Raw genomic sequence first — 72,089 nt, 5'->3', positions numbered from 1 at the left:
TAACTACATAGTGTCATGCCTGCCCTAGAAAATGCAGTGTGTGTTGACAGGGAAGAATCACTGGGATGAACATGAAATCAAATGTGATCCTGGTTTGGGGCTGATGTTTAATCATTTGGAGCCATGTGGCTGCACCCAATGCCCTGGTCCCCAGATCCTACATTTAGAGCTTCCAGGCAGTTCTCATCATGATGATGAAATACACATCAGTGTCAATGGATGCGCTCACCCCTGCATAGTAGTTCATAAACTCCTCGGGGGTCACCTGCAGTGGAAAAGTCAGAAACAAAAACATAACTTTGCTTCCCACCACTTCAATGGAAGCATATTTCTAGTACCTGTAAATGGGAGGGGAACTTTGGTCAAGGAAGCTTTTTAATGACACAGATCAAGAATAGATCTCAGACAAGAGCAGAGTCAAGCTGAGGATGGCCTTGATGGGTGGCAGAGGGGAAGATGAATAGAAAATCTTGAAAATTTCCACACCAACCTAAATGGAAAGTGAAACATAGGTTCTCGCCTCTCTTTAAGAGCAGGAACCCATCTGTTCGGATCAGTGAGACTGAAATTCAGAGCAAGAAACAAGTTTCTTTAGCTGTAGTTAGTACAGGCTTTCTGTGACACATCAGAAACAACACGGCATGCCCTGGGGTCGAGGCAAGTAATGTGTTACCTTTTAGAAAGTGGAATTCTGGCCTGTGGATAAAGAAATAGATTTATAGTTAAATCCTCCTTAACTTCATGCTTTTTTAAGATAGAAATTACTCATTCAAGGCACAAAGTGAGTGAAAAAAGACGCCCCTTCTCCATGCCCCCTCACATTAGCCTGGGTTCTCTCCATCCTGTTCTTAGAACTGTCTCTTTGGTATAGCAACCAATGTGTTTTTCCAGGCTAGATTTTGTATCACTTTACTGCTAGAAAGAAGAAACAGGTATCGATCTTATTTTTAATAGCTGTCGGTGATATGTAACTGCAATTCAACCATAGTAGCTGACAGGATTAGTTGACTCAGAGAAGGAATTGTCTTCCTGTTGGAAGGATCTCTGTGAGCAATCAGTGTAACCCAAAGTACAGCCCTGCTTCCATGGGAGGACACAGACACAACAAGAATGGCTGGGAAATTTGTTGTTCTCTAGTTAGCCCTCAATTAAAAATTTTTTTTAACGTTTATTTATTTTTGAGAGAGAGAGCGCGTGCGCACAAGAGGGGGAGGGGCAGAGAGAGAGGGAGACACAGAATGCAAAGCAGGCTCCAGGCTCTGAGTTGTCAGCACAGAGCCCCATGCGGGGCTCAAACTCACAAGCCTTGAGATCATGACCTGAGCCAAAGTCGGCCCCTTAACCAACTGAGCCACTGAAGCACCCCTAGTCAGCCCTCAATTTTAAATGTCATGAAAGATTAAAAACATCAAAAAGTGAAATCCATAAAAAATTCAAAACCCCCCTTCCAGAGTGCCTACTTATGTCTTCTAATAATCATATGAGCTGATCGACCCACTTGCCTTTTTTACTGTAATCATAAGTGAACAGAGAAAAAAAAAGTCAGGGGACGAAATTTCTCTCCCTGTACTTACCCCCCCGCCCCACCACCCACAAAATAGTAAAAAGCAGAAGGAAGAAAGTCGTTGGACTGAACTAATAGTTGAGCTGGGCTTTTCGATGGTCTGGAAGTAGAAATAAATATGTGCATAGCTTTTGTTAAAATTAGAATACCATTAATGTTCTCCTTTCTTCAATTTCTTTACGTATGTCCTCCTTTGCATTTCCCAGTTATCCAGTATTAAACCTTCCAGAAGTCAGATTACATAAAACCAGACATCAGAGCTAATATATTTGATCATTTCAGAAAAGGCCATCAGTTATTCTTAGTGAAGTGTTTGCTTGTTTCCTGAGACTCAATTTATACTCAGAATAGCCTGAATGACAAATCCTATAATTTCCCCAAGTTTTCCTCATTGTAGTAAATTAATTTTCAGTCATAATGACTACTCCTACTTAATTATTTTGTTTGACATTAGTAAAAAGGGAGAGAATGGACACCTCTGCTTTTGATCAGCCTCTTGACTATGCTACTGTGAATTGACAGAATATTTGTTATATAATGGAGAAGGTCCTGAATGGGAGCATTGGAAATATTTGAGTCGTGGTACAGAACACAGTACCTTTTTCTCTGTTTCAGACTGATTAGAAAAATCATAAAATAAGTTTAGGTTATTTACATACGCTCAGTAATGTATTTAAAATATTTTTAATTATTAAAAAATTTCTATATGAGAGAAGACTGTAAGACCCATATTTACTCAAAGGCTAATCTACTTCTGACATCTAAAAAATATATTTGTAATTGTAAAATAACATATATAAATGAAAACTTCCAAACCTAGATATTAAAAAAGGAAGAAGTGGAGCACCCCGGTGGCACAGTGGGTTAAGAGTCTCACTCTTGATTTTGACTCAGGTCATGATCTCACAGTTGGTGAGTTTGAGCCCCGTGTTGGGCTCTGCACTGCCAGTGCTTGGAATTCTCTGTCTTCTTCTCTCTCTACCCCTCCCCTGCTCACACACTCTCTCTTTCTCTCTCTGTCAAAGTAAATAAACATTTTAAAAAATTAAAAAATAAAAATAAAAAAGTAAGAAATGAAAATCTCACCCAACTAGGGTGGGTTTTAGGGATAGAATTAGAGTGAGGAAGGTTCACTTCATACATGATTTGGTTGCTTTCATACCTCTATCCACATGGCTTCTGGTGCACAGAGGGCTCTGAAGATGGGGTGTGAGGATTATTAACACAGGATCCATTACATCAAAATCCATGACTGCTACAAACTCAGGAGTTTTTATGACTACCTGAGAACTTAGCCCAAACTATTAAAAGTTCACAAATTTCAGCATCATAATGATATGCTAAATTTATTGGCTTATTCTAAATTCTGTCTTATTTGGATATCCGCTACATTTTTTAGCCATATATGAGTGCGCTGGCTTCAAGCATAGTTAGCTATGCTTCACCATAAGAAATCTTAATGTATAAAACAACTCAATTTGGAAAAGCTCACTTAAGGACTAATTCTTCTCTTTATAAAAGAATTTATCGTGGAGTTTGTTTACATCAATAGTTCTTTGTGTGTTTAAAATATGATTCAATGAACAAAAGTTTGAATTCCACATCACTTTCCAAAAATATTTTCATTATGTATTTTAAGACGCTTAGTACTATATCCAGTAGATAAGTAGTCAATAAATGATCCAGCTCCATAATTATGCCAAATGAGGTTCATGTGCATATTATATGTAGTAATTAAAAACTACTTCTGAATCTTTTAGAGACAATGATCTCAAATATGAATGTGAATAAGAGCCATCTGGGGTACTTACGAAAACTGTAAATCCTTGATCCCCACCCAAAAATAATCAGATTCTGTAGTTCTGCAGTACAGCCAGCAATGTACGTTATTAATACGTAGCCTGGATGATGATCATGCACAGTCAGCTGGATATTAACACAGTGTCTGTGATAGTCAGGTGATAGCAAATGCTGTAACTACTAAAAACCCCAATGACCTTTATGAGTATTTGAGAACTTAAGATGGCTTGTTAAAATAAATGTCAAAAGGGACAGAAGTGGGAACTTTAAATCAGCTGAATCATAACAACTGGCTACTTTGACTTGGGGTAGAGAAAAGAGCAGCTGAGGTTTCCCCTGGCAACGAGGAGAAGGAACCACCTGCAGAGAGGAGGCAAGTACACCCTGGGATCTCATGTAGAGGCGGGCTAATTTGGGGAAATGGCAGTTGACTATTTTTCCACTGCCATTTCAGAGATCAAAGACCAGCAATGTTGGAAGAAAACATATGGTTTGGTTCTGTTACTTCTGTCCCTAAGCATTAGGCTCCCTTGAGAATCTAGCCCCCCCCCCCCCGCCCTTTTTTTAATCCACCTCTCTAATCCTTCAACTAAAATGAAGGGTATTTCTCTGTCCCCAACAGGAAAATGTCAGTAGGAAGGAAAGAAAAGTTGCCTTACTACTCCCCTAACCCCTTGCTAATTAGACTCACTATGAAGTTTTATGGAAAAAGTTGGGAGAAACTCCCTTAAGAAGGGGAAGCCTTGCTTCCTATTCCTATCATTAATATCTTTTCTTCCTGCCCAGTGCCCCACTACTCCTTCCTGTGTGACAGAGGGGTTCCAAGTAACCCTCCCCAGGCATCTGCTGGTGCTGACTGTGGACCAAGTAGAACACTCCCTTCCCCATCATCAGAGCCTTTAGGACACCTAAGACCAGAACTGGTTCCGAGTTCAAAAGCCCACTTAAGCCTGTTGATAAAAGACAGATGACATTGTCATCTCAGCCTGGGGAGACAACATCACAGTTGCAGAGATGTAATTCCTTACCCTACCAAGCTATGTGTTCATAACTTGAAGATACCATTAATGGAGATCAGGTGTTTTTAAGTTCACTATAGTTTAGAAATGCAAGTTAATCTCAAGCCTACTCAAGACAAAATCAAAGTAAATTCTGTTATCTGGCATTCCCTTTACTGAAAGCTTCCCTTAAATGGCATTTCCACACAGCAAAGTGTGATAACAAATGATACTGTAAGGATGAGTGCGAAAAACACTTCAATATCTTGAAATACCTTGTGAATCATGTTCCAAAAAATTAAATCATGGTTTCATTTTGAAGTTAAATAGGCTTTACCCTAGTCGAGTTCATTGGAATATGGCTGGCTAAGTATGGTAAACATAAGTAACCGTGCAATGGAGTGTTAAATCAAAATATTGTGTTCTTCAGATGATGGGTATTTAGCTATATGTGGACCTCTCACCAATATATATATCACATATATATCATATATCACACACACATATATCATCACTTTAGTTGCCAACTTTCTAAATAGTCTCTAAGGAGATATTTTACTCCTATTTATAATGAATATGCTATAAGTACTTTTTAAGGCTTTGGACCTATTTCCTAATTTCAATGACAAATTCAACAGAAGAAACTTCACTTAGGTTAAGCTCTTTTACTTACCAATCCATCTTTGTCATAGGGTGAATCAAAGTTATCCAGAAACTTCCTGAATACTTGTTCTTCGGTCCATTCTCCATTTTGGTACTTAGGATGGTGTTTCGCATTATACACTTCACGAAGATCTTCAATTGTTATAACTCCATCTCCGGTCTTGTCTAACTTCCTAAAAGCTTGCATAATTACCTCTTTCCTGGCTCTAGACATTGGAGGCTAGATAAATAGAAAAAAAAAACACAAACACAGACAACACAAGCAAATGAGCTTTTTTAAATAAGATATATGATGAAATATCTGATTCCTCTCAGTGGTATGAAATTGTGTGCTGTTAAATGACATGCATTATGGTTACTCCAAAAAGTCCCTAAACCTGTTATCAATCTCCTTCCCATCTCTTCCACAGCACAGTAACAACTTCTGAAAACAAAACCTCAAAATAACCAACCCAAACCACGTGAAAGCCAAACTCAGAAGATACACTGATTCATGAGGCCACTTACTCTTAATGTGAGAAGAAATTCATTGAAGTCTATTGTTCCATTTCCATCTTTATCAAACCTCCGGAAGAGCTCTTCTGCCTCTTCCTTTTCCATGACCACAGCATAATCATTTAATCCTTTCAAAAATTCTTTGAAATCAAGGGTCCGGTTGTTATTGTCATCCATAATTCGAAACACTCTGAAGAAAATGCACACACACATACACACACACACAGGAAAGAAAAGAACATAGAATAAGATGTAAGCACAAAGATTTAAAAATAAACCACTCTCAACGTTATTCAAAGTAAAATACAGAAGCCCTAGATTCTTGTCTGTACTCTCCTTCCAAAATTGGAGAGCCTCTTCCCAGAATCTCATAAAAGGAAAACCTTAAAAGAAAATGTACTATGTTATTCTAATTCTATGACATTCTGCAAAAGGCAAAACTATACATACAATAAAAAGAAAAAGGAAGGAAGGAAGAGAATAGGTGGAGCAACAGGGAATTTTTAGGACAGTGAAACTATTCTCTATGATGGCGGATACATGATATACTTGCTAAAGCCCAAACTATAATGGTGGATGCATGATATACTTGCTAAAGCCCATAGAAATGTAGACTACAAAGAATAAAATTTAATGTATACAAATTTTAAAATAACTATTTAGGAGGTCAGGGGATCCCAGGAAGGAATGCACAGTGACAAGAGAACTCAACTGTATTACAAAAGTTTGAAACAACCTCACTGAAAGGGGGTGGCGGGGGGAGCCGTGGAGTATGAAGGTGCTGACTTAAGTAGCTGTGGAGATGGGAGTCTGTAGGACTAAAGGCAAAAGGAACTGCACATAAGCACTGGACTCTAGTTGATAATAATATTTCCCATGGAGATTTGAGTTAACAATTCTGACATTGCTATAAGGTATACTGGAATTGAACAATTAAGTAAATAGATGGCAGATGGTGGGAGCCAGATTTATCACTGTTGAAATGGGAATTTATAGATAAGCCAGGGGAGGAGGCTAAATGGTCGGATGCATGTGGTAATGGGCTAGAGTTGGAGACATTAGTATGAACTCATGCTTAGCTTAATATAAACACAGATGATTACATATAAAAATATCTATAGATTGTACATATATTTACACATATACTTTCTTCTTCTGTCAGCTAAGAGAACCTAGAAGTAACACCCCAGTAACAATAAGCACATCTAGAGCCTAGATCTTGATTTCTAATGCAATTATCCAATAAAAAGAATCGGGCTTCTTGGAGAAATGTCTGATTCTAGGACTGGGACACGAAATACTCAAGATGAACTTGGAGTATCTTGTACAGAAAGTAAGGAAGCACTCAAAACAAACAAACAAATAAAAAAACTTAACAATGATGGGGATATGTCAAAGGGACATAGGAGCCAACTGAAAGAGCTTCTAAAGCTCAATTTTCTAGAGTTTGAGCAATAAAATAATGTTAAATTGTAACACAAAGTATAAAATAAATATTCATGAGTCCATATGGGTTTAAATAAATGATTAAATAAATAAATAAATATTATTTAGAAAAGACAAATTTCCCTTGAGTAGAATTCCAAATAAATTTTGCACATACGCTCTGTCCTCAAGGAGGGAAGCATACTCCCCACTTCCTAAGTGTGGCTTTGCATGGAGACTTCCTTCCTTCCAGTCCAGTATGGAATGGGGTTGGGGAGGAATGGTAACTTTACATGGGAAAAGCCAGACAAACACTACCTCAGCCAGGTGATCAAGGTCAATACCAATACCGATAAATCATGTTGACAGTATGTATCCTTGACATCATGTGACGAAAATGGCACTTTACTTTTGTGGTCCCATAAAGAGGAAAACTAGGGAGCACCTTCCACTTGAGTTGAGGAGAGATTGAGGGAAGGGAAAAACTAGTAAAGGGGCCAAGGCAAAGCACACAGTGGAGCAAAAGGCCAAGGATGAGCCAATAGACTGGCTCACAGTGGAAGGGCTAGGAGGGGTTGGGGGGTGGGTAGGCAGCAAGAGGGACTCAACTGAGTGGGCCAGTGAGTGGGACAGAGGGCAGTGTTCCTGAGGGGTTTGCACCACGGACAATGACATGGCTCCAGGATGAAAGACGTGGAGGTTGTAGGTTGGGGTGATACAGTATTGAAGAGAAATGGGCTAGTCTTCTCACTGGACTGTGACTGCCTGGCCACCAGGGTCCACATACCCATAGCCTGGGCTTCTGACAGAGCCAGGCTTAGTCTGAGAATTTGAGACTATTAAAAGTGATGTCCCCAATGCTCAGTAAGTTCCTCGCTGTAAGTGAAGCTGTCTATAACCTCCACATGTGAGGTCAGATGCCCCTGCTGCGGTGCCCTGTATTTCTCTAACCTACAACATCACCACGGAGATTCTGGTTTTTGTGACAGTCAATTTCCTTAGTCTAAGTCCTGCCTGGGGCCTGGAGAAGCCTTGTTCACCCACAAACATACAAACACCTGGCCCATGGCAGGCATTCCATGCAGTCTGTTAAAAAGAGATCCTGCCAGTTGGAGGCTTACAATCTCTTTTTCCTTGGGTTTCCTGGTCCTGAGGACTTCTCACACTCTCAGAGGGCCAGAGGACAGGTCCTATGGAGTTGGGAGAAGCCCACCGGCAGTGAATATCCCACAGGCAATTCCAGTGCCCCCTGGAGGTCAGCAAGATGTGACTGCCTGAAAGCAGCTTCCTCCCTCTTCCAAGCTCGCTTCCATTGTCAGTTTCTAGCAGAGTCCCTCTCTGCATCCTGCTGGGTGTCGCTGGGACCTGGGCATGCCTCTCTCTTCACTTCAAGTTGTCCCAGGGGCTGTGCTCTCATCTCAGACACAGCCTTGCTGAATCTGGGACTAAGAACCAAAAACGGTCACAAGATGCTTCAGAGATCAAGCCTTCCAAACTACATTTTACAAATAGGGAACTGAGACCCTAGGAGAATAAGACTCGGTCAAGGTCACACAGCCAGTATTAGCCTCACCTGGCAGTGTCCTTCCTCCCCATGGCCGGGACCCTACCTGCCAAGACCTTTGATGCCTGCGGAGCCCCTGGCCAGGCACTGCAGTCGGAGTCTTTCGATGGGATCGGTGGCCGTGGTGAGCTTCCTCTTGGACTGGATCGCCATCTCTCGGTCATGACGTGCCGTGCCCGCCATCTGACAGAAGAGTTCACAGCACATTAGCAGAGCTCGGCCTCTCACCTGCTTCTGGCCTACGGGGTGACAGCAGCCTCTCCAAGGAACAGCCTCGAACCTCTCAGAATTCCCAACTTTCATTTAGACCAACTACGTGCTCAGCATATTTCTTACTTACTTGTTTAGTCCAGAGAACATCTGATTTCTCCAGCCTGGACAACAGTTATAAATAAACAGCTTTTCCTAGATACACTTTCATATAGTTGAAACCCCCCTCCTGCCATAAAATAAAAAGTCTCCCTTCCCTTGACTCTCCTTTTTGAGTCAACCCTATATGCTTTATTCTTTTATTTAGCATTCTACATGTTCCCCTTTGACTCCACATTTAATATTCTCGTCTTTGGTCTAAATATTAACTATTATTGTTTCTGTCTTGACTGAGATTCTCAACACTGAATGATCCCTGCCAGGAACCAGCATGTTTTGATTAACAGACTAGTGTCCATTAACACCTAGATTCTGAGGACAGAAAAGGGTAAATAGACACTAACTGTCTCCTGACAAATAGACATAATATTTATTTTTCTGCAGTTTGGCTTTTGTGATTTAAATATTCAGGAAGAGAAGAATGCGTGCAGTGAAGCATCCTCTCCTGAGAGGTCCCTGGCCACATACAGACTCCTGCAGTGGGGCTGGAGTTTTCAAAACCTGCACAAGAGTGGAAAGCATACTGGCCTGGGAGCCTGGAGACGCGGCCCCAGGGATGTCTGAGCAAATCTCAGGGTCTCTGGTTTCTCCTCCTCTGTCAAATGGAAGGATTGGATTAAATGATCTGAAAGTTCCTCCCTATTCCAAAAACAACTAATCATCTTACGAGCTCACTGACCAATGTAAATGAGGGACTCTAGAAACTACTTTTTTTTAATGTGAATTGTGAATGACGGAGCAAGATGGTTGAAGGCTATGCAAACACAGCATTCAAGATGCAGAAAGATGGTGTTAGAATGGATCTGCCCTTGGCTTAAGGGCCCCCCATCCCTGGCCAAGTGCAGATATTTCTCCTGAGCGCCACGTTAGGAGGGGAGTCTTGTCATCAGAGAAGACAACTCTCAGATTAACGCTCTCTAAAGCTGTTCCTCTCCAATACAAGCTATAAATTCTCCCCAACAAAGATCATATTGTTTAACTTTGGAGGGAGGGAAGCTCAGACTGAAAACAGACCAGAAGAGGTAAGTCAGGGATGTGCGTGCCTGACTGCCTCATTTCCTACAGCACCTCCTAAGAGCCATCTTTTGGGTTCCCTCCGCCTAGACCTGCATTCTAATTCACACTATATAAATGCAAATGTGAGTAATTATTCTCAGTTCTCTTGGACACCAGGACAAGAAGGAGGCCTTTGCCTGTTAGGTCGTGGCCTCTCTATTCCACATTAAGAAGAAATTGCTCTCACCAAAGCTACGTGGATCCTTCTTTGCTCCCTCCAGCACCAGAGGTACAGGTGTGCCAGAATTCCAGATGACCACACGCCACACTTTTGGAGACCTCCCTCTCAGCTCCTGAGGAGCTTTTACCCAGAGTGTTCAGACTCTACTCCAACAATCTCATCCACAGCCCAAATCAACTGCCTTCCTGGCAGCATTCGTGTTCCTCAAACCTGCATTTTCTTGTCACTATTTTGTCACCTGATGTCAAGCTGACGACCCCAGGAGCTTGTTCCCAGCTTCTGGCCCTAAAGCCACCCCGACAGAGTGCTCCAGACACTATCAGAATCTCCTCTTTCTGTACAAAAACATCAGCTCACTCCAGCCACTTCCTGCTCCCTTGCACATCCTCTCCTGAGGTACCTCTTAGTCCTGACCAGAGGCTGCTGGTGGTACAGGCCCCAGCCTCACCCAGCCTCCCTCCACTGGAGCAGAAAAGCAGCAACCCTGTGCCCTCCTCATTCTTAGACCCACCTCAGGGTCTGCTTTTTCCGGACCTGGTGTCCTTCCTGCCTCTGCCCCTTCCTCCGTACTACCTGTCCAGTGGTTCCCAGCCACTCACCTCCCCCTCTGCATTTCCACTACTTCTCCCCTGCTTCCTTCACCCTCCTCTCCCCTCCCTGGTTTGCCACACCAGCCACGGCAGCAAGCAGGAGGGGAATGGAGAGACATACAGGCTACAAACCAGCAGTGGGAGAAAGCAAGATCCAGCTCCCGTGTGTGTGAGACGGCAAGAGAAAGAACCCACGTGGGGCCCTATTTACACACCTCCAAGATAAAATTAATAACATCAATCCTAACATTTATTCCGCCCCACCATGTGATAAGCATGTGCCCAGCCCTCATGAAAACCCTAGGAGCTGAATTGAAAACAGAAACTCAAACAAATACGCACACGTCATATTCACAGCAGCATTATTCACAATAGCCAAAAGGGAGAAACAACCCAAATGTCCATCCACAAACAAACAGATGAACAAAAGGTGGTCCAACTTGTCCCAGGCCACCAAGTTTCAAATGCACTATTTCCACGTGACCCCAGATTTAGGATCATAGTAACAGTGCATTATCATGAGCTGTTTCCACACTACTGCCTACTCCTTTTGTGTAATAAGTGTAAACTTGACACATGTGAGAAGAATCTCCTCACTCACTAATTCAACAGATATTTGTTGGGTGGGTAGATAGTGTTGGTCAGGTCTGCTAGGTGCTACGAACCTGAAGATGAACAAAGTTCTGTCCCTGTTCCTAGGGAGTCCAGACTTCCCTAGTGGGTAGAGAAAGGGAGGTACACATGCATTATTATGGAACAGTGAGAAAAGGACAATATTAATGCCTAAACAGAGAGCCACAGGAATTGGGGAAGTAGCCTGAGATGTGGGCATCAGGGGGTGAATAGCAATTTGACAGGCAGAGAGTGGGACAAAGCCACTAATGAGAGAAGAGACTACGTACAAAGGCAAGAGAGTAAAAGCATACCACAGAATATTATTCAGTTATAAAAAGGAATGAGGTATTGACACGTGCTACAATGTGGGGGAATGTCAAAAACAGCACACTAAGTGAAAGAAGCCAGATACAAAATGTCACACGGTTGTACGATTCCATTCGTTTGAAATATCCAGAATAGTCAAATGCGTAGAGACAACACCGCCTGGTCACGGCCAAGTCCTGGGGGAAGGCGGCAATGGGGAGTGACTGCTTAAAAGGTATGGGCTTTAATGTTTTGCAACTCGATATGGGTGGCGGTTGCACAACATTATGAATGTACAGTATATTTTTAAATGACTAATTTCATGTTATGTAAATTTTATCTCAATTAAAAAAAAACCCTATTAGCTAATCATAACTATGATTTCTATTTCACAGATAAAGCAAGTGGGGAGCAGTCGGTGTGGCTCCCAGGAATTCACACACCATGCGAGACCCTGAGTGACGGCCCCAGGTCCTGACCTCTGTCAGCAGACTAGGGAACTAAGGCGCGGGCTGGTAAAGCAACTTGGCCCGAAGTGTTGGCTCATACCCAAACATAGATCTTCTGACTTTCATGCAGACCTCTTTCAACTTCACCACCTTTGTGAAATAATATAAAAGAACCTCAAAGAACAGTTTGATGGAACCCACTCACAGGAGAGCAGGGTAGAGTCCAGGAAAACACCCTGCTGTTTCTATCTCCTGTGCCTAACTGGACAAAGTGACCATACTAACAGTTACCTCTGGAGTCGAATTTGATATATTCAGGAAAAAAAAACCCACAAATTCTCTCCCGCCATCATACTTGAAATACCCATATTAAGCATTCTCTTTCATCATTTATTTACACATTTCATGGACAGTTAATAGGCTTTGTGTGCTGTTTTCAGGGCACCAGTGCTGTAAAGGAAGGATTACTCTGACAAGCAAGCCCTTGGATAGCACAGAATCCTAAATTTGAGTACTGAAGTCACGTAGTTAAGCAAGGCAGGAAACAGATTTGGTAAGAACTGGGGGCTTTCAAAGAAGGCACGGATCAGGGAGGGTCTTGGGGAAGAAGAGAGACACTCAGGGCTTCCATAGGCCTGGGCCAGAGTCTGTCCCCAAACGTGTGTCACCAACATCACAGCGTGGCACAAAGTGTGTCCCTGACTGCAGGAGACCCTTCCAGAGCCTGCCTTGCCAGGGCAACGTCAGGATCCCTCCTGATGCATGTGGCCGCAGCGCCACCTGGTGTCGGCCCTGCGCACTTCCCTGGGCCAGGTACACTTGGTCCATTGTGCCACCAAATGTTTAGTAAGGGCTTAGTTAAGAGGAGGGCACTGGGTTAGACTGCAGAAGAGGGAGTAAGAAACACAGTGCTTCCGGGAGTGGGAATTGGCAGGGAGCAACACACTACTCAGCCACAACAAATCAGAAGGGGGTGCTAACCCTGAAGACTTCTCAGAGGAGGTGATGTTTAAGCTTTCATCCTAAAGGAGAGTAGTCATCCAGCCCAAGGTCGTACGGGGTGGAAGAAGGAAGGACACTGGGCATTTTCCAAGTACCAAGGCCAAAGCGAAAGAGAAAACGGTATAAATACAGAAACACAAGTATTGTAGTATGACTGATGAAGGGTGGGTGGGTGGTAAGGTGAAGCATTGTGGCAAAAGGGAGGGGATGTGGGAAGTGGAAAGTCGGAAAAAGACGAAACTGGGCAAGTAAGCAGGCACCAGATCACAAGGAGCCTGGAACACCGTGCTTGGCAGTTTGGATCCTGTACTGAGAGCGACAGAAGATCACAAAGAGCTTCAATGAGGGGGGTGACAGTTTGCAATGTCAAAGAGCTCTCTGGTTCAGTGTGGACAATGGATGGGAAGGTGACACAGGCTGGGGATGATCAGGTGAGAGGTCATGCTGACTGGATGGAGATATTGGCAGCAGGGCAGAGAAAGGTAAAGAGATCTGAGATGGAGAGCACATGAATGTGCAGTCTGAAGGAGAGAGAGGGCTCAGCTGTGGCAGCCAGAGTGCCTGCTGACAGCTCCTCACCACCACCCCACCCCCACTGGCTGGTGAGGAGGAACACGCACAGAGCAAAAGGATGCAGAGTCCTGAAGGCATGGGGCACTGGCTGAGTGGAGCCACCAGCAGCAAAGCCAAAGGAGACTTTGCAGCAATGGTCACCAGGTCTTCTCACACTGTAACTAGTTAAGGCTCTTTAATCCCACCGTCCTGGTGCACAGCTGCCTGTCACTGCCAGAGCACTCTTCTTGGAATGCAAGAATCATTATGGGACAGGATGTGGAAAGCTAAAAATGCATGGAGGTCTGTCTCTTCATGATTCTCAATGAAAGTCTTCTTTGCTGAGTTCAGGGGCAGAGTTAAGTTGAACCTTTATGGGGAAAAAACAAAAAAACAACCACCTCTCAAGCCCCAGACTGTGGTCTTTGGTGTCCTCTAGTGGCAATAAGCTGAATTACATCACCCTGTGTGTCTGTCTCTCTGTCTGTCTCTCTTTAGTGGCAATAAGCTGAATTACATATTTCTCTCACTTCTCTCTCTGTCTCATGAATCTACACCCCAACAATCTGCAACACAGAGGTAGATCTCAAAACCAAAGAGACAGCCCCAGGGATCACTTATTCAGACATCCATCAAGAGAAAGCACCAAGATCTTCCATATCCTCTGATGCAAAAATCCAAAGGAAATGTCTCACTCCACTCTCTAAAGAACACTATCCTCTCTGTTTTCTGTGACACTACACTTCTTGTTTTCATCTCTCGGGAAAAGGGTGGTTATATGAAGGAGCAGAGGAAGCTGAAGCAGGTTTAGTCAGCTTGGGTAAACTTTAGAGAGCAGAGTTAGCCTGTAAGAGTTGAGACAGAATTAGGGAAACAGGAAGGCCTTGTAAACACGGGAGGGGGAGCACAGGGGAGGTGGGCCACGTACTGAGGAGAAGGAACGGCAGCAGCCCGGCCTCGCCAGGCTAGGCAGGGATGTGCACTACGATGTGTGGGCCTGGTTTTGCCTGGACAGTCCTTCTTTGCACCCTAGTGCTCGGGGTGCTGGGACAGGGGGACAGTGTGTGCCTTGAGGAAACCGTCCTACTGAGAAAGTCACACAAGCCCACCCTGTGAGAACAGCAACTGCCAGCAAAGCCATCCAATCTTTCCAAAGACCTCTCCTGCCTCTTGTTGCTATCAAGCCCATTTTCCCCACAGCCAGGCCATGTGATGAGTTTTGCCTTAAAAGCATTTTTAGGAATTTATGTCACTGTTAAATATCTGTGCCATTACATTAACCATTTCAGTAGCAAGGGTCCTAGGGTTGCTATAATAGCTCCTTGTGATTTTAAACACTCTTCTATTCAGAGAAAAGAGTAAGGCAAAGAAAAGAGTAGGTAGCTGCTGCTAAAACATTAGGGCTCCAAGCTCATTCTTAAGACATGGGAGTCATACTTTCCTTCTCTACAGCTCACATCCAAGCCAAATCTTTCCCCATCTGCCAGCTCAGATTTGACCCTGTACCTAAGGGCCATCCCCATGGGGATGGAGGGCATGCAGTGGTTTTTACCCTTTCTCTACTTGGGAGCAGGAAGTAAGACTGGAATTTTAATTTTGACTCAGTGCATCTTTTAATACTTGAAATGTCATCCAGTGGTGGAGCGAGACATACAACAGATCACGTTTGAAGGTCGTGGTTGGGAAAAATTAAACTATCTCTATTGACTCCAGTCCATTCAATAAATTAATTATTGCTGTGTGGTAGATGGCAAAAAGCTGTGGTCCCTCAAGAGGTTTTCCCCATAGAAAATGTTCTTCTGGAATAAACATTAGATCCCAGCACTCAGAGCAGTGTAGCAGGTGGCTAGGATGTGCTTCCTCTGAGACTGAAATGAAAGACTCAGATGATATGAAGAAAGACATAGTTTTTGCAGTAGAATATTGGGAACCACCCCGCTCCAGGCATCATCACAGGTGTGTGTCAGTGTCATTGACATCCTGGGAGATCCTTCACTGAACCCATCTGAGCTCAAGTCAACTAAACAGACCCTTGGCACCTCTGGCTATGCAAGGGACTGTGCTAATTCTGCAGGTGAGGTAGAGCTGTAGTTCCATTCAGGTATGATTTCACCCACCCTGCCCACCCAGCCCCTGACCCCAGGGGCATTTGACAAGGTTTGGAGATGTTTTGGGCTGTCATAACAGGGGTGAGGGGTACTACTGGCATCTCACGCGTGGAGGCCGGAGATGCTGCTAAATATCCTACAATGCACAGGAAAGCCCTCGACAACCAAGAATTCTCTAGTCCAGAATGCCAGTAGTACTGAAGCTGAGCAGCCCTGCTGTAGAGAAGGAACTGGGAGCATCAGGGACAAGGAGAGCCCCAGAAGTGTTGTTGAAAAATAAAGATGTCCACACCCCACCCCAAACACAGGAAGCTTGAATCTCTAGGTGTGAATGCCAGTTTCTGTATTTTAATGTTTTCCAGAGGTTTTGCATGTACATCAGAGTTTGAGAATCTAAGTGACAGGAGCTGTGAAGTTCGTCTGGTGGCAGGAGTGAGACCTTGAGGGGAAGGCCTGGAGGAAAGATGGGAACCTAACATAGGATCAGATCCAGGCAGGAGGAGAAGTGGTAATAACCACAATTGTAACCACTCCGGTGGCCAGGCCTATGGCTCAGTGCTTTACACACTTGAGCACATGGCCTCATGCGGTGGGTTCTATCAAATATTGCTGCCCTATTCCAGGAAGTCAGCACATACCCCAGTCATGGGCTGAGAAAGTGCCACAAGGCAGTGGCAGAGTCAGGGCTGACAGCTAGGAGTGTCCTGCCCAAGTCTCTGCTGTCAACAGCTATGCCATTGTGCTCATAAACTGTTTTGGGAATTCGGAGAAGGCCCATGAAATGAGAAGGAAAGCAAAAGCTTCAAGGAACAGACTGCCTTGGAACGCTGGAAGGATTTCACTGCCGAGGAGGGAAGGGGACAACAATGCACAGCAAACACAGGCCACACAGGATCCTAAATGCGACCCCTTTCCCTCTTTCCTCAGGGTCCTTGCTCAGTTAGTAGAGTGATGTGCAAGGTGTTTTTTTTTTTTTCTTCTGAAATCTAAACGCAAAGCTACTGTGGTGATTATCTTCCATTATATTTACTCTTTTCCCACAAATTATGTTGACAATTATTCCACAACATATGAATATATGAAACAGCTGGGTTTTGTTTGGATTGCCAACTTCCATGTAGATTTAAAGTAGGACAGTATGTAATCTATGCTTTAATGACATGGGCACACTGTGGAAATGAGATGGCAGTGAAGTCTGGCATCTTATCAGATCCTCTCTGCCAAAATGCATTTTCTCAAGATGCTTAAAATTCATGCTTTAGCTCTTGTCAATAGGCAGTTTTCTCTAGAGCCCAGCTCTGCTTATAGTCTTTTATTCTTTCTGATGATCTTTGGGGTGTGATTTAAATTCTCATTTTAGTGTTTATGATATGGCATGATTTGAGAATAATGTATAAATATCAGTGTTGTAAAGTGTCTATTTCATACATCTTCTTGAAATTTCATTTTATTAAGTTCAACCAGGGCTGGGATTCAGGTAGTGTCTAGGGTGCAATGTTTGTTTGTTTATTTTTTAATTTTTTAATATTTATTTATTTTTGAGAGAGAGAGAGAGAGAGAGAGAGAGAGAGAAAGAGAGAGAGAGAACGAGTGGTGGAGGGGCAGAGAGAAAGGGAGACACAGAATCCGAAGCAGTTTCCAGGCTCTGAGCTGTCAGCACAGAGCTCAACACGGGGCTCAAACTCACGAACCATGAGATCATGACCTGAGCCAAAGTAGGATGCCTAACCTACTGAGCTACCCAGACCCTCCTAGGGTGCAATGTTCAAGGAAGCTTTCTATCTCAGGATTGTGCCAATGTCAACCTTGTACCTGCCTGAGCCTCAGAGTGAGTGCCTCCTTTTGCCTCACTCTAGTCCTGGTCCTAAAGCCAACTTATATTTATTGAACACCTATTACGTGCCACACAATAGTAATGAATGAGATAGCCAACGTCCCTTACAGGAGTTTACATTCCTCAGGGTAGTTTTAACTTCATTGGATTTGAACTACAGCGGATTTTCTAGGCACTGTCAACTGGCTCTGCAAGGGTCATTCCAATCTCCTTTGTCTGCTACGTTCCACTTTCAGTTGGGTGGCAGTGGGAATGAGTTCTGGCTAGAGACTCAGCTGTAAAGTACTGAGGGCTCTGGGAGAACTCTTCCCTCTCCTTTGCCTCTTCCTGCCTTGAACGAGAAGCCACTGTCTGGAGATGTGACAGCTTTCATACAATCACAGGGGAAAAGCCAAGGGAATCACAGAGTTACCAACTTACAGCCCTTACCATCACTGTGCTGCTGAACGAGTGCTGGCAATTGCCTGACTTCACATTCGCAGCTTGTGAGGAACAGAAGCCCCTATTTGCTTAATACACCTTTGGTCAGGTTCTCTATTACTTACAGCCAAATTACTAATACAATTGGCAAAATCTTATTCCTACATGCTTGGGTTGACACGACATATTCACCTTTGCCTGAGAAAAATAACTAACAGTCCAGTGTGAGGAGAGACTCAGCTCCTCCTGAGAAGTGGGAGAAGAGATAAAGTAACTCCATTACAACCTGTTCTCTCAGCAGAAATTTTTCTTAAGTAGCTCTACACCCAGCATTGGGCCCAACATGGAGCCCAACATAGGGCTTGAAATCACAACCCTCAGATCAAGACCTGAGCTGAGATCATGTGTCAGATGCTTAACCAACTGAGCCACCCAGGAGCCCCTCTCAGCAGAATTTTATCAGCATTTAGCAACCTCTGTAGCATTTTTGGCCATGAAGAGAGTGAGAAATACTGTTTAGTGTGATATTCAAGGCCCATGTAGCTAACACAATGTGATACCAGGTTTTATAAAGCACAGAGTTCCCAGGGTTACAAGATCCTTATAATGAGCATCCCCTGGGAATCTCTGGAACCAGGAGCTTTCTTAATAACACTGTCCTTGCTGTTTCCTTCTCCATCTTGCTGTGACTTGAGTCTCTGGGGTTTTTACCAGGAAATTACTTAGAATCCATTCTGGTCAGGCAGCCCGCCACATGAAAGATCTTAAAGAAGCAGACTAAAAAAAGGATCTGAGCTACACAAAAGTAAGCAAAGATCTGGCTAGATTCCTGTACAAAATGCAAAAAGAAAAGAAAAGAAAAGAAGACAAAAGAAAAATAATTTTTTTCCAAACTCTCTGGTTTTAGTGACTATGCTCTTAGAACCAATCAGGCAACTTTCCAATACCCCGTTTCAAACTCACTGCAAGGACAAACCTCAACTGTGGATCTTCCACTGTTGTTAGATGGGAATAAAGGGAATAAAGTTATGATTACCATTTGTATTTTTGCAACATTAGAAACCAAAATCACTTACTTACTATTTTATCGTCACTTAAAATGTTTCCTTTGGAGTCAATTGTCTATTTAATGCTTATTTTGTAGCCACTTAGAAATCCAGCCAATTATTTGCATCTTACAGGTTCTTAACTGATAACTGCCAGAAAACCAAGAAGTGTTGATGGATAGAAATCCAATGTCAGAGTGTCAATATCAGTGCAGACTGGAACTTCAGACAGGAATTCTGTCTAGATACTCATGATAGAAACAGGTAATTATCTCTGAAAATGATAGAGGTTTGTTTTCCTCTGGTATAAAGGAAGTCTGGAGGCATTTCAAAGAGTGAATGTCTCAAGGAACTGCTATCTTTCTACCTTAGCATTGTTTTTATCCTCAGAGTTGCCTGAAGTTACAAAATCACCATAGTTGCTCCCACCATTACATCCACACCCCAGGCAGCAGAAAAGAACAGAGGGCAAGAAGAATGTACTTCCTAGCTGAGTCATCCCCCTTTAAGGGATCCCCAGAGACTCCACCCAACTCCTTCCACTTAAATTTCATTGACTTTTCCTGCAAAGGAGGCTGGTGCTGTGATCTGAATGTTTCTGTCCTTCTAAAATTCATAGGTTGAAATCCTAACTCCTGGTATTAGGAGGTAGGGACTTCTGGAGGTACTTAAATCATGAGAGTAGAGACTTCATGAAGGGGATTAGTGTCTTATAAAAGAGGCTCCAGTCTTATATCAGGAAGAGGGCCCCACCATGCTGGTATTTTGATCCTGGACTTCCCAGCCTGTGGAACTGTGAGAAATAAATTTTTGTTTTTATAAGCTGCCCAGTCTGTGGTATTTTGCTATAGCAGCCCAAGCAGACTAAGACAGTTGAGAAACCTAATTTTTGGCTGGGTACATTGCTATCCTTCAGGTTTCATTTATAAAGAAGAGGAAACTGGCCATTGAGTGGGAAGCTGGCAGTTTCTGCCACAGTTGGCAGAAGAGATAGAATCCTTCTAGAAAGTAAGTGCGTGAACACATTCAGATCCTTCTAGAAATTAAGTGTGTGAGCACATCCAGATCAGTTTATTCCATGCCATTATCTGGAGCAACCAGATCACTCTGATGGAGAGTAATGTGAGTCCTGAAATCAGAAGTTAGCATGTTGATGATTTCAGGGTTCTCAACTTCTGTTCCCCTGAAGAAAATAAGATCCACCTTTCCCTGGGCACTTATCAAAAAGACCCTGAGTTTAGGCAACTCATAACCTAAATGATCTAGACCTGGGTACATCAAACCATAGCCCATGGGCCAAATTTGCCTCTCCACCTAGTTTTGTAAATAAAGTTTTATTGGAAAACAGCCACACACATTTGTTAATATGTTATCTGTGGCTGCTTTCATGCTACAACAGCAAAGTTTAATAGTTGCCACAGAGACCTCTGGTCCACAAGGCCTGAATTCTGAGTGTCTGGTCTTATATAGAAATAGTTTGTTAATGCAGAACCATACAGAAGATAACATACAGACCATAACAAAAGCAACAGGAACACTTATTGATCATTTACTCTGTGTCAGGCTTTCTGTGGCCCGTGTTTTGCAAATTATTCACTATCCATTTGTTTAGAACAGAAAATGTGTCCGCTCTAAAGTAAGTTTGGATAATAACTCATAATTTACAAAGTACTCTTACATTAGAGGGGATGTGGCTGTTCCTATTTTACAAAGTAAGGAAACTGAGGTACAAAGAGATTTAGAGTTCGTCCCAGTTCAGACGTAACTATCAGAACCAAGATTCTTTTGTGCCTGCCACTTCCCCAGGGATCTTTTGTAAGCTGTCCACAACATTTCAAGAAACATTCATATTTTAAACCAGGAACCACTGTAGTCACCACAAATCATTCTTGTATAAAAATAGGGACAAGCTTATTAACCATAATGCACCTCCTCCTGCCCTGCCTCTCTATGGTGGCCCTCTGGTGTTCAATTACCCCTTACCTGCATCCCTTAGCTCTATCCAAATTATGCTATTACTACTTGTGAATGTGCCATCCATTCCCTCCCAAGGTGCTGACTGGTCTAATGTCTTTCTCATACCTGAGAACTGAATTTGTATAAGGAACTCTATTTCTGCAGTCTCCACAGATAAAGATACTTTTCACCCCAAATTCTAAGTACTATGGAATCTCACAGTCTCGAAGATGACCTATTCTCACATCTTTCTTTGAAGCACAGCACAGTTGGAAATCCCTGCCATGTCCCTCTTTGGCTCTGTCATTTTCTAAAACACTGAGACTTTGGATACTACCTCAGGGACCTCTTCCCCATCCCAGGTGCCCCCATCAACCTGGGCAACCTCACAACTCATCTAGACAATCCATTCAACATGCAGCCATGGAGTTCCTGGAGCTGCTTGATTTCTGCCAACTTAATCTGCTCGCTCTCCCAGCATCCTTTTCTAAGACCATCTCTTACTTTTATCACCAGCCAAATATGGCCTCCTCTGAAAACTCAAAATTCAATATCCACTTTCTCTCCACCTTTTAGTTTCTTTCTTCCAACCTTAGATACTTGTGACCACTAGTCTCTTGACTCTGCATTTCCGCTGTAGCCATTACCTACCGCATTCTCCCTTCTGGATCCATTTCCTCCCCTCTTCATCCTAGACACATCAGCATATCATTCTGACCACTTCTTACCAGAGCCTCTGTCCTCAACCCTTGTCAGCTTCCTATGCTCCCATATGGATGCCTAACTTGGCTTGATTTCTCCAAGTGCCCTCTCTTTTAAAGTGGGCTGTGAAGTGCAACTGAACCAACCCACAGGCCAAGATGGACATATGCCACTGCACATTTATTCTTCAACCACCGCTGGGCCTTCTAAAACAGTCAACCATACTTTTATATGACATTGGTTAGATTCCGCTTTCAATCTTTTCAACCTATGCCACTCTCCTCCACACCTTACCTTGAAAATCACAGTACAAACAGAGATGAACTCATATCACCTCCTCCAAGTCTACAAAGGTATTTATCTCTGAAACCATCCTCCAGAGGAAGTTCAGAATTGCCTTCCACTTAAGGATAATCTCCACCTATGACATCAATTTCAGTCCCTCTTCAACCCTCCGCTGTGCCCCTTTCCTCTCCTCCACCAGCTCCTCTTTTTAGTTCCTGAATCTGCAGTGGTCCTTCCATCAGAGACTGCTTCTGTCAACCACCCCCCGCCCCTTCATAGTCCAACTACCTGAAAGAGTCTCTAGTTTCTCCACTTTGTCATGTTCCATTCATACTTCAGTCCACTGCAGTCTGGTCTCCTCTGTCCCTCCACTGAACATTCTCTCAGGAAGCACTGCCAACCTGATGGCCAACTTCAATGGTCACTTCTAGTTTCTATTTTACCTTGCCCAGCAGTTGGTTGTTTTGACCATTCTTCCTTCTTAAAACTTTTCTCTCAATGTTTATGAATCTACTTTCCTCTGTCTCCCTTCCTCTGGTTCTGACCTATTTTGCCTATCCCTTTTCTTCTGCCTGTTTTTTAAATGCTGTTTCCCAGGATTTGGTTATTTCCTCTCATCATGCTCTCACACCATCCCATGGCCATGTCTTAGCCACATCCACTGACAGAATGACAGTTCCCAAATCTTTATTCCAACTCATGCACTGTTCTAGCTTCAGAGCCACATTTCAAATTTCCCACAAAACATACACACTTCAATGACCTACAGACACCTCAAGTTTAATGTTCCAGAGCCAAATTCATTATCTTTTCCTCCTTATTCTTTGCCTCAGGAAGTTACACCACCATTTCCACAGGTCATTCACTGAACATTACCTTAGACTCCTTCTCACCCTCTACATCGAATCAGCAGCCAAGTCCTATAGAATTTCACCACCTTGACACTCCTTGCATCTCTGTTCCCTCCCTCACCTCCATGGCCAAGGATACCTCCTTAATCTAGGACCTGTTCATTTCCCATTTCCACTACTGCAATTGCCTCTTAGCTGGTTCCTTTTCTCTAGTCTTCCCCCTCCAACCATCCTTCAAATGACTGTCAAAGCGATCTTTACAAAATGGAAATGTGAACTTTACACTCTAATCAAAAACCCTTTGGTGGCCCCTCAACGTGTGCGGGTAAAGAGCAAACATCTTACCACTTGAAGTATACATTGGCCCTGACTGACTCTCCAGCCTTGTTTCTAGTAATTCTCCACTGCTTTAAAATCTATTCTGCATTTATACTCACTCACATTCCCCAAACACACTATGGTATTCTGTCTCTGTGCCTTTGTACATGCAGTTCCACCTTAAGGAACACCCTCCCTCATTTGTTAGCCTAGAGAAGTCCTGTTCTTCCTTATATAATCACTATGGTGAAGCCTCACATAACCACCCTCACCAGAGCAATACAGCTTGCATCTTTCTTTGTATAATCTGTGAAAAACCCAAATAGCGTCCATGTTGAAGCCTGATGTAAGTCTGCTTTCAGAACTGCCTGTCCTACTAGACTATAAGGCCCTTAAGGACAAAGGTTGTAAACTTTGTGTCTTCTGTCTTCATATCATCAGCACCTAGGACTATGCTACTAGATTGCTATTTGGAATTGATCACTGCTATGGTTATTAGACTACTGCTATTTGAATATAAATGAATGGCCATGATTTAAATCTCAATATTCAAAATGCACAATTACAAAATAAAGACATTTCTGTAGTTATAAGATTTTGAGGGGGAAAAAAAAGAGCTCTAAAACCAGGAAACAATTTCATCTACTTAGTATGGTTTACCTATACCCCAGACTGAAGTCAAGATATTGCTATTTACTAAGGCCCTTCTCAATTTTGTGATAAATCAAATCAACTCTACAAGTTTTAGCAAGTTATGCCAGCCCACTTTAATAAGAGTTCTGTTTCTTATCTGAGTCTATGTGGTCAGTTTGGCAAGGTATGGCAGAAATAGCACATCTGTGAATGTCAGAAAAACCATGGTCTGAATCAAAGCTCAGTCTTTTAATTGCATATAACTTGGAGATATTTAATATTCTTGAAGGTCAATTTTTTAATGGCCATACAAGCTAGTTAAAGCAATTCACCCAAACACTTCACTCATAGGTACCTAGTACAAAGTGTTGCTCAGTGATGTTTATTTCCTTTCCCTTTATCAAATAATTTTTTTTATTTTTATCTGAGCACCTCTTCATAAAGATGACAAAAGCCTCTCCCAGAACCAAGCTATTTCCTCCCTAGACTGACAACCAAGAATTCTCACCAACTGTTGGTTTTCTCTTTAGAAAGTAACACCTTTCCTCTTTCTTTTCCCTGTCTTTCTTTCTCTGTTTAGCTAAATCTAAACAAAGTGATCAAATAAACATAATAGATCAAAAACACTCATTTACCTTAAATGCTAACCTGCTGCCACCGGTTGCTGGGATCTGAAACTAGGGACGCTCTCTCTGGCTCCCCTGGGAGGGCTCAGCTCCTCCATCCACCTCCCTCCCAGCTCCCTCCCCTCCTCAGACTTGCTGGCCACTCTCTTCAGGCTGATTGCACAGCTTGGAAATCACTGAAGCAGATTCACAGCCTAAGTGGCTAAGCTCACTGTCAATCCCTACCCTGGCTCTGCCTTTTCTCAAGTTTACACTTCTGTTGCCTAGGAAATCCAGTGGCTGTGAAAGCTCAAGTTGTTTGTCTTCTGAGGGAAGCCAGCAGGAAGTGTAGCTGGCAATTGTTTGGTTTAGAGGACAGCATCAAAATGTGCCTCATATGTTGTATAAGATAACCCCTTCCTGCTCTTCTGTTGTCTCTGAATAGCTTACTGCTAGGATGTCTCATCTATCTAGTAAGATTTAAAACCTCAGCACACAGGGGGAGCCATAGGTGTAATTGTAAGTGATTCAAAGCCCTCTCTCCTTCTCCACATCCTCACATTGATAGGATACCATTGCCTACTCTTTCCATCCTTGGTGTCTTCTTTTTTCCTTTCTTCTCTTCTCTTCTCTTCTCTTCTCACACTTGTTCCTTAGTAATGAGTTTGCCAGTTAAGAAGCAGTCTAGTGCCCTGTTTAGAAAACAGTACCTAACTCATGCTCTCCTTCAAGACATCCCAACCTACCTCATCATTTCCATCCCTTCTCTTGCTTCCACCAATAAGTACTACAAAGAAACTAGGACATGTATTCCATGTTCTGTTCTGCACTGTACATTAACCTGTATTCTCAGGCAAGTGTGGTCATTGATTTCTACAATCTCTAGAGAAGACATTATATTTGTCTTGTCCACTTCTCAGCCTTGCCCTGGAGATCAAGGTGATATTCTCTGTGGATTTTAATAAAGACTTGCCTATGTTGAGGGAATTTCCAGAGGAGTGTGATTTGAGGAACAAGAAAAACCCACTTGCAAAATAAGTCCTTTGTCTCTCTTTTAGGGTTACATTCTGTTTTCAGAAGGTCCCTGTGTATGGTACATGACACCCACCAAGCACTAAAAAGCTGTTGACACTGGCAGGGTATTTGATGTGCAACCAACGTCCACCCCAGGATAATTCTGACTGTCTTCCCCACACACCATTAGCTTTTTATCCAGAAACATTCTTCCTTACTGCAGCTGAGCTCATGGTATTACACTGTGTTATTTCATTACACTAAGTAAAATTACTAAGCTAAACTCACCACTGAGACAAGATGCCCTGACAATGACAGATAGATCTACCTTTCAATTAATTCATCAGTAAGACTGTAGGAAGCCACTTGAGAGGAACAGGATACTCTGGTTCATCTTTGCATCTTCCAAATTGCTCCCCATGGTGCCTTGTACAGACATAAAATCAGTCAGTGTTGTCTGAATCAAATTGTTGAACGAGATGAAATGCATTCATATTAAGGGCATTCAAAATATGAAATCTGCTTTTCAGAAATAGTTCCTTGACTATGTTAAAGTTTAAGACAAATATTCCATTTACTTCCTTTTCATGGTTAATTGGTTGACAAATAAACATCTCACTAAGCCTGCAATCAGGATGTCATAAACCAAACAACAGAAGATTGACATGGGGGAAAATCACATCCATAGAGTATTTAGTGTAGCTCGGCAAACAAAGAATCAATACGTGATCATGGTTAGTGGTAATGGTATAAACATGTCAGTGAAAGAATCACTACATAGTGAAAAGAAACATAAATGACAGATTGAACTTCATTTTGACATTCTAACACATACCTCCAAATATATGCATTTTATATGTAGATCCTTCATGTGTGTCATGTTCCATGCCCATTAGATGTCAACAAATTAAATATTTTACCTGTTTTTATCATTTCTGAATGTGTTATTTTATAATTATGGAGAGACTACAGGTCTCACACACAAAATAAATTTGGATTAGGTCTGAGTATGTGAACTTGATTCCTTCCTTAGTCTGTTTACCATTAGTCCTCTGATTCTCTAAGAAGTAACTCCATTTCTTATACACACATTTCTCCTCCTTCATCAAAATTATACTAGTTCTATTATTCTAGAAATTAAAATGTATTTGCATTTCCAATTATATGTAATGCAACAATAATTGGTGAACACTACATTTTAAAGTACACAAGAGGAAGACACTCAAAAACACATCTCATACAGGGGTGCCTGGGTAGCTCAGTCTGTTAAGCACTCAGGTCATAATCTCACAGTTGGTGGGATCGAGCCTCATCTCTTGTTCTGTGCTTCCAGCTTTGGATTCTCACCTCTGCCCCTCACCTGTGCTCTGTCTCTCTCTCAAAATGAATAAATAAACATCTTTAAAAAAAAACACATCTCACACATAGAGATTTTCAAATCAATTTTAAAGTGTAATTTGTATGCAACAAACTGCATTCATTACATGGATACAACACAATGTCATTTCATTCACCTATTGATGGGCATGTAATTTTTCTTAATCTAGGGCCATTATAAATAAAGCTGCTATGAACATTTGTGTATAGACTTTCAAGTGGACATATGTTTTCATGAACTTAAGTAAATACCTACAAGTAATGCTGGGACATGTGGCAAGTATATGCTTAACTGAGAAACTACAGAGCGATTTTCCTATGTGGCTGCACCATTTCACGTTCTCCTCAGCAATGGAATGGGTATGAGTTCCAGTAGCTCTGTCTTCTTGCTCACTATTGATATGATCAGTCCTATTAATTTTAGCCAGGCTGGTAGATGTGTTGTGATACTAAGGTTTTATTTTGCATTTCTCTAAATGACTGCTGTATCCACTTTTTCATGTGATTATTGGCCATTTGCATATTTTCTTTTGTGAAGTGTCTGGTCAAGCTTTTTTTGTCCATGTTTGTACTGGTTGTAAGATTTGTTTGAATATTCTAGATACAAGTTCTCTGAGAAATGTGTTGAAATATTTTCTCCCAGTTTATGGCTTATATTTTTGTCTTCTTACGCATGTCTCTAGAAGAGTGAAGGTTGTTCATTTTGATAAAGTCCAATTTATCAAATGTCTTACTTTGCATACTGTATGGTATGCAGTAACAGTCAATGTTTTTCTGTGTGTGCCATTAAGTAAAAATCAAAGACCATTCAGATATCAGTTATTCCAGTAAAATTTGCTGAAGAGATTTGTCATAAATCAAGTAAACATGTCTGCGTGGGTCTATTTCCAAGTTTTCAAGATGCTCCTGGAGTGGTAGCCAGACACAAACCACAGAGGGCTTGTATTACATGCAATGAGAGCCAGGAAAGGATCTTAACCAGGAAATGATGAGATCAGATGTCCATACTGTCAAGACCATGCTGACACAGTCCAGTGGAGAAGGTTTCAATGGATCCAGACTAGAGGCATCATCCCCACTCACGGCTTTCTTTGATCAGATGTGCTGGATGAAAGCAGAGCCCAGGAAGCAGCAGGCAGAGAGTTGGCATCACTGAGTTACAAGTGTTCAAAGATGATGATGTGGTAGGAATGGAAAAGGGAATCAGCATCTGAAAGCCTGATCCTTATGTCCGTTTGTTGATTATGAAGGTAAGAAATCTTGACTTTTCTTTCTAATCACAACACAGAAAAAGCTTCAGGTCTGCCTTTCAAGGCACTATTGCCAAAGACAAATTTTAGAGATTTCATTCATAAAAATTACAGAAATAGGGGCACCTGAGTGACTCAATCGGTTGAGCATCTGACTCTTGATTTCAGCTCAGGTCATGATCTAACAATTCATGAAATCGAGCCCTAGGTTGGGCTCTGCACTGACAGCACACAGCCTGCTCAGGATTCTCTCTCTCCCTCTCTCTCTACCCCTCCCCTGCTCGCTCATATTCTCTCTCTCTCAAAATAAATAAATAAACACTTTTTTAAAAGAATTACAAAAATTAAACCTTGCATAACAGACACACACACACACACACACACACACACACACACATCCTCATGTGATGTGCTTGGGACTATAAGTGACATCGTGCAGCATGAGAACTCACAGGACTCGGTAGACACCTGGCACCACTTCACATTCTACCCAGAAAATCCTATCCTGACCTTGGTAAGGATGGGCCTCTTTCCACATCTGCAAGAAGTATTGGCAGCAGCTGCTTCATCCTCTATTTGAATTATTTCAAGATGTGGGCACAACCCCAGAATTAAGCAGTCAAACTATGGTTTCTGGGACCATCCTGCATATCTACTATTTTCTTCACTGTGTTATAACCCACAAGATAGCATACATTTGAAACTTTAAAGGAGAAATATAATTCCATCTGTAAATGCAAAAGCAAATATCAGCACATAATCACTTGAAAGTAAAATATATTATAAAGGGAACCTACCAGAGTGGGAGCCTGATGTCTAGTAAAGAATATAAAAAGTCAAAAAAAAAAAATGGAGCAAAATCTACAGACAATAAGATGGAGCCACCACACCAGTCCTTATCAAAGAAGCAAACAAGAAAACAAAAAATAACCCTGGTGGTTAAAACACTCTTTTTGTGGTGTATGTTGCTGGGAACTGAATGTAATTGCTATACATAGTGGGTTACTTCCTATTTATGCCACAGTAGGGTGGCAGAAAGTTGTTTCCTAAATCAACAAAGTCCTGGGAATGGCCATGGTCACTGGACCTGGGCCCCAGAGCCTCACACAGAGGTCTGGGATCTGACTTGAGGTCACCATGACTACATTTTTAAGAGTGAGAAATGAGAAGGTAATTGTGACAAGTGAAAAACACAGCATCAGCTGTGGCCGAAAGGCAGGCTCCAGGTCTGAGAGCAAAGGAGATGCTCTTCATAGGAGGGGACTCAGCACAGAGACCACAAATGGAGTCCAGGGAGGGCCACCCCTGCCTAACTGCAGGACAGACAGAGGAGAGGCTTCCTGAGCTTGGACATGAGGTGAGAAGGAGACACAAGAGGAAAGAGACCCAAACTGGAACAACTGGCCAAGATCTTATGTCATGCCATAAAAAGTGAGGATAGAGAAAGATCAGAGAGAGAAAAGTGTCCAGAGAGCAACAGTGAAGTAAGCATGGCCCTGTGTCTAGGGACATGGAATGGGGAGGAAAGCAGGCCTGTCGGATGAAGGCCTGGATCTGAGTGAGGAGGCCATTGATGAGGGGCAAGTCAAGAAGCCAAGATAAAATTCACAGACACAGAGAGTAGAATGGGGGTTGGCAGGAGCCTGTGGGGTCATGGGAGTGGGGGCAGGGTTATGAGTATTTACTGTTTGATTAGCATGGAGTTTGAATTTGGGATGATGAAAACAGTTCTGGAATGAATGGTAGTGAGGTTTGCATGATAACGTCAATGTGCTTAATGCCAACGACTGTACACTTAATGGTTAAAATGGTAAATTTTACATAATATAAATTTTACCACAATTTTAAAAAAGATCCCAAGATTACTTCATAAGAATTTCTAAGCAGAGGCAGATTATAATGAGGAGATATTTGTGTTCCACCCTAAAGTGCCAATATGGGGAAGACACCAGCAGTGCCCTGTGTTTGTTGGAAGCCTGGTACAACCAGTGGGTCCTGAGACAACCATAAACATTATATCCCCATCAGGCCTTCTTCAGCTTCCTGGCCCCACACAGCCACCTGGTCACCATGCCCAGCAGCTTCCCGCAGAGCCACAGGGTGCCCAGGGTGACCACCAGCAGGAACAAGAAGACGTCCAGCAGGTACTGCTCATGCCACGGCTGCTGCAGGGCATGGGGCTTGAGGTGGGCCGCACCCCCTGTCTGGAGGATGTGGTCGATCCAGCCCACCAGCCTCTGGGCAGGGGTCAGGGGGTGGGAGCGCCTGATGATGCTGGCGGCCACCGCTGCTGACTTGTACCTGTTGGCAGACACAGAGGCAGGGCATTACTTCTGTGGTCTCAGAAGTCTTAGAGACCTTGTGTCACACATGCTTTCCTCTGCATGCACAGAAGACTCATTTTCAAGGAAAAGTTGTTGGCCTGGCCTTACCACCATCCAGTTGGTCCCACTGAAAAGCTCAAACTAGCGCCTCCATGCAAAGATACATGATTAGTGCTAAAAGTGCTAAACTATAAAACAGGGACTAAGTTGTAAAGTCAAATCTCTACCCAGGAAGCTTATGGTTGATAAAGGGAAGAGTAGATATGAATATATGGGATGTAACATATAACCCACTCAGTATAGATATCCTGGAGACCCTAATAAGTTATTCAGTTCATCCTGGTTATCAGATCATTGTGCTGGATGGGAATTTACCTAGGATATCATGGGCCCTTTTACTGATGCATTTAACATAAATTCATCCTTACTTTGTAGCAGGCCTTTTACTAGGCCCTGGGAATATGGGAACACAAGAGACACACTTGGCCATCTAGGGGAGCTTACTCTCTATAGTGTGAGGGACACACAATAAATTAAAACAGAAAGAAATGGGATGGGGTAGTTGCTGATCCTGAGAAGCGATGAGAAGGAAAAATGAAATTATGATTGAAGGCAATGGGAGAAGAGTGCAGTTAGGACTGTTAGATAAAGACTGCCTCTCTGAGGAGAGGGCATTGGAGATTAGTCCGACTGTCATGAAGGTGCCAGTCCTGAGAGAAGAAGGAAGGATGTTTTAGAGAGCAACACCGACAAAGGGCCTGAGGCAGGAAACAGTGTGGCATATTGGGGGACTGAAAGGCAATCTTCTGCCTTAAGTAATTCAATTATAAGCACCCTTAAAATATAACACCTCTCAGAAACCCTATATAAGTAGGTCACAGTCCTACTTATAGTTGAGTAGAACTCGTTCTCAATATCTAACCTAAATGCCTAGTCTTGCTCTCAAAGGTAACAGGTCAGATGTTAGCGTCACATACATATTCCGTGTCCTGGAAGTTCCAGCTGTTATTGCAAAAGTGTGCCACACAGCACCCTTCGTATTTGATGCCTTCACACAAGCCCAAAGAGCTCCATACCTCTTGTCTTCTATGACTTCCTTCATCTTCAGAACCAATGTCTCTGCCTTGATCTGCTTTAACTGGATAGAGACACCAAACTTTTTGGCTTCTACTCGGACCATGTTTTCAGCCTGTTCTTTAAGGACAGGAATCGCTACCATGGGTACACCATGTTGGATGGCCTCCATTATGCTATTCATCCCACCATGAGTGACAAAAAGACGGATGCGTGGGTGAGCTGTTGTAAATCAGGAACAGAGCAGAATATTTCAGGGTGAAAATTTTCAGAACATCTGATAAAGTAGCAAGGGCAGAAAAAAAATACAAAGAGATCTCAAATTATGTTGGAGAAACTGATATACTGATTTAGCTTAGGACACACTCAAGGGTGCATATTCCAAGATACAAGATTCTGGCCTTGTCTCTGTACAGAGATTCCTTAAAACAATCCATGTGGGAATAAGAACCCAAGGAAATCTGCAGAGAACAGTGCTTAGCAAGAAATAATCCTCCTCCCATATCCATCCTTTCATCCATCCATTCTTTTCTCTCAATGCTACATCTCTCTTGCGTCTCCCATCCCTGTTGTCTCTCTTGGTATCTCACTCTATCTCTGTTTCCATCTCTCACTCTCCAGGTTTCACCCTCTCTCTTTCACTGTCCATTCACTTCCCTGTTATCTGAAGTCTTAACACTTTCATTGATGACACATAATCATGTGACATTCATCAAACTTACACCTCATATGCTTTCTATTCAATTCCATAGGAAATCCTCTAAAGCAGAGAATGATGGACCACCCATCTCAGTATTTCCAGTTCCTGTGTGCTTACTCCACCCTTCTTTAGAGAAAACTAAAACAAGTGTTGATAACAAAGAGTTCATCTCCAACACTGCCTCTCAACGGGGATGTGCATCAGAATTTATTTGTGTTTCTTTGAAAATCAGAATCTTTTTACATACCCCATGCCTTCTGAAAAAAATGTGCAGAACCATCTAGCTCTCTGTTACCAGAGAATTTGTTGAACCAGGTAAAAAGCTGAGAGGTTATTCAGCTTGACATTCAGATATTTTAGTACACTCTTCAGACAGTTAACAGAAACCTTGTGAAAGTATGAGTACATCTTTTGCAGCAAAGGAGGGTGAACCAGTAAGTGTGGGAGTGTGTTTCTACAATGGCATAAAGCCTAACAGGTGCTCAAGATGCCTGGAAAACACTGGTAGTATGGCCCTTGATATGTGTTCTCAGAGTCCGTAAACTGTCTTTGTATTTAGGCAATGTTGTTCAGTGCCAAATATGATAGGGTCAAAATAATGGCATGATAATATCACTTCTGACTGAAGGTATCAGGAATAGAAAGGAAGAAGAAAACATGGAAATTTTAGCCATTTGGGAAGTATACCTAATATCCCAAGAACTCCAGCTGGCTGCTCCATTCCTACCCTCTAGACATTACCTTTAGCTACCATCTGCTCCTTCACAGGCTGCTGGGGTGCCTAGTAGAGCCCTAAAGTTACATAAATGGAAAGAGAGAAATAGATCTGGGTAGTCCTTACCCAAGAGGTCATTCTGAGGAAGCCAGTCCACGATTTTCACATTTGCTGCCAATTTGACGTCTTTGGGCCACTTAGATAACTTACATTTCCATATCACACCTTGAGACAGATTAGCAAAGGCACTGTTCATCTCCATGAGAACTTCCTGGGACTGATAGTTGCTCACTATGGAGCCCAGGGCCACAAGGACAAAACCAGAGTCTCCAAACTTGCTGATGAAATTCTCAAATTCCTGGAGAGAAGTGAGAAAGGACAGGATGTGAACAAACTTGTTTATGAAAGCTTAGACATTCATGAAATAAAAGTCAACTATTAACTGAATACGCCCTCCTGTCAGTACCTAGAGCTCACTGTCTTGAAATTGTTCTCATAGCCCTGGGAACAGCTCAGTGCACTCTTCACTGTGCTCGTATCCATTGTGTCTGGTGGCTTTGAAGTCATTTTTCTGAGATCTCAGGACACGCCATACCATATGAATACCTTCAATAATCACAAATGGATGTGTAGAGAGCCTTAGGTGTCCAGCCACTATCACAATAGCCCACATTGCACATAAGGCACTTAACACATACTGTAGCACCAACACCTAGATTCAGAATGTTGATTTAACAATGTTTTAAGAAGAGGAAAGTACAGGGGGTGGAAACTTCTTTCTTCATTAACAACATGGCCCCAGAACAAGGGTGATCCTCATCCCTCATCCTAGTTCTGGGGATACGTGGTCACTTAGGAGTGTCCCAATGTCAGACCAGGGTGCTAGTGCCTGGGAGAGTGCCACTTGATGTCCTAGACCAGTAGGGGGCAGTAGGCCTTCTGGAAACTGAGGTAATGCTGGGAAAATATCTGTCATGTGTCTCCTTCATATGCTTATGAGCCATCTGTGTTTTCTTTGTTGACAGTTCTGGTAAGGTGTTCGGTCCATTTTTAAAATACTGGTTTTAATTGTTAAATTTTAATAGTTCTTTGTATATTGTGTATATGTGTGTCTGTGTTTATTTGAATATTTTGAATAATAGTTTTTAACAGATCTGTTCCAAACATTTGGTTGTGTTCTGTTCCTCCTCCTTTCATTCTCTTGATAATTCCTGCCCAGAAGAGAAATTTTAATTTCAACTTAGCACACTTATCAACTCTTTCTTTCATAGATCATGACTTAGGTTTTGCATTTAAAAAGTTTTCACCAAACCCTAGGTCCTCTAGATTCTTTTCTGATATCATATTCTAAAAGTTTCGTACTTTGCACTTGCTTTTTATATTAAGGTTTATGGTCTGTTTTGAGTTAATTTTTTTGAATATGTAGGATCTGAGGCTAATTAATTTTCTATGTAGTCAGATCATTTTTCCAGCACTGTTGGTTTTTGAAAGTCTGCTTTCTCTATACTATTGTCTTTACTCCTTTATGACACATCAGCCCACTAAATTTATGTGGGTCTATTTTGGCTTCTCTATTCTGTTACATTGACTTCTAATCTTTTGCCAATATCATACCATTTTGATTATTGTAGCTTTATAGTAAGTCATGAAGTTGACAATATCACTCCTCAAACTTTGTTCTTCATCTTCAATATTGTGTTGGCTTTTCAGGGTTTTTGCCTCTCCATGCAAATTTTAAAATGTTTTAATTAATATCCACAAAATAGTTGCAGAGGTTTTGATTGGGATTGCATTGAATGTATAGATCAATTTTCAAAGAACTAATATCTTGGCAATATTGAGTCTTCTTACCCATGAACATGGACTTACTCTCCATTTATTTAGTTCTTTAATTTCTTTCTTTCTTTAGAGTTTTATAGTTTTCCTCATTTAATCTTGTATATATACATATTTTTTATTTATTCCTAAGATCTCATTTTTGGTAGTGCTAATGTAAATAGTATATTGTTTTTAATTTCATATTCCTCCATTCATTGCTGATATATAAGAAAAGGATGATTTTATACATTAAACTAGTATCCTGTGGCACTGCTCCAATTGCTTACTAATTCTAGGATTTTTTTATGACTTTTCAGATTTTCTAAATGGACCATCATGCCATCTGTGAACAAAACCACGTTATTTCCTCCTGTCTAATCTATATGCCTTTTATCTCCTTTTTTGTCTTATTGCTTTACTTAGGACCTCCAGTATGAGGCTAAAATGTGGCAGTGAGAAGACAAACTTGCATTCTACCTTGATACAGAGAAGTTTTTTATCCTGATGAAGTCCAATTTATGTATTTTTTTCCTTTGTTACTCATGCTTTGGTGTCACATCTACAAATTCATTGCCAAATCCAAGTCTGTGTAGATTTATCCCTTTCTTGTCTTCTAAGAATTTTATGGCTTTTAGCTCTTTATTTAGGCCATTGATCCATTTTGAGTTCATGTTGGTATGTGGTGTGAGGAAGCCTCAAAATACATTCCCTTCAATGTGAACAAATATCCAATGGTCTCAGCACCATTTTCTGAAGAGAGTCTGAAGAGACTGCATTGGTTGTTTTGGCATCCTTGTAAAAATGAAGTAGTCACAGATGTATGAGTCATTCTTCTTTTTATTATTGCTTTGGTTATTCAGGGTCTCTTCATTTCCATATGCATTTGAAAACTGCCATTTTCATCTATAAAAAACGCCATTAAACTATTGATAAGGATTAGATCAAATCTGTAGATAATTTTCAGTAGTATTGCTCTTTTAATAATATTAAGTATCATAACCCATGATCTAGAGATATCTTTTTATTTATTTACATCTTTCTTAATTTCTCTCAGGAAATTTGTAGTGTCCAGTGAACATACATGTCTTTCACCTCCTCAGTTTAATTGGATGCTGTTGTAAGCAGAATAATTTACTTGATTTCATTTTCAGGTTGTTCCTAGCCAGTGTAGGGAAACACAAGTCCTATTTCCATGTTGATATTTTCCCTGCAACTTTGCTAGATTTGTTTAACATCTAGTAGTTTCTTTTTGGTGTGTGAAGTCTTTGGGATGTTCTATAGAGAGAATTATGTCATATAAAAAAATGTAAGCTATTTTGACATTGTCCATTCCAATTTGGAATTTCTTTTTCTTGCCTACTTGCTCGGTCTATGGCATATTTAAGTAGCAGTGGGCATCTTAGACTACTGACCTGAGGCAGCACAATTTCTGTCTATCATAAAGAATATGATGTTAGCTGTGAGTGTTCCAGTAAATACTCTTTGTCATGTGAAGAAGTACCTTTTTTACCCTTAGTTTTGTTTTTATCATGAAAGGGTATTCATTTAGTCAAATATCTTTTCTGCATATATTGACATGTGTTTTTTTATTCCTTCCACTCTAATAATGTATTACATTGATTGATTTGTTATATTAAACCATTTATAAAATATTTTTACCTCCTGTGAACTTTTTGACTGAAGTCTATTTTGTGTGATATTAATTAGCATATATTATGCTATATAATATATAGCATATAATAATTCCTAGATTATTCTTAGGAAATTTTTTTTAATTTTTTTACGTTTATTTATTTTTGAAACAGAGAGACAGAGACAGAGTACGAGCATAAGAGGGGCAGAAACAGAGAGACACAGAACCTGAAGCAGGCCCCAGGCTCTGAGCTGTCAGCACAGGGCCCAATGCAGGGCTCTAACTCACGAATGGTAAGATCATGACCTGAGCTGCAGTCACATGCTTAACCAAATGAGCCACCAGGCCCCCTAGGAAGTTTCTGATTTAATCCCCTAAAAATGAGCATGAATACAGTTTTGTCAATTCTTTATAACAGTTTCTCCATCCTCTTCATGGTTTGGTTGTTCCCAATTCCCAACTTATACCCCATTGTTCCATTGGGCTGTAATTGACTCCATCCAGCACTACCAAATTATCTTTTGATAATTATAAGATTAATGTAAATCTATTATTTAAAACTGAAAAGAGCACAACATGACATTAGAATAGGAAGTTCCATGCTCTCATTCTGTACAGAAATATTTTAAAAATATTTTATTTGAAGTACTTAAAAGATAAAAATAAAAATAACTAACAACTAACTGTACCCCAGGCAATTGTGTAACCAGTCTCACCAAAGTTGGCAGATAGTTATGAAAACAACCTCTCACCAGAGGTTGACTGGACCCTCACCTTACTCCATACAAAAAACTCAACTCAAAATTGATTAAAGACTTAATCCTAAGACAGAAACGACAAAGCTCTTAGAAAAAAAACACAGGGTGAAACTTCATGGTATTGGTCTTGCTATTGATTTCAAAAATATAGCACAATAAACTAGAAAATGAAATATCAAAATCAAAAGAAACAAACACCAAAACAAACAACAAAACAAGTGAGACTACATTAAACTACAAAGCTTCTGCACAGCAAAGAAACAATCAACAGAGTAACAGAAGACCTACAGAATAGAAAACATTTATAAACCATAATCCTAAGAGATTAATCTCCAAAATGTATAAGAAAGGCTTACAATTCAATGGAGAAGAAAAAAGTCTTATAACTCTATTAAAAATAGATGGAGGACTTGAATAGACATTTATCCAAAGAAAACATGCCAAATGGCAAACAGATATATGAAAAAAGTGCTCAACAACACTAGCCATCAGGGAAATACACATCAAAACCACAATGAGCTATTAATTCACAAATATTGGTAGTTATTTTTAAAAATCAGAAGACAACTAGTGTTAAAGATATGGAGAAATAACAACCCTTACATAACGTGGTTGGGAATGAAAAATGTCAAAGGCACTAAGGACAATAGTATGGAAATTTCCCCACAAATTAAAAACAGAAAATGGAAATCAAGATCTCAAAGAGATGTCTGTATTCCCATATTCACGGAAGCACTATTCACAATAAGCAAGATATGGAAACAAACAAAATATCCATCAAAGATGAATGGTTGAAGAAATTGTGAGATATATATATATATATATTATATATATATATATATATTATATATATATTCCATTATATATATAATATATATATTCTTTAAAAAATACTACATATTTTTTAAAAGTTCTCTATATTCTTTAAAAAACAATACTTATATTCTTTAAAAAAGAATACTATATGTTCTTTTAAAAAGAATATTATGTATTCTTTAAAAAAGAAGAAAATTTTGCAATATGGGAAAACATGGGTGAAACTTAAAGATATTATGATAAGTGACATAAGCCAGATAAGCAAATACTGCATGAGTTAACTTATCTGAAGCATTTAAAATATTCAAATTCATAAAATGAAAAGTGGCAGCTGGTTTCCAAGGTTTAGGGAGAAAGAATTACAGACAAGTGAGATAAATAAGGTCTAGAGATCTGAGATCCAATATGGTACCTACAGTAAATAATTATGTATTGTATGGTTAAAATTTTGATAAGGGGCTAGATCTCATATTAAGTGTTTTTACCAAAATAATATAAAATTTAAAATAGAATAGAATAAATAGAATAGAAAAATAAAAATTAAAAAATTAAAAAAATAAAAATTTACAGTTAGGTGTTTTGTTTGTCTCATCCTACTTCACTCCCAGTTCCCACTGGCAGGGAAGCCACCAACTCTGCACTGAAGAGCTCTGCATGAAGTCGCTATTGAGCACTAAGGTTTTACTTACTTGTGGTACTGGTTTAACAGGTCTGGCCAATAAGCCTCCAACATACACAGTGTTGGGAAGCAGGGGCCTAGCAAATTCAAGGGCAAAGTCAGAGTTAACAAACCACAGCTCTGCTTTCTTTAAAAGATGAGACAAAACTGGCCTGGAGCCTTCCGGGAAATGTTCCTTGATGGTGTTCTCAATGGTAGAATGGATTTGCCTTTGCTTTATGGAGAAATCAAAGAACATCAGAAAATTCCTCACTCTGTCCCAGAAGTCCATGTGGTCGGTGAGCAAGGAACGGAATAATGGAACATAAGACACAGGACTTGGTAGCCCATGGTCCACACTTCCAAATTGGGTAGGAAGAATTGACACAAATGGCTTCCCAAGCTTCTCAGCAATGAGGAAAGAACAGAAGTCAAATGCTTCAACAAATACCAAGTCAAAGTTCTCGTTTTTTAAGAAATCCATGATATCACCTCTCCTTAGCAAATCACTGCATCGAATTCCCAGTTGTTTCATTAATGATACAAAGTTGTCAAATGTTTCCCTGTAAAAACAAAAACAAACAAACAAACAAAAAACTAAAGACAAATATTCATTGGAGGTGTTAATTTCACAATATTTTACCACCCACCCATTTTACCAGTGTCCAATGAATACTCTGCTCTGATCACTCTGCTCCAGGTGTTTCTGCCTCCTGAAATGTTCTCACCTCCTCCCCTCCCCTTTCTCTGGCCAATCCATATGCACCCACTATCAGAGCTAATTCAAGATCCTTCTGCTTTGAAAGCATTCCCTACACTAGCAGATTTTAGAGTTTCATTTCTAGTTGATACATTCTTTTTTTTTTTTACTATGAAATTTATTGTCAAATTGGTTTCCATACAACACCCAGTGCTCATCCCAACAGGTGCCCTCCTCAATGCCTATCACCCACTTTCCCCTCCCCTCCACCCCCCATCAACCCTCAGTTTATTCTCAATATTTAAGAGTCTCTTATGGTTTTCCTCCTTCCCTCTCTGTAACTCTTTTTTTTCCCCTTCTCCTCCCTCCTGGTCTTCTGTTGAGTTTCTCAGGATCCACATATGAGTGAAAACATATGGTATCTGTCTTTCTCTGCCTGACTTATTTCACTTAGCATAACACTCTCCAATTCCATCCACGTTGCTACAAACGACCAGATTTCATTCTTTCTCATTGCCAATTCATATTCCATTGTATACATAAACCACATCTTCTTTATCCATTCGTCAGTTGATGGACATTTAGGCTCCTTCCATAATCTGGCTATTGTTGAAAGTGCTGCTATAAACAATGGGGTACAAGTACCCCTATGCATCAGCACTCCTGTATCCCTTGGGAAATTCCCAGCAGTGCTATCGCTGGGTCATAGGGTAGATCTATTTTTAATTTTTTGAGGAACCTCCACACTGTTTTCCAGATCAGCTGCACCAGTTTGCATTCCCACCAACAGTACAAGAGGGTTCCCATTGCTCCACATCCTCTCCAGCATCTATAGTCTCCTGATTTGTTCATTTTAGCCACTTTGACTGGCGTGAGGTGATATCTCAATGTGGTTTTGATTTGTATTTCCCTGATGAAGAGTGACATTGAGCATCGTTTCATGTGCCTGTTGGCCATCTGGATGTCTTTTATTTCTGATTTTATTTTTTATTTTTATTTATTTATTTTATTTTTTTTTACATATCATTTCTTTCATTTAATAGTATATATTAAACATTTTCCATAATTGTTTTAATTTTCTTCTTTATTTTTTAAAATTTACATCCAAATTAGTTAGCATATAGTGAAACAATGATTTCAGGAAGAGATTCCTTAGTGCCCCTTACCCATTTACCCCACCCCCGCTCCCTCAACCCCTCCAGAAACCCTCAGTTTGTTCTCCATATTTATGAGTCTCTTCTGTTTGGATACTAGCCCTTTATCCAATATGTCATTTGCAAATATCTTTTACCATTCCATCGGTTGCCTTTTAGTTTTGTTGATTGTTTCCTTTGCAGTGCAGAAGATTTTATCTTGAATGAGGTCCCAATAGTTCATTTTTTCTTTTAATTCCCTTGCCTTTGGGGATGTGTCAAGTAAGAAATTGCTGCGGCTGAGGTCAGAGAGCTTTTTCTTGCTTTCATCTCTAGGGTTTTGATGGTTTCCTGTCTCACATTCAGGTCCTTCGTCCATTTTGAATTTATTTTTCTGAATGATGTAAGAAAGTGGTCTAGTTTCATTCTTCTGCATGTTGCTGTCCAGATCTCCCAGCACCATTTGTTAAAGAGACTGTCTTTTATCCATTGGATATTCTTTCCTGTTTTGTCAAAGATTAGTTGGCCATACATTTGTGGGTCCAATTCTGGAGTCTCTATTCTATTCCATTGGTCTATGTGTTTGTTTTGGTGCCAATACCATGCTGTCTTAATGATGACAGCTTTGTAGTAGAGACTAAAGTCTGGGATTGTGATGCCTCCTACTTTGGTTTTCTTTTTCAATATTATTTTGGCTATTTGGGGTCTTTTGTGTTTCCATACAAACTTTAGGATTGCTTGTTCTAGCTTCGAGAAGAACGCTGGTGCAATTTTGTTTCGGATTGCATTAGATGTATAGATTGCTTTGGGTAGTGTTGACATTTTAACAATATTTACTCTCCAATCCATGAGAAAGGAATGTTTTTCCATTTCTTTATATCTTCTTCAATTTCCTTCATAAGCTTTCTATAGTTTTCAGCATACAGATCTTTTACATCTTTGGTTAGGTTTATCCCTAGGTGTTTTATGCTTCTTGGTGCAATTGTGAATGGGATCAGTTTCTTTATTTGTCTTTCTGTTGCTTCATTGTTAGTGTATAAGAATGCAACTGATTTCTGTACATTAATTTTGTATCCTGCGACTTTTCTGAATTCATGTATCAGTTCTAGCAGCTTTTTGGTGGAATCTTTCGGGGTTTCCATGTAGAGTAGCATGTCATCTGTGAAAAATGAAAGTTTGACTTCTTTACCGATTTGGATACTTATTTATTTCGTTTTTTTTTTTTTGTCTGATTGCTGATACCAGCACTTCCAACACTATGTTAAGCAACAGTGGTGAAAGTAGACATCTCTGTCGTGTTCCTGAGGAAAGTTCTCATTTTTTCCCCATTGAGGATGATATTGGCTATGGGCTTTTCATAAATGGCTTTTATGATGCTTAAGTATGTTCCTTCTATCCTGACTTTCTCAACGGTTTTTATTAAGAAAGGATGCTAAGTTTTGTCAAATGCTTCTTCTACACTGATTGACAGGATCATACCGTTCTTTTCTTTTCTTTTATTAATGTGATGTATCAGACTGATTTATTTGTGAATGTTGACCCCCCCCCCCCCTGCAGCCCAGGAATGAATCCCACTTGATCATGGTGAATAATTCTTTTTATATGCTGTTGAATTTGATTTGCTAGTATCTTATTGAGAATTTTTGCATCCATATTCATCAGGGATATTGGCCTGTAGTTCTCTTTTTTTGCTGGGTCTCTGTCTGATTTAGGAATCAAAGTAATGCTGGCATCAAAGAATGAGTCTGGAAGCTTTCCTTCCCTTTCTATTTTTTGGAACAGCTTGAGAAGAATAGGTATTATCTCTGCTTTAAATGTCTGGTAGAATTCCCCAGGGAAGCCATCTGGTCCCGGACTCTTATTTGTTGGGAGGTTTTTGATAACCGATTCAATTTCTTCACTGGTTATGGGTCTGTTCAAATTTTCTAGTTCTTCCTGTTTGAGTTTTGGAAGTGTGTGGGTGTTTATGAATTTGTCCATTTCTTCCAGGTTGTCCAGTTTGTTGGCATATAGTTTTTCATAGTATTCCCTGATAATTTCTTGTATCTCTGAAGGATTGGTTGTAATAATTCCATTTTCATTCATGATTTTATCTATTTGGGTCCTCTCCCTTTTCTTTTTGAGAAGCCCGGCAAAAGATTTATCAATTTTGTTTATTTTTTCAAACAACCAACTCTTGGTTTCATTGATCTGCTCTACTGTTTTTTTAGATTCTATATTGTTTATTTCTGCTCTGATCTTTATTATTTCTCTTCTTCTGCTGGGTTTGGGGTGTCTTTGCTGTTCTGCTTCTATTTCCTTTAGGTATGATGCTCTCTTTAACTTTCATTTGTATACTGACTTTTTATCAGTGACTGTCCTGTTTCCTAAGTGAACTGTGGAAATAACTTCATGACATCAATATTCATGATATAGCCCTTTTAGTTGAAATTGAGAATAGCCTGAATTTGATAGATTGCCTCACACAAGGAACTTTCTGATGGCAATATTTGAATTCTAATTCTAACCTGAACATGAGATTTACGTCTTCCTACCAGAAAAGATTAACATTTAAAACAAACAAAAATAAAAGCCTTTGTGAAGCTAACTACTATCCTTTCCACTTCATACCCAGCTGGAGTATTCACAAAAGTTCATGCTAAAATTTTACCAATATCTATTAAGACTCTGGTCTATGGCACTGTTCCAGGAACCATTCTGCTTCAATGTTTTTGCATCAGTGCCTGCAAGGAAAATGATCCTTTTTATGCAGCATAGGGACAAATAGATGAGAATGTTCCTGACCAGAGGTTACAGGTACAAGTACTTTGGTGACCCATGGGCCTACCATTTTAATGAAGAACTAAGAGAATCAATGGCCTGGCCAAACTGTATCTGTACAACACTACACTATGTCAGCCCACTGAAAGAAAGCCCACAGGTGAGAACTCATTGGCAATATGCAGATCTACACCTGGGGGTTAAAATCAACATCATGTGATAACAGGTGATTAGCTGAAATTATTCTCTATTATATTTTAAGTGATTTTACCCGAACAGTGCTGCTAAATATTGGTGACAAATTTAAAATGTGAAGTACAAATTCCTTAAAAGTAGAACATTAATCATGTCAGAAATTAAGTTAATTGAAAAAATATAGGAAAGCACTGTGCTTGGTATATTATACCATATGTGACATGTATATAAAACCAGCCTTCAGGGCGGCAGGGTGGCTCAGTCGGTTAAGCGTCCGACTTCAGCACAGGTCATGATCTCACGTTCTGTGAGTTCCAGCCCCGCGTCAGGCTCTGTGCTGACAGCTCAGAGCCTGGAGCCTGCTTCGGATTCTGTGTCTCCCTATCTCTCTGCTCCTCCCCTGCTCTCACTGTCTCTCTCTTTCTCAAAAATAAAATAAACATTAAAAAAAAAAAACGGCCTTCAAGGTAATCAGTTTAAGGAAGAAGAGATGAGATACAGAATTTAAAAATGTATCAATAACAAGATAAGATGATATAGACAAAATTTCAAATCAGTACTTTAGATCAGATCTCTTATATATGAGAAAATTTGGATTCTAGTTTGACTAAGGAAAATGACTTTATAAAAAAGCCATATTTTATGACCACCTACTAGCAAACAGAATTTCTAAGGAAGAAGGGGGATGGACATTAAGCCACTGTATTAAGCAAGTAAGGAATGAATTTGTGTCTTCCCCTCTGCTGTCAAACATGAAGAACTTTCTATACATTCTAGGTAATGGCAAAGCTCTCAGGTTACTCACTCATTGTGTATCACCAAGATATTTGGTTTCTTAAACGAGTTTAAAAGACACTGGTTTGAGGTATAAGAAATCAATATTCATAAGCATTTTTCTATTCTTGAATTTATGTGAGGAAGTGGGAGGAAAAATAAGTATAATATGGCGACTCCCATTTGCATACCAACAATGAGAAATTAAATTGTCTATCCACCATCTGTGTGGTGGAGAATATGCAAACACTGTAGGTGAAGTGTTGCCAGGAAGATCCAAAAGGAACAATCCCCCTCATATACAGAAATGCATTCCTACTTTCAGTGGAAGAGGCACACTACACAGACTGAATAATTGCGAGTAAAAATTCATCTACTCCATTTATCCTCTGCCCCCTGTCGTTGATCTCCCCATCTATCCACATTCATCCATTCATCTATCCATTGCTCTTAAACTCACTCCAAGTATCTATGTATCCAACCATTCATTTAAATCACTAAAACGGTAAGTCTTTCAAGCAGAGAATAAAAGAAATTACCTGCCATGCAAAGTTTCTGTCACAAGGAAATCAAAACATTTCCTGAATTCTTTTTTATGATCTTCAGGTGGAAGCCAACTGATAACTTCATATGATGTTTCACCCTTTTCTTAAAAAAGAGGATAAAAAATAAAACACCAATAGGAAAATTTTTAATTATGCCATACAACCCAAATTAACATTCGCATGAGGATATCATGGTTTATTTATTCCAATTATTGTAAATATTTTCAAATGTTCCCTTACTGAACTTCTATTTTGTATGGTTTTTTTCTGCTTTCTCATTTCTTCAATCACACAACCTGCCAATATTTATTGATAACTTGTTAATAGGTTTAGACACTTTTATTCATTTTAAAGTACTTCAAGATTCTATTTAAAGTTCTCACATAAAGGTATAACTATTCATCATTTTATAGGTGAGAAAACAGAAATGAAAGGAGTGCCAGATAATTTGTCAGGATTGCACGTATAGTGAATGGCATACCTTATATTTAAATACAGACCCTATTTTATACCCGTTCCCCTGTCATTTATCACTTAGAAAAAGAAATCATTTTCATTAAAATTAAAAGTGAAACATGCAGAAGTTTTTCATTCTACCAAAAAATACCAATGCCTAAATTAAAAATTTAGTCTTCTAAATTAAAAATTGCAGTTAAAAATTGCAGTCTTCTGCAGCCCTACTTACCATCCTGGCATTTTCCCCATAACTCCTGTGTAATAAAAAGTCTAACACCATTTTTGAAGTTAGACTGCTGACAGCTTTCAAGCTTCATCTCTCCCTTAACCTTCCGTGACATATCCTGAAAAACTTAGAGGAAAGACTCAACATGCCCTCCCTTGTGTGACCAAGATTTTCAAGCCAAGCAGGCCAGACCCACGTTAGGGGGATCCTCACCTCCATCCCGCTCAGAAGCTTCCACAATTGGCATTTAGAGACAAAAGTATGGGTTTAGTCTTTACATGGTCTTGATTATGTGTCTCACACAAACCTATTTTCTGTATCAGATTGGATTGTGTTTCTGGATTCCAGCATGAGCTGTGATTGATTGACACTAGGCTAGGTAGAATTCTGTGACTGTGTGTTGCAGTCAGGTATTGCCCCCTTAAGAATGGTCCTCCAGAGTAGAACTGATAGCAATTTACAAGTGCACTGAATGATGTAAAGAAGGGTAGTTACCAAGTGATATGATGAGATCGATACCTGCAAAAGTAGATGGTGTGCTAGAACCTTAGAAAATGACTTTTCTGCTGCTGCTGATTATCTTGTAGCTAGAGGAAAATCTTGATTAACACAGTAATAGAGAAAAAGACTGATGACAGGCCCATGGAGTTATTTCAAGGAGTTAGTTCGAATTAATTTCACATGTCTCAAAATTATCCATGGGGAGACCCCTAACTTTGATGATACTAATGGGGATATTCTGAAGAAGAAGCTTATATATATATATATATATATATATATATATATATATATATACATATATGTATATATACATATACATATACATATGTGTATATATATAGGCAGATTATAACAGATACTTCCCCAAAATACATCTAATAACAACCAAAAGAAAGAGGAAAGAGAGGAGATGGGCAGGGTGGAAGAGTCAGGAAAGAAAACAGAGTTCTGTTTTGATACGTGTGGGAATCTAACATTACTTTTAAAAATTTACAACTGATAAAGGGCACAAGTTGCTTTTGTACCTCTCTGTCAGAACTTCCAAATGAATTTTAACATTGGATGAGATGAAACAATGACAAAGATTAGTGAGATTAGTGTTCTTAATCAATACTGGGGCAAAAATAACAGATATAATGATTATATTTTCTATATTTATGTAGATATTCCTGTATTACTAGGAGTCAAAAGTATTAGATACAAGACAAATTTCCATGCCCTGTCTTAACTACTGGGATAAAATATCCCATAGTCATAGCAACCATCTTTTACATCATCTGCTAATAGTTATTGTTGTCTTATGTAACATGTCATAAATTAAAATAATATTAGAGTTCTGGCACTTATAGTCAGCTTCACAAAAAAGGACGTGTTTGGATCTGTCCAACATATTAACCTTTAAATACAACCCAATACATATTGAAACAGTGGCTTTAAGGATGAAATCCCATTATAAAAGATCTATTAAGCAAAGGAGTGATTATCTACACTGCTTTTCCATTTAATAGCTTAATTTAGATTAATTCATAAAGGCTAGAACATTGGAAAACAACTGCATAAACCAGGAACATTAGAAGAAAGTGTCCACTTATGACCAGGAAAAGGTCCAGAAAATACCTGAGGACATTGAAATCTATATCTTATATTGATCTTTTCCACAACAGCAGGAGAAAACAATCAAAAAAATTAATAAACAAAACGAATAACAAAAATCTGCAGACCCTGGGGAAGGGAGGAAAGTCTCATCTCCAGATTCAACACATGGTTAGATTCAAATATTCAGTCTTCTACAAAAATCACAAGACACACCAAGAAGCTGAAAACGAAAGCCTATTCAGAGGAAAATAATAAATCAACAGAAACTGTTCTTGAGAAAAACCTGATGGTAGATATACCAGACAATGACTTTAAAATCACTGCCTTAAAGATTCTCAGAGAACTAAAGCAAGATGTGGGGGAGGTAGAGGAAAAAAAAATGTGTGCAAAATAAAAATGTCAATAAAGGGATAGAAAATCAAAAAAGAAGCTAAAAATGAATTCTAGAAATGAAAAATACAACTAATGTGATGAAAATTTCACTAGAGGCATTCAAAGGCAGATTTGAGGCAAAAGAAATTAACAGTGAACCTAAAGAGAAGATAATGGAAATGATAGAGCCTGGAGAGCAGTAAAGTTAAGACTGAAAACAAGACAACATAGCCTAAGGATCCAACATATGCACTGTGGATGCTCAGAAGGAGAAGAAAGAAAGAAAGGGATAGAGAGAATATTTCAGCTATGATCTCCCAAATCTCCCAAATTGGATGAAAGATGTGAATATAAACATCCAAGCTCATCAACTCCAAGAAAAATGAGCTCAGACACATAGTCGAGACACATTATAATCAAATTTAGAAAGATAAAAAGAGAATATTAAAAGCAGCAAGAGAAAAGTGACTCATCACATACAAGTGATTGTCAATGAGATTATCAATAGATTTCTAATCAGAAACTTTAGAGACCAGAAGTCAGCAGGCCAATACATTCAAAGTGGTAAAATAAAAGAATGGCCAAAAAAAAAATTCTATATCTGGCAACACTGTCCCTCAAAAGTGAGGGGAAAATCAAAACATTCCCAAATAAAAAAAACCTAAGGAAACTTGCTACTACTAGGCCCACACTGAGAGAAATGCTCAAGGGAGTCCTCCAGGGAAAAAACAAAAGGACACCAGATACTAACTCAAAGGTGCATGAAAAATAAATATTTTAATAAAGGTAACTGCATAGAAAAATATAAACTTAGTATTATAGCAACAGTTTCTAACTACTTTTGGTTTCTACATGATTAAAGAAACTAGTCCGTTTTTTAAAACAAATCATTGATTTAAAAACAAGTATTACTTAAACTTTGTAACGCCAATCAAGTTTTCTATATAATTTAATGTTCTAATTCATTTAAATTAATGAAAGTTTATGTCTGGGGGCACACGATGTACAAAAAGATATTTTTGTGATGTTAACAACCCAAGAGGGTGACCATGAACAACACATTACAGGAGCAGAATTTTTGAATGTTATTAAACTTGAACTTCTATAAATTATAATGAATGACACAGATTTAGCAGGTTAAATGAAATCCCCAAGATAACACACGCAAAAAATAGCTATAGAATATACACAAAAGGAAATGACAAAGGGATTTAAAATTTTCACAACGAAGAATCAACTAAACACAAAAGAAACAGTAATACAGAAAGTGAGGAACAAAAAAGCTGCAAGGCATATAGAAAACAAATAGAAAAATGACAGAAGTCTCTCCTCATCAGTAAGTACTTCAAATGGACATGCATGAAACTCCCATATCAAAAGACAGACTTTGGGTAAAAACACATGATCCAATTGTAATAGCGTTGTTTGGTGACAGATGGTAGCTACACGTGTGGTGAGCATAGCATAACATATACATATGCAGTTGGCAAATCACTATTTCAGACATCTGAAACTAGTGTCACATTGTGTATCAACTATACTTCAATAAAAAATAATAGAGGAGTCAAGATGATGGAACAACATGGAAGATTTTTGTGGGTCTCTCGTCTATGAAATACAGCCAGACCAACACTAAACCATCTTACACACCTAGAGAACTGATTGGAAGATTAACACAACAATCTGCACAACCTGAACCACAGAATTCAGCAGGTACATGACACAAAGAGCTGAACTTGGAGAGCAAGAAGCCCCAAAAGGTAGGGAACCCCTTTTGCAGGCAGAGAGAGGATGGAGACTGGGACGGAGGGGAGTATACAGGAAAAACATCCCTCTCCAAAAGCAGCTGGAGAGAAAGTGGAAAATTGGAAACAACCCCAGGGACTAAACTAAAAAGGGAGAAAGGAGAAAGGAAAGGGTTTAAATTCCATTAAGACTGTAAACAAAGGGAGCACAAAGTCTGCAACTCCACAGCTTGATACCTGGCAGTGCTCTGGTGGGAAGGGCGAATCCCCAGGAACAGAGTGGGGTCCAGGAGATTCTTGGGCCACATGAGGAAAAGCAGTTCCACTGCTAAAAGGACATTTGGTAGAAACTGTTGAGGCCACCTGGTCCCAGCAGACCCCAGAAAATGGCCACATTGGCTGGTGCTGGAACAAGGTTGTTAAGGGTGAAGCCTGGTGCCTGATGTATGTTGTGATTTTCCATAATCCCTGAAACGCTGCTGCTACACTATCTTGAGAACTTTTTCTGAGGCAGGATGGCACCTGGCCGCAGTCTTGGGGCACAGGCAGCAGCAGGGTCCAGCAAGTATTCCTGGGTGCAGCTGACATTCGGCCATTGTGAGGTGAGACCCTCCTGTAGAGGGGTGGAATGGGTCAAAGCCAAGGTCTTTCACAAGTAAGGGGCCAGGGAAAACAGCTGCATCTGAGATAAAACTCTGGAGAGAGATACTGCCTGGGGCTTGGTCATGGACAGTAAAGAAGCAGGCAGTGGACCAAAGCTGAAGACAGAGGATGGGTGCACGATTGCTGACTGGGGAGAACAGAATTCCGATACTAGAGACTGGGTAATGGGGTGACACCATTTTCGCTGCTCCCACGCATGTGCATATGCACCTACAAGCGCCACAACACTCCACCCCAGTAGGCTAGCAGCGCCATTTAGTGGAAAATGAGGCCATTACACTAAGCCCCGCCCAACTGGGCCAACCTTGCTCTTGAAGAACACAAGTCTCACCGCCTGCTTAGTGTGTGGACTATAAAGTGCTTCATAGTCTGACTTCTAGCAGAAAATGAAGTAATTTCAATCCTATTTCAGTCTGTTAGCACGTCCATCTATTCAATTTTCTTTCCTTTTTTTTTCTCTTTTTCATTTCTTTTCTTTTTCTTGAATACAGAAAGAGAAAAAATTCATTTTTAATTTTTATTAAACACATTTTTGTTTAACTTTTTTACTATATTTTTTACTTTTGTGTAAATTTTTTCAAATTCTATTTTACTTCTATCACTTTACTTTACTCTACTTCAGTGTATTCACTTTATCAAATTTTCAAACGATTTCCTTTCTTCTTATTCTTTTTTCTCTTATTCATTTCTTTTCTTTCTCTTGAATACAGAAAGAGAAAAAATTCATTTTATTTTCAATCTCTATTAAAAATATTTTTCTTTAATTTTTTCACTATATTTTTTACTTTTATGTAAATTTTTTCATTCTATTTTACTCCCAACATTTCATTTTAGTCTACCACAGTGTATTCAATTTTTCAATTTCTCAAACGATTTCTTTTTTTCCTCCCCCACCTTTTTTCTCTAATCTATCAAACCACTTTCAACACCCAGACCAAACACACCTAGGATCTAGTATCATTTATTCGATTTTTGTGTGTGTGTTTTTTCAATTTTTTAATTTTAATATTTCTTTAATATTAAATTTTTTAATTTCAATTTTTCTGCCTCATTACTTCCTTTTCTCCCTTCAAAATGATGCAATGAAGGAATTCACCCCAAAAGAAAGAGCACAAAGAAACGACAGCCAGGGATTTAACCAACACAGACACAAGCAAGATGTCTGAACCAGAATTTAGAATCACCATAATAAGAATACTAGCGGGAGTCAAAAATAGATTAGAATCCCTTTCTGCAGAGATAAAAGAAGTAAAAAATAGCCAGAATGAAATTAAAAATACTATAAATGAGCTGCAAACACGGATGGATGCAGCAGCACCAAGGATGGATGAGGCAGAACAGAGAATCAGTGATACAGAGAACAAACTTATAGAGAATAATGAAGCAGAAAAAAAGAGGGAAATTAAGACAAAAGAGCACGATTTAAGAATTAGAGAAATCCGTGACTCATTAAAAAGGAACAACGTCAGAATCATAGGGGTCCCAGAGGAGGAAGAGAGAGAAAAAGGGGTAGAAGGGTTATGTGAGCAAATAATAGCAGGAAACTTTCCTAACTTGGAGAAAGACACAGACATCAAAATCCAGGAAGCACAGAGGACTCCCATTAGATTCAACAAAAACCGACCATTAGTAAGGCATATCGTAGTCAAATTCACAAAATACTCAAGCAAGGAGAGAATCATGAAAGCAACAAGGGAAAAAAAGTCCCTAACCTACAAGGGAAGACAGATCAGGTTTGCAGCAGACCTATCCACAGAAACTTGGCAGGCCAGAAAGGAGTGGCGGGGTATATTCAGTGTGCTGAATCAGAAACATGCAGCCAAGAATTCCTTATCCAGCAAGGCTGTCATTCAAAATAGAAGGAGAGATAAAAACTTTCCCAGACAAACAAAAATTAAAGGAGTTTGTGACCACTAAACCACCCTGCAAGAAATTTTAAGGGGGACACACTGAGGGGGAGAAAAGATGAAAATACATACATACACACACACACACACACAGAGCAGCAAAAGATTAGAAAGGACCAGAGAACACCACCAGAAACTCCAACTTTACAAGCATCATAATGGCAATAAATTCATACTTTCAGTACTCATTCTAAACGTCAATGGGCTCAATGCTCCAATCAAAAGACATAGCGTAACAGAATGGATAAGAAAACAAGACCCATCTATATGCTGTATACTAGAGACCCACTTTAGACCTAAAGACACCTACAGATTGAAAATAAGGGGATGGAGAAGCAGCTATCATGCTAATGGTCAACAAAAGAAAGCTGGAGTAGCCATACTTTCATCAGACAATCTAGACTTTAAAATAAAGACTGTATCAAGAGATGGCAGAAGGGCATTATATCATAATCAAGGGGTCTATCCACCAAGAAGACCTAACAATTGTAAACATTTATGCGCCAAATGTGGCAGCACCCAAATATATAAATCAATTAATCACAAACATAAAGAAACTCATCGATAGTAATACCATAATAGTAGGAGACTTCAATGTCCCACTCACAGCAATGGACAAATCATCTAATCAAAAAATCAACAAGGAAACAATGCCTTTGAATGACACCCTGGACTAGATGGACTTCACAGATATATTCAGGACATTTCATCCTAAAGCAGAGGAATATACATTCTTCTCCAATGCACATGGAACATTCTCCAAAATAGACCACATACCGGGACACAAATCAGCCCTAAGTAAATACAAAAAGATCGACATCATACCATGCATATTTTCAGACCACAATGCTATGAAACTTGAAATCAACCACAACAAAAAATTTGGAAAAGTAACAAGTACTTGGAAACTGAAGAACATGCTACTGAAGAATGAATGGGCTAACCACGAAGTTAAAGAGGAAATTGAAAAGTATATGGAAGCCAATTAAAATGATAACACCACAACCCTAAACCTCTGGGATGCAGCAAAGGCAGTCATAAGAGGAAAATATATAGCAATCCAGGCCTTCCTAAAGAAGGAAGAAAGATCTCAGATACACAACCTAACCTTACACCTTAAAGAGCTGGAAAAAGAACAACAAATAAAACCCCAAACCAGAAGAAGACAGGAAATAATAAAGATTAGAGCAGAAATTAATGCTATCCAAACCAAAAAAACAGTAGGACAGATCAGTGAAACCAGAAGCTGGTTCTTTGAAAGAATTAACAAACTTGATAAACCACCAGCCAGTTTGATCAAAAAGAAAAAGGAAAGGACTCAAATAAATAAAATCAAGAATGAAAGAGGAGAGATCACAACCAACACAACAGAAATAAAAACAACAATAAGAGAATATTATGAGCAATTATATGCCAATAAAATGGGCAATGTGGAAGAAATGGACAAATTCCTAGAAACATATACACTATCAAAACTGAAACAGAAAGAAATAGAAAATTTGAACAGACACATAACCAGTAAGGAAATCGAATTAGTAATCAAAAATCTGCCAAAAAACAAGAGTCCAGGGCTGGGTGGCTTTCCAGGGGAATTCTACCAAACATTTAAGGAAGAGTTAACACTTATTCTCTTGAAGCTGCTCCAAAATATAAAAAAAGGAAGGAAAACTTCCAAACTCTTTTTATGAAGCCAGTATTACCTTGATTCCAAAACCAGACAGAGACCCCACTAAAAAGGAGAAATATAAACCAATTTCCCTGATGAACATGGAGGCAAAAATCCTCAACAAGATATTAGCCAACCGGATCCAACAATACGTTAAAAAAAATTTCACCACAACCAAGTGGGATTTATACCTGGGATGCAGGGCTAGTTCAATACCCACAAAACAACTAACGTGATTCATCACATCAATAAAAGAAAGGACAAGAACCATATGATCCTCTCAATAGATGCAGAGAAAGCATTTGACAAAATACAGCATCTTTTCTTGATAAAAACCCTCAAGACATTAGGGATAGAAGGAGCATACCTCGAGATCATAAAAGCCATATATGAACGACCCAATGCTAATGTCATCCTCAATGGGGAAAAGCTGAGACCTTTCCCCCTAAGGTCAGGAGCAAGACAGGGATGTCCACGCTCACAACTGTTATTCAACATACTATTGGAAGTCTGAGCCTCTGCAATCAGACAACACAAAGAAATAAAAGGCATCCAAATTGGCCGGGAGGAGGTCAAACTTTCACTCTTCACAGATGACATGATACTCTATCTGGAAAACCTAAAAGATTTCACTAAAAAACTGCTAAAATTGACTCATGAATTCAGCAAAGTTGCAGGATATAAAACCAACACACAGAAATCGGTTGCATTCTTGTACACCAACAATGAAGTGACAGAAAGAGAAATCAAGGAATCGATCCCATTTACAATTGCACAAAAAACCATAAAATACCTAGGAATAAATCTAACCAAAGAGGTGAAAAATCTATACACTGAAAACTATAGAAAGCTTCTGAAAGAAATTGAAGAAGACACACACACACACACACACACACACACACACACAAACAGAAAAAAGGGGTGCCTGGGTGGCGCAGTCGGTTAAGCGTCCGACTTCAGCCAGGTCATGATCTCGCGGTCCGGGAGTTCGAGCCCCGCGTCAGGCTCTGGGCTGATGGCTCAGAGCCTGGAGCTTGTTTCCGGTTCTGTGTCTCCCTCTCTCTCTGCCCCTCCCCCGTTCATGTTCTGTCTCTCTCTGTCCCAAAAATAAATAAACGTTGAAAAAAAAAAAAAAAACAGAAAAAGATTCCATGCTCCTGGATAGGAAGAACAAATATTGTTAAAATGTTGACACTACCCAAAACAATCTACATATTTAATGCAATCCCTATCAAAGTAACACCAGTATTCTTCACAGAGCTAGAACAAATAATCCTAAAATTTGTATGGAACCAGAAAAGACCCCGAGTAGCCAAAGCAATCTTGAAAAAGAAAACCAAAGCAGGAGGCATCACAATCCCAGACTCCAAGCTATACTACAAAGCTGTAATCATCAAGACTGTATGGTACTGGCACAAAAACAGACACTCCTATCAATGGAACAGAATAGAGAACCCAGAAATGGACCCACAAATGTATGGCCAACTAATCTCTGACAAAGCAGAAAAGAATATCTAATGGATAAAGACAGTCTCTTCAGTAAGTGGTGCTGGGAAAACTGGATGGCGACATGCAGAAGAATAAACCTGGACCACTTTCTTACACCATACACAAAAATAAACTCAAAATGGATGAAAGACCTCAATGTAAGACAGGAAGCCATCAAAACCCTCGAGGAGAAAGCAGACAAAAACCTCCTTGATCTTGCCCGCAGCAACTTCTTACTCAACACATCTCCAGAGGAAAGGGAAACAAAAGCAAAAATGAACTACTGGGACCTCATCAAAATAAAAAGTTTCTGCACAGCAAAGGAAACAATCAGCAAAACTAAAAGGCAACCGACAGAATGGGGGAAGATATTTGCAAATGACATATCAGATAAAGGGTTAGTATCCAAAACCTATAAAGAACCTATCAAACTCCACACCCAGAAAACAAATAATCCAGTGAAGAAATGGGCTAAAGAACATGAATAGACACTTCTTCAAAGAAGACATCCAGATGGCCATCCAACACATAAAAAATGCTCAACTTCACTCATCATCAGGGAAATACAAATCAAAACCACAATGAGATACCACCTTACACCTGTCAAAATGGCTAACATTAACAACTCAGAGAACAACAGATGTTGGCAAAGATGCGGAGAAAGAGGATCTCTTTTGCATTGTTGGTGGGAATACAAACTGGTGCAGCCACTCTGGAAAACAGTATGGAGGGTCCTAAAAAAATTAAAAATAGAACTACCCTACAACCCGCAATTGCACTACTAGGTATTTATCCAAGGGATACAGGTGTGCTGTTTTGAAGGGACACACGCATCCCCATGTTTATAGCAACACTATCAACAATAGTCAAAGTAAGGAAAGAGCCCAAATATCCATCAATGGATGAATGGATAAAGAAAATGTGATATATATATATATATATATATATATATATATATATATATATACACCCAAATATCCATTGATGGATATTTGGGCTCTTTCTATATATATATATATATATATATATATATATATACACACACACACACACATATATATACACACACATATATACACACACACACACACATACACACACACACACACACACACACACACACACACAATGCTGTATTTCTCAGCAATCAAAAAGAATGAAATCTTGCATTTGCAACTATGTGGATGGAACTAGAGGGTATCATGCTAAGTGAAATTAGTCAGTCAGAGAAAGACAAAATCATATGACTTCACTCATACGAGGACTTTAAGAGACAAAACAGATGAACATAAAGGAAGGGAAACAAACATAAAAACAGGGAGGGGGCAAAACATAAGAGACTCATAAATATGGAGAATAAACTGAGAGTTACTGGAGGGCTTGTGGGAGGAGGGATGGGCTAAATGGGTAAGGGGCACTAAGGAATCTACTCCTGAAATCACTGTTGCACTATATGCTAACTAATTTGGATGTAAATTTTTAAAAATTAAAAATAAAATTAAAATAATAATAACAATAATTAAAAAATTAAAAATTAAATGGGATTAACAATGGGGAGATGAAGATGTGAGTTGTATGGGAACTTTCTGTACCATCTTTGCAATTTTTATTTAAATACAAAATCATTCCAAAATGAAGAAATTATTTTTAAAAATAAATACAGGGGCGCCTGGGTGGCGCAGTCGGTTAAGCGTCCGACTTCAGCCAGGTCACGATCTCGCGGTCCGTGAGTTCGAGCCCCGCGTCAGGCTCTGGGCTGATGGCTCAGAGCCTGGAGCCTGTTTCCGATTCTGTGTCTCCCTCTCTCTCTGCCCCTCCCCCGTTCATGCTCTGTCTCTCTCTGTCCCAAAAATAAATAAACGTTGAAAAAAAAAATTTAAAAAAAAAAATAATAATAATAAACCATTTTATAGCCTCTTGGTATATATGTAAGGCCATATGTCTTAACACCCAAACCTAACTTTGGGGTAGGAAGAGACATGCTGACTCTCAGATTGGCTGAAACAATTAAGGAAGAAACAATACTAATTTTACCCAAACTCTTCCAGAAAACTGAAAAAGGAACACAACCCAATTCATCCTGAAATAAGAATTTCACTGATAGCAATTGAAGAAAGAAAAAAAAAAACTCAAGAAAATCACAGAACGATGATCCTCATGGACAGAGATATAAAATATTAAACCAAAATTCAAACAAACAAAATATAAAATATATAGAAGAAAAATACAGGGGTGCCTGGGTGGCTCATTCAGTTATGTGTCTGACTTCGGCTCAGGTCATGATCTCACAGCTTGTGAGTTCCAGCTGTGCGTCAGGCTCTGAGCTGTCAGCACTGGAGCCTGCTTCAGATTCTGTGTCTCCCTCTCTCTGTGTCCCTCCCCTGCTTGCCTCTCTCTCTCTCTCTCTCTCTCTCTCTCTGTGTATTTATATATAAAATATATTTTGGCCAAATGGAATTCGATCCCAGACTACAAGCTTAACTTAACATTTGAAAATCTATTACTGACATTCATCATTTTAACAGAATAAATAAAAAAATCATATTCATACTAATACATGTAGCAAAAGTATAAAATTACACTTCATCAAAGTAAAAATTGTGCTCTACAAAAAGCACTCCTGAGACAATGAAAAGATAAGTCACGAACTGGGAAAGAATATTTGCAGGGCTTATATCTGGTATTTTACCAGATATATATAGATATACCATATATATCCATATATAAGGTATATATATGATATATATATATATATCCAAAATATATATCCAAGATATATATATATCCAAAATATATATCAAGAGCACTGAAGACTCAATAATAACAAACCAAATGAACCAATGTAAAAATGGGCGAAATTTGACAAACACTTCACCAGTGAAGGTATATAAATTGACAAATAAACACATGAAGAAAGGCTTAGCATCATTACTAACAAAGGAAATGCATGTAAACACTGCAATGAAATACAACTAAATACCTACACAAGGAAGGATAAAAGTAAAAAGGCTAACCAAGTACTGACAAGGGTGTGGTGTACATGAAACTTGCAGTCACTTCTGGTGAGATGCAGAATGTTACAGCAATTTTGGAAACCAGTTTGGCCATTTCTTAAAAACTTAAACAGCACCTAACCTATGGTTCAGTCACTGCTCTCCTACCAGTTAATTCAGAGAAAAGACAGTACCTGTTCATACATAGGCATGCACACAAATCTACACAGCAGGTGTATTAACAATAGCTCAAAACTGGAGACAACACTAATGCCCAGCAACAGCAACTAAATAAACGCATTGTGTTAGTACACACATAGAACATTATTCAGCAAGAAAATGGAATGAACTACTCATACACACACTACGAATGCATCCAAAAATATTTATGCTGAGTACAATAAACTAAAATATAACACTAGATAATTATGATTCCACTGATATAAAATCTACATGATGTAATCTAACACATATTAGGGATTGACTGGCAATGGGAATAGAAAGGTGGGAGGCTCCAGAGGGGAGATTGCAAAAGGGCATTAGAAATCTTCTGGTGGGGGAACAAATATATTTGTCATCTCGATTATGTTGATGGTTTCATAGGTACATGTACAAATATATCAAATAATATATTTTAAATATATCCAGTTTATTATATGCCAATATTACTTCAATAGAATGGTTTAAATAATGAATATAAGCAACTTCAGTCTGTGGCTACAAGAAAGTGATAGGGCCATATGGAAATTCTTCCTTTAAACAATTAAAGAAAACCAGACCAAATATATGCTAAAATGGTTTTTTAGACGTTAGACACCAGGTGGCACAGGACATTCATGGATGGCTGGAGGAAGCTTCCAAGATACGTCTCATGGAGGAAGCACCCACACCTGGCCTGGCCATCTCCCTGAGTGCAGCACAGCAGATTAGGGGAAGGACATGGCAGCTGGTATTCACAGGCCAGAATACCAGAAAACCAAAAGAGAGCTGTAGGGAAAGTTTGGGGTTGGAGTGTTCCTAAGAACAGTTCAGTTCAAACGTGAGGAAACTACCCAATGCACAATAAAGAATGAAATAGAACAATACTCAGAGGTTTACAGAGCCTATTTTCAAGCCACTACTCAGGGCCTTGAGAGTTAATGAAGATCTAAAGGAAGTTCCCCAATCAACTAGATGAAGGTGCATTTTTACCTAACTCCTGTAACTTTCTCTCTGTTGGTTCTGAAATTCAGAGGGAAAGGTGGTTGTGTTTTGTCAAACTCTATAAACCCTTGAAATGAGAAATTGACCCCACCTTGATAACAGCAGACTAAGATCCTGGGTTTTTTAGCTCCCAGGGGTAAGGTGAGCACTACTAGATAGATAAAGGGAGAAGACCTTCAGTCCATTCAAAAGTCTGAATTCCAAGACAGAGCTTCCTTGCATTAGCTATTGACATGTTCTTCTACCTCCCTACCCAAAGAAAGCAGAACCTAACTGGTTGAAAGGGATGGAATTATCTGGTCATGGCAATGTCCCTCCAGGCAGAACTTCTCATGAGTGCAAGCAAGTCCCTCAGAATCAATGATGTAACTGCACAGTCCCCCCAGAAAAAAAGAAGAACTGTCATGTGGAGAATGTCTATGTGGTGGATAGAAAGGTATAGCAAGCTCACTTAGGAAAAGGAAAATCCTGTGTAGGCTGGCATCTTACACTTGTGACTTCAGTTATTGATCAGAACAACCCCCATGTAAGCATTAGAAATGGTTTCTACTTCAGTATTTCTGAAGTCATTTATTTAGTAAAGTTGTAAATAAAAACTCTATAAGGAAGTTATCCAAACAAGTAGTTAATACACATTCAAAAGTTTCAATACTGAGTATTGAATCAGGTCAACAAAAATAATCCAATCACGTGTTTCCTTATTTGCAGACCTCTGCAAAGGTACTGCTGTAGTGAAAAATAAATAATCCATTTCAAAACCTCCAGAATTTCCAATAAATGGTAAATATTGCAAGAAACTCTGAACTCTTAAAACTTGGAACCAAGAATAAAACTAAGGGAACCCATGAGTCCCCTGAATTGTTGGTAGTTCTGAGTGTGGGTCTGTTTGTTAAAGAGGTAGAGAGTCTAAATCTTTTAGCAGTTCCTCATTCCCAGAAACCACCAAAATGAAATGATCATGTGTTACAACCAGCATGGTTGGCAGTCAAGGCAAATACACAATCAGACTGACAAGGCAGATACAAAGGGACATATATGGAAAAGATATTCAGTGAACAATATAGAACCCAGCCTAAAAGGTGATTACACAATAACAGTCTTAAGTTCATCTTCAGAATTCCATACTTGCTCAGACTTGATTTTCATAAAAAAATGCTTAATTTTGGATTTTTTTAAGCTAAAGCTGTAGCAATTCCAAATGAGAAAATCAGAGCTTTAAGTTCCAGATCCACCCAACTCTATTATTAAATTGCTGTGTGAACTTGAACAAATCTTTGCAGTTCTCTGGGCCTCTGTGTCCTTGTCTGTCAACAGAATCGTTGACAAGATTGATGAGCTTCATCTTAGCTAAAATTCTTTGCATTCAGTGACTCATGAACTTGTGACATCACTATGCACAACTCATAGGCAGCCAGTAACTTCTCATGAATACAGGATCATCTCACTGATAGATTTTGATCCTAAGACATGAATAAAAGACATCCTTTTAAAAGCTTTCTTAAATTTCGGGCCTCAGAACAGGGTTAGAAAGTAACCTATGAAACAGAAAAAAGCAGCTGTCCTTACATAATAGAAGCTATAAATTTGGCTGAAGACATCTGTTCAAACAAATTAAAACCATACCACAGAGTAGTAGTTATCAAACTGATCAATAAATAATAATGTACAGAGGCCTGCCTGAGTTGAAGTGACACCTAGCTAAAGGGGTAAAACATGGAGATACAGCATGTGGAGGCCAGACCTACAGAACTTAATATGATAGTCAGCAGGTATCATAAACATACACACACACACACACACACACACACACACACACGTTTTTCCCATTCTGTGAATACAACTAGATCCAGAAAGATTATGTGCTTCACAGTACTATACAAAACACATTGTCTCCCTGGGATAAAAGAATTCAATGATTACTAAAAAACATACCTGGGATTAAAAACTCTTCTCCGTAAAAAAGCATAGTGACATTATGACCATGATCTTGAAGAATCTCAGCTACACGGTCCAGTAGTAGATAATGGCTTCCACCTAGGAACAACACAAAATTTCATTTTTGTAAAGCTGTGAACAGAGGCTCTGAAATTGATGTGGCAGTTGGGAAATCCATGGTAAGGGGGCAGAAAGTTGATGGGGAGCACAGGAAGATGAGTTTCTTCAGCCCCACTGTCTCACTTAAGGTAAGCCCCAGCTGAGGGCTTCCCAAATTTTGACCTGTGGTAATCCTCCATCAAAAATTTCCTTGTGGCTCATGGCCTCCATGTCAGTGTGATGAGCTTCTCTGCTTAGGCCTTAAGTAGTTCCTGATCCTAGCGACATGCTCATTTTAGCCAGGCCTTGTGGAGATACCATGTCCTGAAGAAATAACTGTACTGGTGGAAATTAGGCACACTGCTGTAAATGGAAGTAGGAAGGGTTCCTATTGGATAATCAGTCAGCACTCTTTATGGAATCATTCTCCATGTAAATTCATGTTAGAGGGGGAATTAGAAACATGGGATATTGAATATTAGTCCAAGAAATAGTCATTAAAGCAGAAGGAGTTAGATCCACCACTTAGAAACAAAATCCTTAAGGGGCATCTGGGTGGCTCAATAGGTTAAGCATCTGACTTCAGCTCAGGTCATGATTTCACAGCTTGTGAGTTCGAGCCCTGTGTCGGGCTCTGTGCTGACATCTTGAAGCCTGGAGCCTGGAGCCTGCATCTGATTCTGTGTCTCCCTATCTCTCTGCTCCTACCCTGTTCTCTCTCTCTCTCTCTCTCTCTCTCTCTCTCTCTCTCTCTCAAAAATAAATAAACATTAAAAACTTTTTAAAAATGAAACAAAATCCTTGAGATTCAAATATATTTAGCAGGATTCCAAGTTTCCAGTTAGGCCTAAAAATTTCTGAACATGAAATTAAGGCATTCAGGATAACTGTGGTCATTAGGGAATAACTGTAAGATCCTGCACATGACAGAGTTAGGCATCACCTATCCTAAGAAAATCGTGAGATTCTAAGGAAAGAGAAGCTTACTCCTAGGGGAAGTACTGGTTCTATCTTGCAATGATTGTCTAAAACTATGCACCATCAAGGAGCATTTCTCTTGAATCTATGGGTCTCAGAGCAGAGAATGTCCAATCAGGAAGAAAAGAATAGAATTGGCCCACATTGGAAAGAGGGGTACTTTGGAAGATAACGACTTTGTAGTGATTAGGTCAGCAGAGTGGAATGTATGACTACAGTAATGGTGTGTCTGTGGGAATTACTCTAATTTTTAATTTGTGTTTGTGTTCCCTGAGGTAACACAGATTACATAAAATACAAACCCTTACCCCCTCAGACTGCTTGCTCTAGCTTACCTTTAACCTATGCAAGAAATGGATGCAGGGAGAGGAGAGTTAAGATGGCAGAGAAGTAGGAGGGCCTTGCCACTCAAACACAGCTGTATTGATGTCAGATCACTTAGAACACCCAGGAAATTGAACTGCAGAGCAGCCAAATGATCTCCACATTTGGAGGGATACAGCTTGGCAGGATTGAGGTGGATATATGTGATTTTAGGGATATACAGTGGCAGAGCATAGAGGAGAGAGAACCCCTTCTGTGGAGAGACAAAAGGGAGAGAAAGAGAAAGGGATTATGAAAGTGCAGCATGGAGTTAGGACAAGAGCAAGCTTCTCTGGACTATGGACTTGGGAACAAGAAGTACTGAGTGTCCCAACTCTTTGTTTGCAACAGCCTTGGAATTGAAACTCAGAGTTTTCAGAAGTGTGCAACTTTATCCAGACTGGATCCCTGGCTCATGCTCCTGGCGAGGAAGCAGCCACCCCAGAGTGCATAGTGTGGTGTAGCAATCTCTGGGGTGCCCTGGGAGAGAATAATTCTCTTCTCAGAGTACTTTGAGATGAAGGGTTTTTGTCTCCCCAAGGACAAAAGACCCTGCAGGTGCCAGCCAAAGGCCTTTCATCAGCAGCGGGGAGAGGCTTTACTCTGGAGGTGGGGAGCATTGCTGCACGGTGCTGGGTCCTTTAAGACTTCAGATTTTGAATCCAGCTGAGCGCCAAGAAGGTGCAGGAGAACTGTGGAGCAGGGCAAGCTGACTGCAATCTCTATTCTGTGAGGGCTGCCTGATAAGATAGGGTTGAGATCCCTGGTCCAGGGTTGAGAGATTGGAGTGATGTCATTTTCTCCCCAACACCAACACAGTGGGACATTGGAGAGCAACACAGTGGCTCCCAGTGGAGGCAGGACTGATTACACCTAAACCCTCCCCTCCATGCCTGGAAACTGCTTATTTACTGGAGCAAGACTGGCTGACCCATCGCAGCCAGTCTCTCCAGAACAGCACAGCCACCAGCCCCAGGCGCCAACAGACAACTTTTTTTTCTTTTTTCTCTCTTTCTTTCCTCCTTCTTCTTTTTTCTTTTTTTTCTCTTGGAATCAGGCTCATGGTTTCTGATTTTCTTTTTGTCATTTCTTACCATATATATATATATATATATATATATATATATATATATATATACACATATATATATATATACACACACACACACATATATATACACACACACATATGTATATGTATATGTATATGTATATCAATATATCTATATCTCTATATAGATAGATATACATATATATAGACATATATTGATGTACATATACATTTGTATATGTATATGTATATCAGACTTTATTTATTCTCTTTTCTTTTCATCTTTTCTCTTTTATTCTACTTTTTTTCTTTATATTTTTCCTACTCTTTCTTTGGAATCAGGCTTATAGTTTTCTGTGTTTTTTTTTTTTTTTTATTCTTTTTGGTTTTCTGTTCTCCACTTTCCTTTTTCTCTTTTTATGGGATCAGGTTTCCCCCATCCTTTTTTTCCTAGGGTTACCTCAACAAACAAATCAAAGCACACCTAGCTGAAGCAAGGAGGAGCTCTGCAAAGGATTGACCAGTGGGATAGAGCAGCCAAAATGCAACAGCAGAGTGCCTTCAACATACACCAGAAACACTTCGTGGAGTGCCAGGCCCTGGACAGTGTATGACTCCTTTTTAATATAGTAGTACTCTCAGATGCAGGACACATGAAAGGCTTTTAAAAAATGCAAACGAGAGAAACTTAAGCAAAGTGACAGGCCAGAGGAATTCTCCCCATAAGAAAGGTTGAGAAGAAATCACAGCCAGAGACTTGCTCAAAACAGATATAAAAAATATATCTGAACAAAATTTAGAAAAATAGTCATAAGACTGATAGCTAGGCTTGAAGAAAAGCATAGAAGACACCAGAGAAACGCTTGCCACAGAGATCAAAGACCAAAGAACTAGTCAGGATGAATTTTAAAAATGCAATATGGAGATGCAAAATAACTAGATATAGTGACAGTGAGGATTGAAGATGCAGAGGAGAGAATAGGTGAAATAAAATATAAAACTATGGAAAATAATAAACCTGAAAAAAAGAGGGAGAGGAAAGTACTAAACCACAGGGGAGAATTAGAGATCTAAGTGATTCCATGAAACAAAACAATATCCATCTCAGAGGAGTCCCAGAAAAAGAAGAGCAAAAAGGGGCAGAAGGTTTATTTGAACAAATTATAGCTGAGCACTTCCCTAATCTGGGGGGAAAAAACAGGCATCCAAGTCCAAGAGGCACAGAGAACTCCCTTCAAAATCAACAAAAAAAAAGGTCAACCCCACGACATATCATAGTGAAACTTGCAAAATACAAAGATAAAGAGAGAATTCTGAAAGCATCTAGGGACAAAATGTCCTTCACCTACAAAGGTAGACACATAAGGTTCCACTGAAACTTGGCAGGCCAGAAGGGAATGGCAGGAAACATTTAATATGATGAGTAAGAAAAATATGTAGCCAAGAATCCTTTATTCGGCAAAGCTGTCATTCAGAAAAGGAGAAATAAAGAGCTTCCAAGCAAACATAAACTAAAGGAGTTTGTGACCACTAAACCAGTCCTGCAAGAAATTCTAAGAGGGACTCTGTGAGTGGAAAGCAGCAAAGACTACAAATGACCAGACAACATCACCACAAACACAAAACCACATTGTGTTATCTACAGATAACACAATGGCACTAAATTCATATCTTTCAATAATCACTCTGAATGTAAATGGACTAAATTCCCCAATCAAATGACATAGGGTATCAGAATAGATTAAAAAAACAAGACCCATCTATATGCTGCCTACAAGAGACCCATTTTAGACCTGAGGACATCTGCAGATTGAAAGTTAGGGGATGGAGAACCATCTATCATGCTACTGGATGTCAAAACAAAGCTGGAGTAGCCATACTTATATCAGACAAACTAGACTTTAAAACAAAGACTGTAACAAAAGATGAAGGAGGGCATTATATGATAATTAAGGGGTCTGTCCATCAAGAAAAGCTAACAATTGTAAACATTCATGCCCCCACCTTGAAACACCCAAATATATAAATCAATTAATCACAAACATGAGTAAACTTATTGACAATAAGTCATATTGCCATAATTGTAAGAGACTTTAATACTCCACTTACAACAATGGATAGATTATCTAAGCAGAAAATCTACACGGGAACAATGGTCTTGAATGACACACTGGATCAGATGGACTTAACAGATATATTCAGAACACTTCATCCTAAAGCAACAGAGTACACATTCTTCTTGGGTGCATATGGAACATTCTCCAGAATAGATCACATATTGGGTGACAAATCAGCCCTCAACATGTACAAAAAGATTGAGATCTTACCATGCATATTTTCAGATCATAACACTATGAAACTTGAAATCAAACACAAGAAAAAATTTGGAAAGCTCTCAAATACATTGAGGATAAAGAACATCCTGCTAAAGAATGAGTGGGTCAACCAGGAAGTTAAAGAAGAAATTTAAAAATACGTGGAAACAAATGAAAATGAAAACATGACTGTCCAGACCCTTTGAGATGCATAAAAGGCAGTCCTAAGAGGAAAATACATTGCAATTCAGACCTATCTCAAGCAGCAAGAAAGGTCCCAAATACTCAACCAAACCTTACAACTAAAGGAGTTAGAAAAGGAGCAGCAAACTAAGTCGAAATCCAGCAGAAGAAAGGAAATAATAAAGACTAGAGCAGAATAAATGACTTAGGATCCAAAAAAGAAAAAAACAAAACAAAACAGTACACCGGATCAATGAAACTAAGAGCTGTTTTTTTTAAAAGAATAAGCAAAATTGAAAACTACCTAGACAGACTTCTCAAAAATAAAAGAGTAAGGACCCAAGCAGATAAAATCACAAATGAAAATGGAGTGATCACAACCAACACCACAGAAATACAATTATAAGAGAATACTATGGAAAATTATATGCCAACAAAACGGACAACCTGGAAGAAATGGACAAAATTCCAGACACACACTACCAAAACACAAACAGGAAGAAACAGAAAATTTAACAGGCTCATAACCAGCAAAGAAATTGAATAGATTATCAAAAATCTCCCAACAAATAAGAGTCCTAGGCCAGATGACCCCCCAGGGGAATTCTACCAGGTATTTAAAGAAGAATTAATACCTATTCTCCTAAAACTGTTCAAAAAAAATAGAAATGTAAGGAAAACTTCCAAACTCATTCTATGAATCTAGCTTCACCTTGATGGCAAACCCAGACAAAGACCCCACTAAAAACAAGAATTACAGGCCAATATCCCTGATGAACATGGATGCAAAAATCTCAACAAGATATTAATTGAATTCAACAGTACATCAAAAGAATTATTCACCATGATCAGTTGTGACTCATTCCTGGGCTGCAGGGCTAGTTCAATATTCACAAATCAATCAACATGATATACCACATTAATAAAAGAAAGGATAAGGGGCTCCTCGGTGGCTCAGTCGGTTGAGCGTCCAACTTCGGCTCAGGTCATGATCTCGCGGTTTGTGGGTTTGAGCCCCACGTTGGGCTCTGTCCTGACAGCTTGGAGCCTGGAGCCTGTTTTGGATTCTGTGTCTCCCTCTCTCTCTGCCCCTCCCCCGCTTGTGCTCTGTCTCTCTCTGTCTCTCAAAAATGAATAAATGTAAAAAAAAATTGTTTTAATAAAAGAAAGAATAAGAACCATATGATACTTTCAATAGATGCAGAAAAAAACATTTGACAAAATACATCATCATTTCTTGATAAAACCCTCAAGAAAGAAGGGATAGAAGGAACATACCTTAACATCATAAAAGCCATATATGAAAGACCCACCACTAATATCATCCTCACTGGGGAAAAACAGAGCTTTCCCTCTAAGATCAGGAACAAGACAGGGATGTCCACTCTCACCACTATTGTTCAACACAATACTGGAAGTCCTAGCCTTGGCAATCAGAAAACAAAAAGAAATAAAAGAAATCCAAATCAGTAAGGAAGAAGTCAATCTTTCACTTTTCAAAGATGACATGATACTCTACATGGAAAACCTGAAGACTCCACCAAAAAACTGCTAGAGCTAATACATGAATTCAGGCAAGATGCAGGATATAAAATCAATGTACAGAAATTGGTTGCATTTTTATATACTAATAATGAAGCAGCAGAAAGAGATTTCAAGGAATTGATCCCATTTACAATTGCACGAAAACCCATAAGATACCTAGGAATGAACCTAACCAAAGAGGTGAAATATCTGTATGCTGAAAACTATATAAACCTTATGAAAGACATTGAAGAAGACACAAAGAAATGAAAAAAAACATATCATGTTCATGGATTGGAAGAACAAATATTGTTAAAATGTGTATGCTATCTAAATCTACACATTCAATGCAATCCCTATCAAAATAATACTGGCATTCTTCACAGAACTAAAACAAACAATCCTACAATTTGTATGGAACCACTAAAGACCCTGAATAGAGAAAGTAATGTTGAAAAAGAAAACCAAAGCTGGAGGCATCACAATCCTGGACTTTAACCTGTGTTACAAAGCTGTAAACATCAAGACAGTATGGTATTGGCACAAAAACAGACACATAGATCAATGGAGTAGGATAGAGAATCCAGAAATGGATCCTCAAATATATGGCCAACTAATCTTTGACAAAGCAGGAAAGCATACCCAATGGAAAAAAGACAGTCTCTTTAACAAATGGTGCTGGGAAAACTGGCCAGCAACATGCAGAAGAATGAAACTAGACCACTTTCTTACACCACACACCAAAGTAAATTCAAAATGGATGAATGACCTAAATGTGGGACAGGAAACCATCAAACTCCTAGAGAAGAAAACAGGCAGCAAACTCTTTGACCTAGGGCCCAGCAACTTCTTACTTGACATGTCTTCAGAGGCAAAGGAAATAAAAGTAAAAATGAACTTTTGGACCTCATCAAGATAAAAATCTTTTGAACAGCAAAGGAAACAGCCAACAAAACTAAAAGGCAACCAGTGGAATTAGAGAAGATATTTGCAAATGAGATATCAGATAAAGGTTTAGTATCCAGAATCTATAAAGAACTTAACAGACTTAACACCCCAAAAAACAAATACTCCAGTGAAGAAATGGGAAGAAGACATGAAAAGACACTTTTCCAAAGAAGATATCCAGATGGCTAACAGACACATTAAAAAAATGCTCACCATCATACATCATCAGAAATACAAATCAAACCACAATGAGATACCACTCCACACCTATCAGAATGGCTAAAATTAACAACTTAGAAAACAACAGATGTTGGTGAGGATTTAGAAAAAGGGGAAGTTGGTTTGTTGGTTTAAATGCAAACTGGTGCACTGTTGGTTTGAATGCAAACTAGTGCAGCCACACTGGATAATACTATGGAGTTTCCTCAAAAAATTAAAAATAGAACTACCCTATGATCTCATAGTTTGTGGGTTCAAGCCCTGCATGGGGCTCTGTTCTGACAATGCACAGCCTGGAACTTGCTTCTGATTCTGTGTCTCCTTCACTCTCTGACCCTCCCCTGCTCATGCCCTGTCTCTCTCTCTCTCTTTCTCAAAAATAAATGAACAAAATAATTTTTTAAGGATATAGTAAAGCATCATTGTAAATATCCTCTGTTTAAAAAATAAAAATAAAATACAAATGAATAAAAATAGAACAAACCTATGACCCAGCAATTGCACTACTAGGAATTTATCCAAAGGATACAAAAATTCTGATTCAAAGGGGCACATGCACCCCAATGTTTATAGGAGCACTATAAATAATTTCCATAGCAAAATTATGGATACAGTGCAAATGTCCATCAACTTATACATACATACATACATACATACATACATACTGGAATACTACTCAGCAATGAAAAAGAATGAAATCTTGCCATTTGCAACAACGTAGATGGAACTAGAGTATATTATGCTAAGCAAAATAGGTCAGAAAAAGACAGTTATCATATGATTTCACTCATATGAGGAATTTGAGAAACACAACAGATGAACAAAGAGGAAAGGAAGGACAAATAAGATAAAAACAGAGAGGAAGGCAAAATATGAGAGACCATTAAATACAGAGAACAAACTGAGGGTTGTCGGAGGGGAGGTAGGTGGGGAGATGGGTTAGATGGGTGATAGGTATTAAGGAGGTAACTTGTTGGATTGAGCACTGGGTGTCATATGTTACAAATGAATCACCGGGTTCTACTACTGAAGCCAAGACCATACCGTATGTTAACTAACTTGAAAGAAAGAGAGAAAGAAAGAAAGAAAGAAAGAAAGAAAGAAAGAAAGAAAGAAAGAAGAAAGAAACAGAGGAAGGAAGGAAGGAAGGAAGGAAGGAAGGAAGGAAGGAAGGAGGAAGGAGGAAGGAAGGAAGGAAGGAAGGAAGGAAGGAAGGAAGGAAGGAAGAAGGAAGGAAGGAAGGAAGGAAGGAAGGAAGGAAGGAAGGAGGAAGGAAGGAAGGAAGGAAGGAAGGAAGGAAGGAAGGAGGAAGGAAGGAAGGAAGGAAGGAAGGAAGGAAGGAAGGAAGGAAGGAAGGAAAGATGGATGGATGGAAGGAAGGAATGGATGCATGAGAAAAGCCTTCCTGCAGAGACAGCCATTCCTGAAGGTGTTGGTGAGCCCAGTGTATTCTGGGGGCAGAGGCAGGGGCAGGGCAGATCCCCTAGCCTGTCAGAATGGATCCAAAAAAGTCTTCAGGAAACTCCATCTTCTGAAACCTTCTTCCTAATAAATTTTCCTGTTCCCCTTCTGTTCCCTTTGGGACAAAATAAAGGCATTACAACTGGGTTCACACAAAATTAACTGCTTCACAGTCCTTCAACACCTTCTAGCAGTAAGGGCAAAAGAGAGAGGGGCACTGAGAACTTGATTGTCCAGGGCCCCCTTCACTGCCCAGGCAGTTCTCCAGGTTTCCCATTAATGAAACATGCCCAGTTAGTGCTGCTGCCCCCAGGAGCCCCTGTCCTTAGCCTCCAAGAGCGTGAAACTGATTTCACTTTCCACTTTCTACTGTCCCACACTTTTAGCATGTGCCTCTGAAAGTCCCTGCCATGCCCTGTGGTGGGCAGCTCATGATTTCTAGCTCAGCACTGGCTCTACATTCTGGCCCCAGGAATGCAGAATGTGAAGCAGCTCCAGAGCAAATACAAAGAGAGGAAAGGAAACTGCTGGTGGCCTAAAACTAACTTCCCCATCCCAGCAGTAGGGATCCCATTCTACCGCACAGACCTCTCACGCCTCTCCCTCCTGTGGCCTGGGACTCTAGCCCTCTCTAGAACACCACAGGGAATGATCCTCTGACCTAAGGCTGTGACTGAGCCCTGGCACAGGGGCCTGGGATGGGCCCCTTTCTGATTCTCCAGCTAAGCACTCACCCAGTGCAAAAGAAGTCAGAATTTTCGCAGCCTCAGAGAGCAGGAACCCAGGCAGAAACAAGCCAGCTAGCAGTAGCGCCTGCTGCCCCACCATGCTTGCTCCTGTCCCAGCTGCAGATTCCAGCCTGGTGCCCAGAGCCCTATGCTCTGTGGCTCTGTGTCCTGCACAGTGACCTGTGTGCGTGCCCTGGGACACACGCTGCCCTGGCTGCCAAGGAAATGCGCTGGCAGGCAGCTTGGGAAGAGGTGAGAGGTGGATCCTGCCTGCCTTCTCTTCTGTTTGTCACTTCTGGCCCCTCTGCTCCGCCTCCTGGGTGCTTGCTCCACAGGCTATTAGGTCCTCACCCTCCCTAAACTAAGGCAGCAGGAAGGAGGGGTTAGTGAGCTCTCCTTAACCCCTCTCTGTCCCTGTAATCACCACACTCTCCCCAGAGAAGATACTCTGAACCAGGAATGATAGAGACCTTAGGATGTCACTTCCAAGTGAGCTCCACCTCCAGGTGACTCAGACCCTTCTCCATTTTAGTGACCTTTCCCCAAATGTTCCCACCTCCTAACTGCACTACTGACCTCATACTGTCATCCCCGTGCCCCATTTCCCCAGGTACCTGCTTAAAATCTCCGCGAGTCTTCTAATCTCAAGATCCCAGAAGCTGATTCCAAGAAGAAAATGACCTACACTTACTGCTCAGGGAGTTTCTTTGGAAAGTACCTACTGGTGAAAGTGCTAGGGTCCCCTACGTGTTAAATACCCCTGGAGGGCCAGGTCTTGACCTGAAGGACTGAACCTCTAAGGCTAAGTCTGTAATTCTGAATGGGCATGACAAAATAGGACTCGGTAGTGGGCACCAAGAAGTTCTATTCTTCTAAGTGTTTGAAATTTCTCATTAGAAACGTGTTAAAACTCTCCCAACCTATTACTCCACTTTCCCCTCATACTATATGATTACATGCATGCACATTCACAATTTTCATCTGTTCAGGTAGCATATCTTCCCAGTGAAAACATTAATCTGCATTAGGGAGACACCATTTAATATTAATGTAATCACATTACTTTGTCTACAATCCTTATTTCAATCCCTCCAGTTGTGCACACAGTATCCTATGTTGTGACAGGAATTCTCTGGTGCAGGAGCCAATCCAGGATCACACATTGCATTTAGTTATCATGTGTATTTCATCTCCTTTAGTAAGGACTGGTTTCTCAACCCTTCTTTTTCTTTCATGTGATTGATATTTTAAGAGTACAAGCTGTTTATTTTCTATGATGGATCCCCAGTTGGGTTTGTTTGATGTTTTCTCAGAATACTTCAGGTTACTAGGGAGTTTG

General features: G+C 39.8%; 2 protein-coding genes across 6 annotated transcripts in view; both read right to left on the bottom strand.

The window, feature by feature from the left end:
- Nucleotides 1-25,153, bottom strand: part of CAPSL (calcyphosine like) — a 38,662-nt gene extending 13,509 nt beyond the window's left edge. For 2 of the 3 annotated variants that reach the window (XM_045440392.1, XM_045440397.1), the window contains exons 1-5: nt 24,418-25,153; nt 8,556-8,692; nt 5,533-5,710; nt 5,036-5,245; nt 162-265 (exon numbers count right to left, since the gene is read on the bottom strand). In XM_045440392.1, the coding sequence (XP_045296348.1) occupies nt 164-265; nt 5,036-5,245; nt 5,533-5,710; nt 8,556-8,692 (627 nt within the window). In that variant the 5' untranslated portion in view covers nt 24,418-25,153 and the 3' untranslated portion in view covers nt 162-163. The remainder of the gene's footprint in view (nt 1-161; nt 266-5,035; nt 5,246-5,532; nt 5,711-8,555; nt 8,693-24,417) is intronic. The other variant, XM_045440382.1, reaches the window with a different exon arrangement.
- Nucleotides 25,154-28,728: 3,575 nt separating this feature from the next.
- LOC123577917 (UDP-glucuronosyltransferase 3A2-like) lies at nt 28,729-70,999 on the bottom strand. Of its 3 annotated transcripts, none has more exons than XM_045440357.1 (7): nt 70,757-70,999; nt 60,879-60,980; nt 44,626-44,734; nt 38,556-39,087; nt 32,968-33,199; nt 31,429-31,648; nt 28,729-30,329 (listed from the first exon to the last, which is right to left on the bottom strand). In XM_045440357.1, exons 1-7 carry the CDS (start codon nt 70,848-70,850, stop codon nt 30,053-30,055), a joined length of 1,566 nt encoding a protein of 521 aa, XP_045296313.1. In that variant the 5' UTR covers nt 70,851-70,999; the 3' UTR covers nt 28,729-30,052. The 3 variants fall into 3 exon arrangements, with proteins under 3 accessions (XP_045296313.1, XP_045296319.1, XP_045296326.1); XM_045440363.1 differs by having other exon boundaries at nt 33,052-33,199; nt 70,757-70,997; XM_045440370.1 differs by lacking the exon at nt 70,757-70,999 and adding an exon at nt 67,184-67,202.
- Between the last annotated feature and the right edge of the window lie 1,090 nt (nt 71,000-72,089).

The sequence above is a fragment of the Leopardus geoffroyi genome, chromosome A1, assembly GCF_018350155.1.
Source record: "Leopardus geoffroyi isolate Oge1 chromosome A1, O.geoffroyi_Oge1_pat1.0, whole genome shotgun sequence".
Taxonomy (NCBI): domain Eukaryota; kingdom Metazoa; phylum Chordata; class Mammalia; order Carnivora; family Felidae; genus Leopardus; species Leopardus geoffroyi.
This window is presented reverse-complemented; position numbering and strand designations above follow the sequence as displayed.

Excerpts from the sequence above, each read along its gene's own strand:
- LOC123577917 (XM_045440357.1), bottom strand. The coding sequence starts at position 70,850 with ATGGTGGGGCAGCAGGCGCTACTGCTAGCTGGCTTGTTTCTGCCTGGG. Across the intron at positions 33,200-38,555 it reads CTGTTAAACCAGTACCACAA|GAATTTGAGAATTTCATCAG; the intron begins GTAAGTAAAACC and ends ACTTCTCTCCAG. Across the intron at positions 31,649-32,967 it reads TCCTCAGAATGACCTCTTGG|CTCACCCACGCATCCGTCTT; the intron begins GTAAGGACTACC and ends GATTTACAACAG.